The 72,089-nt window shown below is 42.1% G+C and overlaps 3 protein-coding genes across 4 annotated transcripts in view; all 3 read right to left on the reverse strand.

Moving 5' to 3' along the window:
• Window positions 1–10,445, reverse strand: part of ahr2 (aryl hydrocarbon receptor 2) — a 90,406-nt gene extending 79,961 nt beyond the window's left edge. The window contains exon 1 of the mRNA XM_078244101.1: window positions 9,929–10,445. Within this exon, the coding sequence (XP_078100227.1) occupies window positions 9,929–9,987 (59 nt within the window). The 5' untranslated portion in view covers window positions 9,988–10,445. The remainder of the gene's footprint in view (window positions 1–9,928) is intronic.
• Window positions 10,446–35,001: 24,556 nt separating this feature from the next.
• LOC144512615 (uncharacterized) lies at window positions 35,002–44,105 on the reverse strand. The gene is made up of 4 exons (XM_078243431.1): window positions 44,001–44,105; window positions 42,575–42,800; window positions 37,874–37,915; window positions 35,002–36,649 (listed from the first exon to the last, which is right to left on the reverse strand). The coding sequence occupies exons 2-4, from the start codon at window positions 42,792–42,794 to the stop codon at window positions 36,462–36,464; spliced, it is 450 nt and encodes a 149-aa protein (XP_078099557.1). The 5' UTR covers window positions 42,795–42,800; window positions 44,001–44,105; the 3' UTR covers window positions 35,002–36,461.
• Window positions 44,106–48,290: 4,185 nt separating this feature from the next.
• Window positions 48,291–54,733, reverse strand: s100b (S100 calcium binding protein, beta (neural)). Of its 2 annotated transcripts, XM_078243930.1 has the most exons (4): window positions 54,560–54,733; window positions 54,244–54,329; window positions 52,546–52,710; window positions 48,291–50,301 (listed from the first exon to the last, which is right to left on the reverse strand). In XM_078243930.1, the coding sequence occupies exons 3-4, from the start codon at window positions 52,681–52,683 to the stop codon at window positions 50,155–50,157; spliced, it is 285 nt and encodes a 94-aa protein (XP_078100056.1). In that variant the 5' UTR covers window positions 52,684–52,710; window positions 54,244–54,329; window positions 54,560–54,733; the 3' UTR covers window positions 48,291–50,154. The 2 variants fall into 2 exon arrangements, with proteins under 2 accessions (XP_078100056.1, XP_078100055.1); XM_078243929.1 differs by lacking the exon at window positions 54,244–54,329 and having other exon boundaries at window positions 54,560–54,730.
• Between the last annotated feature and the right edge of the window lie 17,356 nt (window positions 54,734–72,089).

The following is a 72,089-nucleotide window of genomic DNA, read 5'->3' on the forward strand; positions in this document are numbered from 1 at the left end:
AATAAATTTGTTAAGTTGAGAACGGAATTCGGTGGGTGGTATCAGCACCCCACCCATCCCATCCCGTCCGGTGAGGCTTAAGCAGTCAACCTAGAGGAAACGCTGGCTTTGAGTTTTTCTGAGTGCAATTAAATGCACCATTAGTTTAGCGAGGCACAAATAAAGGCGACATGGAGTGCTGTCGGAGCCCGCATGCTTTACCGTCGTCGTTTGTTTACACAACTCACTCTCGGGGAAGGCAACATGTTGCCACACCTGTGGCTTCAGGGAAGCAGGAGGATTTTCCAGTTCTGTCGTTTCTCTGTCATCTCCGTCTCCGGCAGTGGCCACGGCGTCTGGAAAAATCCGGCTGCAGGCTGTATACCGGTGAACGTTACCCTGTGTCTTTAGCTGCATGCTACTAGCCGGTAAATGCAAGTAGACGGGGGTGGAGAGTAGAGCTGTCAATCTTCCTCTATAATACCATTCAAATTTATTTTGTTATTTTTTTAAATATTCAAATAATATTCTAATACTTGATGCTCAGATGCAGCCTGTTATTACTACCCTACTCAGGCTTATACATTGTCAATGCCACTATAAGCATGTGGTTGTTGTTACACGTTCTGTCCACTAGAGGGACTTCTAACATTAGCCTGGCCTTGAAGGGGACCTACGCCACGGCGCATTGCATTTCTGACACGCCGCTCTCAGTTTACATTATTTTCCATCACGAGCACTCAGCGACAAACACAACTCAACAGAGAACTCTGGAATGAAACATTATCTAACAAGTGTAGTGAAGCAGCTCTGTTGTAAAGGCTAACGGCGCTCGGTTAGCACAATGACATCTTGTTAGAAAGCACAGCCAAAACGACTTGTCATAAACGAGCTCAGTAACAATAGTGTTAGCCACGATGCTAACGGCATTGATAACTAAGCCAAATGGTGCTGTCACTACTATTTTAGTGATTTATAAGCAACCTGTTTCTTGCAGATTGTCACGATACTGAGAATACAGCTGTTAGAAGGTAATATATGAAGTGGAAGCTAATGACAGCTGTAGGGCAGCTAACATTGACTTTAGCTGTCTCTATGAAGCTCCCAGCTAAGCTCCAAAACTGGCGACGCAGCTAGGAAACAAGAACGAGCTAACTAATGATAACATAAGCATTTTTGGCTCGGTGGATGTCGATTTTAAAGTCATGTTAAAACAATTTCCCATCTTTCTTCCGATTTCCAGCCTGTCACTCCTCCTGTGCTAATGTTACTCGGTACGTAACGTTAGCTCGCAATGCCTTGTGTTTCTCACTCTCGTAACTTAATGTTCATCAGATGTGACATGACAAAAGCATTTTGTGAGATTAGCTAACGGGCCAAAATGGCTCTAAAAATAACAGTAGAGTAGGCAGAACGACTCATATCTAGACTGTAAGAATAGCTGACTGCAAAACGTGTGAAATCTAGATAAAAATATAAAAACCGGTCTGGCGAAAGAAGGAATGCGAAGAACTGGCAGGACAGAGACTGAGGTTTTTAATCAGCAACAATGTCACAGGCTAGGCTAAGTTCACACTCTTTTTTGGATGAGATAAAGTTGACTAGGGCGCTTTTGTAGTAAAAAACAAAAAAGAGAGAGAGAGAGGTGCTAACGTTAGATAAAACAAAGTGGTGGAGCGAGCTAGAGAAAGAACAGAGCGAGAGAGAAAGGTGCTGTTAGATAAATAAACAAAGTGAGTTCCCTGTAGCACTAGCTTGTCTTTCATCGGCTGTCAAAAAAGCGCTTGATGTAGGGCGTTTTTCTTCAGAAAAGTTCAAAAAGACGCTCCGAGCTGCAAAAAGAAAGTCGGCCTTTTTAAAAAAACTCCACAGGATTATAATGTGAAACAGACGCTGGCAGCTTCAAAAAAAGACGCCAAGTGTGAACATAGCCTGAACTGCACTCAAAAATGCCTCTAAAAATAACAGGCCTGAACTGTACTGTGAAACATATCAATTCCAGACTAAACATAACAACCAGTGTGTTTAGAAAAATTGCCCAAGGTGGACTGGCATGGAGTTTCAAAGTAATATACAAACTGTAGTTACTGTATGATTTCACATTTTGAATCACTTTGTTGTTGATGTCGATGACCATTTTTTTCCCAGCTGCTAAAAGCATGTTCTTTCATTCTCTGAGGGGAAAGGTTGTGAGGTGAATGCCCGACACTGTAACTGTAAATGTGTAAAATGTGATGAGGCCCTCCTTCCCTTTCCCTCCTGTAAAGAAGACATCTGCTTCCAATAATACTCCACAACACGACATATCTAAAATCGAGGCTAGATAGCTATCGCTGCATTCCTGACGGCACAACTCCCTGCGAGAACAATGAACGAATATTGTTGTTGCTTCTCTATCTACGTATCTACAAAATCTGCCCTGGAAGGTGTTGGACTTGAGAAAACACCCCCCTGCGATCACACAAAGGCACTTTGTCTCCGAAAGGGGCAACGGAACCTTTGCGAAACAAAAGAAACCAAATACAACGCAGGCGTTTGTTCCACTGCATCGAGTTATGACACAGAAAGAAAAAAAGAGCACTGGAGGAGGTTCAGAAGTCCACCGATCTCATGCTCAGAAAGTCAATATCAGAGCCGATATTTCAGGACTGAAGCTGCCGATAGCTGAGCGTTTGGGCCGATACATTTGATCATTTCAATGCCAAAAAAGGTGTTGAGTTATTGTGTGAAAGGGGGGGGGCGCAGAGCGTGCCCCCCTTGTACCAGGGCTCAGTCCTTATCGCAGCGGCCCAGGGGTTGAATCCGACCTGTGGCCATTTGCTGCATGTCTTCCCCCCTCTCTCTCCCCACTTTCCTGCCTGCAACTGTCCTATCCATTAATGCCAAAATGCTCCAAAAACATATTCTAAAAAAGAAAAGAAAATGGGGGCAGATTATATAAGATTAATCTTATTTCTGCTACTTTTCATTCAAGCCTTTGAGCTTAAAGTTCTATAAATAAGATGTCTGGGAAGTGAAAGCTGCAGAAGACTGATGTCCATCACATGTCAGTCACAAGAAAAACATCCGGTCAGCTGTACATCAGCATGACCTCTGGCCAAAACAAAACAAATCTGACTTGAATTTGACCTGGTCGCTCCACGTTCTGGCACTTGAATTCATCTACCAATGCTGAATATACACAATCCCAAGTGCATGCATGTTGTACCTTTTACTGTCATTTATAAGAGACCACTGTGAAAAATGCTGAATCGTTTGATTCTTTTATGTATTTTCATGAAGTTCCTCAACTCTGCAGCACTTTAAAACCATAAATAAAGCCATCTTTTGTTCCATATAAGGGACCAGTGTTGTAGTCAAGAACCCCTCTTAACCAAGACCAGAGTGTATCGAGACCGAGACAAGACCGAGACTTTTAGGGGCAGAGGCCGAAACAAAACCGAGACTTTGAGGGGTTGAGACAGATACAAGACCGAAACTTTGAGGGGTACAGACAGAGTCAAGACCGAGACTTTGAGGGGTTGAGACAGATACAAGACCAAGACATTGAGGGGTACAGACCGAGACAAGACCGAGACTTTGAGGGGTAGAGAGAGAGACAAGACCGAGACTTTGAGGGGTTAAGACAGATACAAGACAGAGACTTTGAGGGGTTGAGACCGAGACAAGACCGAGACTTTGAGAGGTAGAGAGAGAGACAAGACCGAGACTTTGAGGGGTTGAGACCGAGACAAGACCGAGACTTTGAGAGGTTGAGACAGATACAAGACCGAGACTTTGAGGGGTATAGACAGAGTCAAGACCGAGACTTTGAGGGGTTGAGACAGAGTCAAGACCGAGATTTTGAGGGGTTGATACCGAGACAAGACCGAGACTTTGAGGGGTTGAGACAGATACAAGACCGAGACTTTGAGGGGTACAGACAGAGTCAAGACCGAGACTTTGAGGGGTTGAGACCGAGACACGACCAAGACTTTGAGGGGTTAAGACAGATACAAGACCGAGACTTTGAGGGGTTGAGACCGAGACAAGACCGAGACTTTGAGGGGTAGAGAGAGAGACAAGACCAAGACTTTGAGGGGTAGAGACAGATACAAGACCGAGACTTTGAGGGGTTGAGACAGATACAAGACCAAGACTTTGAGGGGTAGAGACCGAGCCGAGACCGAGACTTTGAGGGGTAGAGAGAGAGAGAGAAATCACCATGAATTGAAATGTTCTACTTTACAACTCAGTGTAAACGTGAAGGTAAACTGCATCAGGGTAGACTGCTGTCACGCTGCCTCTAGACCTGTCTGTGGGTTAAACTGTCTCTCTCGCACTCTCTTACACACACACACACACACACACACAGACACACTCACTCACTCACCATTTCCCAAACTAAAAAAAAAGAAAGATAAACTGCCTGAGAGCAACTTTTCCTTAAAAAACCAAAGGCGAGCGAACAAGGCAATGTTATGTAAGCGTTTGCGTGACACAGAACTATGTTAATGTGTGTTGAGGGAGGAAAGAAACAACCCCCCCCCCTCCACACCCACAGAAGGAAAGACAGGAAAAAAGTATGTTGGGGCAGTCGGAGGAGGAGGAGAAAAAACCCAGCGAGTCTCAGATTACGCCATCCTCCCTCCCTCCCTCGTGGAAACATTGCGTGAGAGAGCTCTCGCTCCATGTCCTGATTATGATTAATGCAGGTAGTACCACACACACACACCGAAACCGCGGTTCTGGCAGGGTTCTGACTGTGGTTCTCTGCTCTATGGAGTATTTAACACTCCCGCCTGGCTTGTTAATGCTATTAAAAAAAAACACAAACTGGGGACATCGGAGTGAGGGAGACGGCTCAGAGCAGCTCCTATGTTCTGAAGGGATTCTTAAACCCACTTCAGCATGGTGAGATAGGTAGATGGATAGACGGATAGACGGATGGATAGATGGATGGATATAGGGATAGATGGATGGATATAGGGATAGATGGATAGATAGATAGAGTGCGACCAAAATTTGTAAGGGTGCAACTAAAAAAAAATCCTAGGTCGCACCGGTGCACCTAACGTCCTCGCATCCGCTGCCTCTCCACGAACGAAGCGTTTGTTTTCCTTTGACGGAACTCACACTCATGATTGGATCATATCGTGGTCTAAACCAATCAGAGACAGAGATGGGGCAGGTCTTTGCCCCTGAATGGCTGTGGTCCAGATATTCCTGCAGTCCTATACTGCTCCGTGCTGTGTGATTCAAATTGCGATATGAGTACCAGAGAATCAGTTACGGCAATCAGAATCAGTAAAATAAACGCAAGAAAACAGACGCCGAACAATGACAAGAAATAGACCCATAGAGTTTTTTCTTTAAGAAAAGCAGGCCGGTTCCCCCCAACACTCTCCCCGGTCAATGCTCCGTCAACAGCCCAGACATGGAGCTGCTTCAGCCACCAGTCTCCCCAGTCCCTGGTAAGATGCCAAGCCCTGGTCCTTCGTCGGAGATGGCATCCGACTCAAGAGACGGAGGTAGAGCCTACCGAGCCTGAGCTAGAAACTCAAAATAAAAAGGGAAAAACATATACATTTCGTGATAAGTGTGTGACTAAAGCGGCCCCTCTCCCGACTGCATTTCAGCGGCAGGCAGCAGCTATCAGCTCCTCAGAACAATCAGAGAAATGAAATACAAATCTTAAGAAAATTGTATAGGCCTAAAATATTATTTAAAAAATCATAAATACAAATTAAAGTAAGCCTTGATCACATTCAAAGTATTGACCTGGCAAGCTATAGTGACATTATAAAGCATTATCATTTTTCTTTGTTTATTAGGAATCTATGCCGCCACAAAGAAAGCGTTTGCTGCGCTTGGGGATCAATGTGGAGACTGGCTTGAAAAAACAGTTGCTCTGGGGGCTGATGGTGCTACAGTTAATCTTGGTAGCAAAGGGGGAGTTATATATATTTTCTTATAAAGAGGTATCTATATGTAAATTAATTGAGATGTATCTTTACAGATTGGAATTGGCCATGTTGGCGGTCCAGAAGGACAATGCAATGATCCATCAAGTGTATGATATGCTACATTTGGTGTGGAAGACCTATCATTTTAGTCCCAAATCAATGAGGGAGCTGAAGGCCATTGGAGAGGACCTGGGAGTGGATGTGTTAGTCCCTGGTGGGGTTAAAGGAACACGACAGCTTCCACATGTCTCCAGGGCCCTGGAGACCTTCCTCAGACCCAGACAGAATGGCCATCAAGGCCAGTTCACTGCAGTCCACTGTCATATGGACCATTTGGCAGGGTCCTCTGCCAATGCAGATGTTGCAGGCCGAGCCACAAAGGTCAGTGGATTTCCACAGGGAATTCATTAAATTAGTGCCACTTTAACTTCAGTCATTTTTTCAGCCAGAATTGAGTTTATCCATGTTGTATCTGAATAGTTGCTGTGGTTGTATGATACAGGTCAAGACATCAATAGAATATGGCACTTCTGTGGCTTTTTGTCACTTTCTGGCTGATGTTTTTGCTGGAATAACCAAGTTTAGTCTCCTACTTCAGAAAAAATGAGACCGTCCTACCTCAGGTAAGGGAGATGAATGGGATATCATTTTAACGTATATTTGTTATTAGCTTCAGCTGTATTTGTAAAAGTGCTTGATATGTCTAAACAGGCAGTTTGTGCTCTTGGAAATCTGCTGGTGACCACAGAGGTGATGGCTGCAAGACCTAAGCCTGGCGGCAGACTGTCCCAGTTCCTGGCAGACCTTAAGCTGCAGAAGAGGCAGCAGGATGAGCAGTTTTTTTTTAGGTTTTTTTTTTATATAGGAAATACTCTAAAAAACCAAATATGTATAATATCAACTCACAATGTGTGTTTATGCTTTATGTCACACACAGACAGTTACACTCAAAGGGGAAGTGTGTAAGCTGGCAGACGATGGGACTGCTAACACTAAACTTCAAAGAGCAATGGAGGCAACAATCAAATCCACTGTCAAATATTTGAAAGCAAGATTCTGTAGCCTCCTAGGCAAGTGTCCTCTGTCTTATGAACACATTGATAGATCAGAAATTCTGTTACTCATTTATTAAGAGTTGTCTTTCATTTTATTAGCTGTCTGAATACATTCACTGGACGGCAGCTAGCAGCTAGCAGCTAACGGCTATCAGCTAGCAGGGCAAGCTAGCTACCGGCGGGATCGAGACAGGGACCAGGGTAGGTGAATTTAAACAATGTCTGAGTTGAAAACGCATCTTGTTGACACGTAAGGGCCCTGTTCATGTGGCACAGACATAGTAATTGCATTTTGTGTCTGTTAAGAGGCACAAAGGCACTCTAAAGCTTGCCCCGACCACTGCCGTTTTAGCTCAGGGGACGCTTGTAGTACGTAGCTGCAGCTTCTCCGTGTTACCTTCACTGATTCGGGTCGGGGGGTTTTTCTATCGAGAGTACTCGCATAGCTATAGCGATCAAGATTAACGTAAAAATTGGCCGGAGTTCTCCTTTAACCAGAGAGCCATACTGTTCAGAGTACAAGGTTTTACTGTTTTTCTTTTTTAATGACATTTCGATATCAATGTCAATGTCAACTTTGATATCTAAGACAGCTTTGACAGCTTGTACATCCCAAGGTTGAATGTGTTTTGTATGTTTTTCAGAACATACTGCACCATGTCCACATTCTGCTGGTCCTCCCTGTGTCATCTGCTGTTTGTGAGAGAGGCTTCTCTTCACAGAAGAGAATCTAATCAGATACCAGAGCATCCCATCACACTGACACAGTGGAAGGTCTGATAAGAATCAGTGTGGAGGGGCCGCGTTTGGAGGACTTTGATGCCAGTGAGAGTGTGGCAAGCTGGTTTAGCCAAGGCCAAAGGGCAAGAAGGCCAAATTACAGGTGTTGGCCATCTGAGGGGCATGCGACAGCAAGGGGGGAGCCGCTATAAGACTTTGAGCCATTAAGTGTTAGGTCTCAGTTCAGGGAAGCACTTTTAAACAGTAGCACTTTCTTTTTTGATTTTGAAATGTTTTAGTTTGCTTAAAATGTTTAACGACAAATTTAGAGGAAGCAACAGGCATGCATTATTAATATCATTCACTTTAGCCTTGACTGACAGTATTATATGAATACAGTGGTGTCATGTGAGTCAACCAGCGTGTTTAACTACCTAATGTCCCCTCTCCAAAATCTCTTCAGAAGAGCAGTCACAGTGCTGTGTTCAACAAAGAATGGTTGACATTAGAAAAGTTCCTTTTTCATTTTTTATTTTCTATGTAGCTGCACTCCCCTACAAAATCACAGCAGTAGTCGAGAGACTGATTTGTTATTTTCAAATAGAGCTATTTATGTCATCTTGTAAAATATTTTTCAGCAATATGTAATAAGGCCTAGCATAAAGGGCCCTCCAGGGGTTCTCGAGGGGGAATCCAGGAGAAAAGAAGATGCTCGTTGAAGTATACATTCACTGTGATCAGAAATAGACTCATAAGAAGGTGTTATAACATCGTTACTGATGCGGGGATTTGACTGTGTCCACTGTTTTCGCCTACGGAGAAAATCAAAGAAATCTACTCCAACAGAAAGGGAAATAAACAAGTTAAATGAGCTCCTACCGTGTTCGAGCATTTGCACGGAAACGTGTGGGAAGCCCGTCTGTCTCGGCTGGGTGGCAGGGTTCAACAGTAAGGGTTGCCCGATGGCCCGGGGGCAAGGAAACCGCCACATGGGGCTAGTAAACATAACAGCCCAGTTGCCTGTTCAGGATCATGGTATCCTAAACTACGTTATCTTTCTCCTGCCTCAACGCTTGTTGAATGATCTGATTTGAATGTTTTTCTGGCCGATCAAGAATTGAGTTGGTGTTTGATGCTTTTGACATTTGTGTGTGTGTGTGTGTGTGTGTGTGTGTGTGTGTGTGTGTGCATGTGTCTGTGTGTTTCTGATTTTACTTTTTTAGACACTCTTCTGTTTTTTTTCTACACTTTTGACGTTTTTTAAAATGGTTTCTTTACGCTTTTCTTTAAGTTAGAATTTTTTTTCGATGCCTTTTGACATTCTTGTTTGCGGGTTTTTTCATGGCTTTTTTCAACACTTTTTTTCTGTTTTTTTCTACACTTTTGACGTTTATTTTCAATGTTTTTTTTTGTTGTTGTTATTTTAAGTTTGACATTTTTTTTTATTAAAATCTTTGGGCAAGTAGAATTTTTTTTTCACTTGCACAAGTAAAAAAAAAAAAAAAAATGGATGCTATAATTAGATTAAAATGATACTGGAGCAACAGTTTCCTTTATTTTCCACGCTGGGTAGACCTGCACTGTTGTTGGACTTCAGCACTCCACATTATCTCGGTGAAGCTGGCCAACATTGCATAACCCACAGCAGGGAAAATAGACTTTATGGCCTTCATGGACTCAGAACAATGTTGCTACTATTGCAAACACGGAGTACAACTTATAACTACACTCTTACTAGCATGTAATACAGGCTGTGTGTGTGCATACTGACTGACTCCCTGGAGATGTTTGCACAGCTGTAACCACCTAAAGAAGAATATAGTGTGTATATTATACACATATGGAGTGTATATATTGTGTATGAATGCTTTAGGAATAAAGTAACACATAGTTCTAAACACATTTGACTGCAATAATAGCATCACAACGTCAGTAATGCATGGTGTTTGTATGGACATATGCTACGTTAATAATACATAAATTAACAACTGAAGCACAAGCAACGTGTGTAATTGTAGTATTGTATTACAAACAGACAGTAACGTTACACCAGACTCCCTCAGAGTACCTTCAGGAATAGCAAGAATAGCCTATTATATAGACATACCATAAGGTCAGAAAGTACAATACAGCCATTGTATACACGCGTCTTATTTAGCCCAGGCGCACTATGCGGTATTATAGGAACACTTTCAGGAACTTATGTATGTTTATGATTGTTTTACTTACATTTTCTGGACCGGCTTCTTCCGTTTCTTCGCCGCGTAAAGAGTCGTGTTCATCAGCATGGTGAATTCAAACAAAATGGGGTTAAAAAAGAAAAAGAAAAGTGGTTATATCCTGGTTATTTATGTACACGTTAGCAGCTCCCAAATCTGTGGACCACTACTTCTTGAAAAAAAAAAAAAAAAAAAAGTATAAAAAATATGAGACGGTAAAATCCCCTTAACGTTAGCTTGAAGTCCTCGGTTGGTTTGCGTCTGACGTTAACGTCTCTGAGCGGAAGAAAATTTACGTTTTCTGTACATTAGTTGGTCCAAACGCCCGCAAGACGTCGGCTAACTGTGACAACTCTTCATAATCCAGACGTTTGAGTATTTCCACACCGATACACTGCAAATACCGTGACTTTTAGACGTTAAAAAAAGTCCTCGGAGGATTTTCATGTATGTCCTCCGCCTGTGCTTCACCCCTGTTGTGATTTGACAGGACTGGTGCCTGCTGCTGCTGCTACTGCTGCTGACTGTAGCCGCCGCGCGCTCCCGTCGCGGTGTACCCAAACTGTAAACGCGAGGGCAGAAATATTTAAGGTGGACCGAATGTGGGCCAACTGAAACTGACATGACAGACGAAGGAATGACTAGAAAGCAGCATTCCAACCGGGGAGACCTTAAGAAGGTTGTGTTCATTGTCATCCTATCAAATTACGGCATTTAAATTAAATAGTTATTTATTTATTTTAGTTGGAATACAAAAAAAAGTGATTTATATTTTTTATAATATTTAAAATAATAATAATGAGACATACTGTAGTAGTAATACTTGTAATTTCACTTACAAATATTGTAATAAAATCAGTACAGTTTTGCAGTAGTTCAAGAAGACGTGTGTGTGTGTGTGTGTGTGTGTGTGTGTGTGTGTGTGTGTGTTATCAATAGCGATTATGAAAACTCAAATCTCCCCCCTCTCATTGCCCCTGCTCTGGTGTTCCCCCCTCTCATTCCCCCTGCTCTGGTGTTCCCCCCTCTCATTCCCCCTGCTCTGGTGTTTCCCCCTCTCATTCCCCCTGCTCTGGTGTACCCAATTTCAATCCCTAAGGAGTAAAGCTCATCAGCGTCAGTGAGCCAATCAGCACGCAGCATGCTTCTACCGAGATCTAATAATGGCTGTGATTGGCTGTCTAACGTTACACGTCGTAGAGACACGCAGGAAAAACTCTACGTTACACAGAGACGCCCCTACGTAGTAGGAGCTGGAAAATAAATACAAAGATTTGTGACGTAATGTGTAATGTTGTCATTTCTTTTTGTTTAATTAAATTGGTATCGAAAAAGGTATCGTTTAGGAACCGGTATCAAAGTCACGGTGTTGGTATCGGTACCGAAAAATGATTGAACGATACCCAGGCCTACTGGTGATCGGAGATTGCGTGCAGCTGAGTCCAATCACTTGGATCTCCAAGACACACCCACACACAGACGACAGAAAAAAGGAAGAGACAACTAGGCCTTCAAGGGCCTCAAAAATTGTACTTAAAGGTCCCATGGCATGAAAATTTCACTTTATGAGGTTTTTTAATATTAATATGCATTCCCCCAGCCTGCCTATGGTCCCCCAGTGGCTAGAAATGGTGATAGGTGTAAACCGAGCCCTGGGTATCCTGCTCTGCCTTTGAGAAAATGAAAGCTCAGATGGGCCGATCTGGAATCTTCCCTTTATGACGTCATAAGGGGAAAGGTTACCCCACCTTTCTCTGCTTTGCCCGCCCAGAGAATTTGGCCCACCCATGAGAAAGAGAGAGAGAGAGACATCATGGCTTTCAAACGAGCAAAGTGGCAGTTGGTCAAGGCCACACCCCCACCGTCCACCTTGGGCTTTACAGCCAGTTAGTAACACAGACTAACATTATAATACAGTGTTAGGGGCAGATCAGATGGCCAGACACTTGAGACTTGACTTGGACTCGTAGCAAAAGACTTGAGACTCGACTTGGACTTCAAAAAATGACTTGTGAACATCTCTGTTGTAAACCCCGCCCCCTCCCCCCCCCCCAAATTACGCCTACGACTTTAGTACAGTAATTGAATTATTTTGAAGGACACACTACTGTTTATACAGTAAAGCCGGTGATCATTTTTCCAGGACAAATACACATCATTTTGTCACTCTAGCATGGGTGCTTATCTCCAGGTGAAGGTTTCTGTTCCCCCCTGTTGCGTCACTCTACCTGTTCTGGCACCAGTGTGTATATATTACACCATGAAGCAGCAGCCAAGGTGCACGTACTGTACATATTTACCCAGTGTTTCGGGTCAGTTGGCAGTCAGTCACCGAGGTGTCCTCCTACGCTCTTGTCAGTGTGAGGTGACGCCAGTGGTGTAGTCTACGTGATAAGCAGGTATACGCAGTATACCCACTAAGAAAGCTCCTGGATTTCTATATACCCACTTAAAAATGCTCAGTGACATGCGATGACATACTTCCCATTATATATTTTTGACATATTTAAATGAAGTCTTTGATGCTCAAAATCTGGCCCATATATATATATATATATATATATATAATGATCCCTGTATTGTTCATTGTATTCGATGCAGCCTGTGTCAGCGTGATGTATCACTGTGTGTTTTTTGTTCTCGGTGAAGGAACTTGCTCCAGCACGCGCAGGAACCGAAATTCACACAAATACAATCCAACTTCATGTTTGTCATCCAACATCTGCGCGTTATGAAAAGTATAAACTGGAGAAGAAAAAAAAATCCTCCCGTCAGTGACGAATTCTCGTCGTGGCGGTACAGGTTGTGTAACGCTCTGCTTGACTTCCAAAACCACGGTTGTAAATATGAACTGTCACGCATTGGAGAATTCTTCTGGATGGAAATAATGACGAGAAGCTGTTTTTTTTTTGTTATTTTTTGAAGTTCAAAACCAAGGGGTTCAGAGCTGCTTCGTGCTGCAGTGACAGCATGAAGACATTTCATTTTCATTGTTTTACACAAAGAACTAACAACAAAAGCAGAAATTGACAGCTTTTGTATAACATCAGAAAAAGTAAGTATAGAGGAGAGACGTAGAGAAACAACATAAATAAGTAATATAGGACAAAGAAGTAGCTTAAGGTCTAAAAGAAAGGTTAAGATAAGTGCTAAAGTCCTGCATAGTAATGTAATATAAGAACAAAAGTATCCAATTATATGCATGCAAACATCCAAAAGGGATAAAAAAAATAAAAAAATAAATAAGTGCTGAGTTAAAAAGGCCAGTAAAAAGTCATGCAAACACATCTATCTGGCAGTAGAATAAATAGGGGGGGATGGTGGTCCTTTTGTGGGGGCTGAGTTTTGGTAAATTTATCAATGGGGATGCAATTGAGGAGAAGGGATGTACATATGGGAAGTTATATATCGTTTAATCCTGTGGGTATGACGGTCTTGAGGAGGTGGATCCAAAAACTAAAAGTTGCACGGTCGACGGGAAGACAACACGAGGGGTTTCTCTGTGTTTTAAGCCCCCAACGTCTCGAAAGACAACCCGGTCCCCAGAAGAGGTAGAAATAAACGTTCAGGGGGCTCATAACGTACGGAAAACAAGAACTGTGTCTACTTTGCTAAATACATTTGGGGGTTGAAGAACCCAACAGGAGCGTGAAAAACAAAGGTAGATTTGTGTAGCTTTAAAACTTCGGAGCTTCCGGCTTTAATAAGGTCTCGTTCTCTAACAGATTTGGTGTTGAGATGAACATGAGTCCTAAAAAAAAAATATATATATAAAAAACACGTCTCGAAACACATGTGATGTTTTGAACATTACAGGATAACAATGTTTTCCTTAAAAAAAATCCCTTTTTCTGGGATTTGGGGTGTTATTTTGTGTCTCTGGTGCTTCCACACGCATACAAACTTGGAGAAAAAAACAAACATCCATGCTGCTAGCTCGTTCTGAATGGCAAAACACTGCTACAACACACACTAGTTCACCATCATCTACAAAAGAACTACTTCCATGTCCCTGTTCTGCAGGTTTTCCACGCAAAGTTGGAAGTGTGCCCTCGTTTAGAAGAAGTCTCCCGGCTAATCCTGCCTTGTACAGGCCGAAGTTGTAGAAACAGCTAGCTAGCTGATGTGATCCTTACCTAGCTATTGCGCATGTGCGACTGACAACAAAGATCTTACAGCAGTGAGAGGTCTCACTCTGTAGCTAAAACAGAGACCTGAACACAGGGTGAAAAGAGGAGCTGCAACAATGAGCAGTACAACAAAAAATATGGTGTTTTTTGAAAATTAAACCATGTAAACCTATTCTGGTACAACCTCAAAATACAATTATGAACCTGAAAATGAGCATAATATGGCCACTTTAACATAAATAAAGACATTTTCACCATAAGTTGTTGCATAAAAAAATCACCAGAATGCAGGAAATTAACTGTTTTAAGTTCTACATTTCAGGGGCACAACCTCTAGAAACCCCAGTTATAATATGTTGCCCCCCACCCCCCCCCCCCCCAAATGTTGAAACAAAACCTGGCTACAAACAATGTGTCATCTTAAAGGTTTTTTTTTCCAACCTTTTACTCACTTTAAACATCAAATAAGTGATTCCTTTCTCTAATAGAGATAATGCTGAGTCATTCACAAATAAGTCATGACAAAAAAAAGTATGTATTTTTCCATGAGTCTGCCATGTTAGCAGTTATAATGTTACTTAGCTTGTTTGCTAGCTTGACTCAGGTTGCGTCAGTTGATTAATAGACTCATGTAGATAGAGGCAATAATAAAATAATATATAATAATAACAATATGTACAAAATTATAGGGAGAAAAAAAAAATCATCCGACAATTAAGACGAAAATTATGATGGAAATGACTAATAATTACGTGACAGAAGATGATGATGCCTGGGCAGACTGATCTGATGCAGTTAAAAAAAAACTATCTATCCTTATCTAAATCCTATTTTTTCTTCCACCCCGTACTTAAAAAGATATATTTCTCATTTGTGCCTGCTTTTGCATATAAACCAGTTCCTAAAAGGGGGAACTGTTGGCCTCCGTGTTGCCATGGCAGGACGTTGTGTTTAACGCTAAAACACCGCAAGTTACAAGTCAACAGCTATCTGTGATTTATGCCGCCCTCTGGCCTTGTTAAAATGCAACCTTTGTTTAAAATACACCCCTGTTTTAACACCGCCTGGCTCGGACCAGCGGCGTCTGGCAGCCGCGCTCGCTCACTTTTGGCTTTTACGAGACACTTTTTTTTTTTTAAAGAAGCCGCGGCTTTTTCTGTGTCTGCAGCTCGGCTCTTTTGCTTTCTTTAAGTTTGTATGATTGTGAGAAAGATGACAGGTTGATCGGTGCCTCGAAAAGCTCAAATTGAACAGCTTTGTGATCTCCGGGGCGCTAATGGAGCCGAGCTGTTGTTGCTCTCAATTGAGACGTTCCACAAAATGATTTATAGCTGGCAATTAAAACAAATGATAGTGCTTATAACTGAAATCTGACATCATGATTATGAATCAGTAGTTTTTTTGTTTTTTTTTGTGTGTTTTTTTTTCTCTGATCAGAACTTGCAGAAGTTTTTTCAACCTCTATTTTCCTATGTGTTTGTGTCTAAATGACTGATCGGAACAACAATCTTTGACATTGGTCCAGTATTGAGAGAGATCGCTGCAGTCGGCGAAAACAAGCTACAATGTAAGTTAATAGGGCAATTATGCATCTTCAATTTACGTTCACAAAAGTGCTCGTTTTGCCGCTGACAGGCTCAGATTAATATTTCTAAGGACGTCGACCTTTCTGTTAAAGTATAAGATCCTTTTTTTAAACATAAAAACATCCACGAAATTGCGTTCGCTTATCCCCACCAGACTCCATGTAAATAAACAGTCATTTTAGCATCGTAAAATACACTTCATTCAAAGTCTACAGACACAAAATAAAACTATCAAAAGCCGTTTTGGGTCGTCTTTCTACTTTCCCAACCATCACAACTCTAGTTTTGGTTGAAATAAACACATAGTTTACCGATTTACATGTGAAAATATGTTGGTTCTACACTCACTAAAAGTGTTGTTTTTTAAATGGAGTCTGGTGAGTTTAGCTATAGTGCTTTCAGAGCTGTTTCTGGATAAACAAAGAGGATTTTACCCTTTACAAAAAGCTCTATCTCTGTAGGGATCATTTCCATAATGTTGTCAGACACTCCGAATAATGATCTGAGTCTGTCAGGGGCAAAAACAGAACTTTTAGTGGACGGAAATTGAAAGTGCGCAGTTGCCCCTATTAACTTACACTGCAGCTTGTTTTCGCTGACTGCCGACTGCAGCGATCTCGCTCAGTACTGGACCAGCGTCAAAGATTGTTGTTCCCATCAGTCACTTAGACACAAAAACATAGGAAAATAGAGTCCAGGTCCAGGTTGAGAAAACAAAACAAAATTACCCTTTCAAGGACAGAGAACAGAGGGGGCTAGGAAGCCAGCAGCTGTTGTTCCTCAACATTAGTCATCACTAAACTCCAGTGGTTTGTATATTTGGCAGCACCTAAACAGGCTGAAGAGCTGTGGTAAGTTGGTTATTTTCCACTGTGCCACCGCAGGCTGCTGCAGCGTTTTATTGCGACATGCAGAGGTGGCATTTACACAGCAGTAAACGCACTCCCAAAACTCTGACTACAACTTGTTAACTTTCTGGTCCCCCATTTGTCAGCTCTGGCTACACAATGCTGCATGAATGCATGCATCATCTATACATGCCTTCTTCCTTAAAGGGTAAATAGAATTTTTTTTGTTCAACTTGGACCCTATTTTCTTATGTTTTTGTGTCTAAGTGACCGATAGGAACAACAATCTCTGACATTGGTCCAGTATTTAGCGTGAACGTTGTAACCGGCAGCCGCAGGCCGGGCTGCAATGTAACCCTTTTGGGCAAATGTGCATCGTCAATTTAGTCCACGTAAAGTGCTTTATTTGCCACTAAAAAGCTCAGATTATTATTCTAAGTGTGTGACAACATTATAGAAGGCTATTCCACTTATATGGAGCATAATATTTGAATGCAGTTTTGCCTAATTCTGTCCTAACAAATGGAATATTTAGGACTCACTAGTGTTCAGCAGGCTTTTATTTCTATGGTTGCTCCCTTCTTAGAGCCAAGGAAGTCCAGCCTACATTTAGATAAATGAGACCGAAGTGTGTACCGAATCCAACACCAGATAGAAATCTAATCAATATTTGTCATGGATATTAATGCAATGTGCTTTATTGAATTTCGCAGCAATGAGTTGTAAATGTAACCAAATTAAGCCCCGGTTCAACGGCTAATTGTGCTTCAGGTGATGCCCCCCAAAAATAAAAATAAAAAATAAAATCCAGCACACTGACGATCACTTTGACTAACTTTATTAACAACCTACAATGCATACAAATTCATAGAATCTTTCCATCTGAAAAGACTTTTCTTGTGTGCGAGATCTTAAATGCGGTATGATAACGCGAAAGCAGTTCAAAACTGTGTCTTCAGTATCTCAGCATTTTACCTTTTCTGTTCTGTTTTCTGTTCTCCTTTTCTGTTTTCAATAAGCTCGCACATAACACTCACTTCCTGCTGCTCTTAACCCAAAGCAGAGGAGGTAAAAGGTCAACAAGGCATATCGGAGGAGAGCAAAGAGAAACAGAAACGGCTCAGTTGAAACCCAAGTGAATAATCCCATTGTATTTATAATTACTGGAAATGTAACTCCTCATATACTGTATGCTGACTGCGAAGCCAGACTGACGTCAGCAGCTTATGTTTCCATCCACTTGTCAATCACATCATCTGAAATTTCCTATAAACATACATGTGAATAAAGCCGGTGAAAGTGTGTTTAGATCCAGCGGCTTTAAAGCAATAAAAAAACTAATGTAAAGAAATGTCGTCACGTGCTGTTTTGCGATCAGATTGGTACATGGAATAGATTTGAGCCATTTTAAGATGTTTTCATTCATATATATATATTATTTTTTTTTGCACTGAATCGCACAACATTCCAGCTAGCAGTGTGGTATTAGTACTTTTACTGAAGTAAAGGATCTTGAATACTTCTTCCAGCGCTGACTGCACCAAAACATGGACGGGGCTGCGATCAGGTTGAAGCCTTTCAGACATGCCGCGTCTCAAATTAGCACCGGGCCACCGACAGATGCAGGGATAACGGATGTAGATCAAGATATGATTAAAGGTCACAGCCACTCCAAATTACAAGCCTGCTGCAGTCATGTTATTTTCCATGTCAGGTCTGGAAGGTCTGGAAGGGCTCGGACCTGCGGCTCATCCTTCAGCCCTGGTTAGTGGTGAAAGCAGCGGCCGGAGGAGACACGACAAGGCTGCAGCTCTGGTCAATAGTCGTATCCGGGGACAGGCGTGTTCTGGTAAATTGGTGGCAGATGTCGGCGAGTTTGGATGCAAGTTGGGGCTTTTTTCAGACGGAGAGCGGTTGGATTGTAGCCATCAAATGTGGAAGTTAGGAATTTAAAAGTGCTTTTCATTACTGGAATGATCTGTTTGTGCTTGTAGCTATACGTGGTTTTAGATTCTTTAATTGTATTTCACCCTCTTTTTGGCTACATTTACATTGCTACGTTTTGGTTTTTAAGCGGCGTTTTGAGCCGAAAGCGATCTCCGTGCACCCAAGTGTTTTTTAGCTCCAGTAGAAAAACTAATCTCCGTTTAAACTAACACGGCATTAACAGGAGGCAGCATGTACGCTCCGCCCGTTGCTTGTAGTTGCCAGGGTAACTTTGGTAACTTAGTCTTATGACTGATAAGACCCGATCAGGGGGAGAAACGTTGGCGTCCGTCCCGGTGTTGCCAAAGGTCTCCGTTTGCGGCCGTTGAGACTGCAACACAACCCCGTAGATTCCAAACCAAAACGGGTCAGAAGTGTTTCAAAATGTCTCCGGTTTAGGGGCTCAGAAATGCCAGAGCAGGGGGAATGAGAGGGGGAAACGCCAGAGCAGGGGGAATGAGAGGGGGAAACACCAGAGCAGGGGCAATGAGAGGGGGAAACACCAGAGAAGGGGGAATGAGAGGGGGAAACGCCAGAGCAGGGGGAATGAGAGGGGGAAACACCAGAGCAGGGGGAATGAGAGGGGGAAACGCCAGAGCAGGGGGAATGAGAGGGGGAAACACCAGAGAAGGGGGAATGAGAGGGGGAAACACCAGAGCAGGGGGAATGAGAGGGGGAAACGTAGCAAAATATATTCTTTTTTAACCGAAACACAGGAGTGTAAATGTAGCCTTAGAAACCAAAACTATGCATGGTCCCACTAGTAGGAATGGACATCAAGAACAATACAGGACTTTCACCCGGGAGACCGGGGATCGCATCCCTCGTGTGGCGTTTCATTTCCCCGTTGTCTTCCTAATCACAACCGTCGCGCGTCCCGGCGTGTGAGGCGTCCTTTTCCTAAACCCAACCTCTGAATAGATGGTTCCCATTTCGTGCTGGCCACCACAAAAAAAAACTTGTTGTTGTACACGAATCAATAGATTAAAAATAACGTGACAATTGCCCATATATATAGGCCAATTGGCCTATACATATGGGCCAGAATCTGCCTTTGGGGAAGAGGGGGCATTGATTCTTAGTGGACACAAATCAAAATGTAAACCAAAACACAAATAAACAGGGGCCCTACTTAAACCAAACTCAAACTACATTACATTTTGATTTGTGTTTACTAAGCCTGATCTGGATTGGGATGTCTCCCTCCGTTGGGATTGATATGCTATACTGTAGTTGTGGATGATTTACTCCACCTGTGCAGAATTGGTTCTATAATCAAACCCACCTGTGTGTGGGGAGTAGTGTTTGTAATTGCCTGTGCAGACGCTGAGGAAGGGTGCGGTCCAAAATGTCCGTTGTGTGGCAATAAACTATCAAATTGCACATGCAAAAATAATTCCAAAAAATAATTCCACAGCAACCAAACTTATATATATATATATATATAACAGATGAATGTAGTGGAGTACAAAGTACAATATTTCTCTCTGAATTGTAGCGGAATAGAAGTAGAAAGTGGCATGAAAAGAAAAAGACTCAAGTAAAGTACAAGTACCTCAACATCTGGACTTAAGTACAGTACTGGAGTAAATGTACTTAGTTCCATTCCACCACTGGAAGGCTATATGCGACCAGCAATAATACAGTCACGGGTATTTTACTTTTTCGAGAACATAAAAGCATGTCAGTAAACTATACATATCTGGCCCTTGATGTGATTCCCATAAAGGACCTTTTGTTTGTGGTGAGTTTATTAGACCATTAGACGTCCATTTAGCACCACGTGTTGTCAATACTAAAATGTTAGTCTATCACCGCAAACGGCCCGGCGCGTGACGTGCTTCGAGGCACAGTGTCGTTGAATCGTTTTTTTTTTTTTTTAAGAAAAACAGGGCTGGTTGTTAATTTGGGGATTTCTTGCATCTATCAAAATGTTCAGGAATTATGAAAAGCCGCCTTAGTTTTGCATGTTTGTTCCTCCAACAGAAGCCTAAAGCAACACTATGTAACTTGTAGCTGCAGCTGTAGTTCCAATGAGACAACCTGTAGGGGGACCGAAGCGGGAAAAGTTACGTAGTGTTGCTTTAAAAGGGCGTCATTAGCGTTTGTACAGTATTAAGTTTAAACTGACAAAATCACTTAAATTGGAGTCTTGCGGTTTTTAAACCTAACAATCACAGCACTTTCCTTTAAAGGCCCGGACACACAGAGCCGATAATCGGCCGTCGGACAGTCTGGCGAGGTCAGTGACTCGAGTCTGTTCGGTGTGTTCCGTGCTGTCATCCATCCGAGGGGCCGTTGGCCTTCATTTTGACTGATTTGACATGTATAATCTGCACTGTCGGCAGTCAGACTCAAATGACCCATCTGATTGGTGGAGTGCTACCCCGGAAACGGGGAGCGGAATGAGCGTGACTAGAGTCTCTCAAAATCTGAAGAAAATCTTTTAAACTGACCTTTGTTGATCTGAAATGAAGACAGATTCAGCAACTGCACGGCCTATTTCTCTCTTCAAATGTTTTCAGAAACACGTTTCGGTGAACTATTTTAGTACAATATGAGATCGTATTCCGAACGAGCCGCCTTGACAGTCTGTCTTTGAATTTCCGGAGAAACAAGACCCACGTGACACGTTCGTCCAATCAGCTGCCGGTTTTCATTTTTGGGGCGACAATACAGATTAGCGCCGCCTGCTGTTATGGAGACGTATTACGTCTCGTCGCTTTGGTGTGTTCTGAGGCACTTTTTTGACCAATTTGGGGAGACTGATCAGTCCAACTGCCTGTGTGTCTGGGCCTTAATGAAAACAGCTCTGTAATCTTTGAAAATTGACCTTTGTATTAATGGGGTTTTTTTTGTTTGTTTTTTAACTGCGTTAATCACTTACCAGAACCAGTAAAGCAGCTCTTTCCTGCCTCAGTTTCAACTTCAAAACTGCAGCAATAAAGGAATCAGACTCTCATTGACTTTTTTACTGCAGAGTAATTTGCCAATAAATGATGTAGCATCTCACACTTTGTATGAGGCGTTTGTGCAGGAAAGTGTTTCTTTCTATGGGATCAAATAAGTGTCATTATTTTTTTGAGCTTGTAAAAATAAAGGTTGGTTGCTGTGGAATTATTTTTGCATGTGCAATTTGATAGTTTATTGCCACACAACGGACATTTTGGACCGCACCCTTCCTCAGCGTCTGCACAGGCAATTACAAACACTACTCCCCACACACAGGTGGGTTTGATTATAGAACCAATTCTGCACAGGTGGAGTAAATCATCCACAACTACAGTATAGCATATCAATCCCAACGGAGGGAGACATCCCAATCCAGATCAGGCTTAGTAAACACAAATCAAAATGTAATGTAGTTTGAGTTTGGTTTAAGTAGGGCCCCTGTTTATTTGTGTTTTGGTTTACATTTTGATTTGTGTCCACTAAGCCTGATCTGGATTGGTCGTGGCTCCCTCCATTGGGATTGATATGCTAGTTGTGGATGATTTACTCCACCTGTGCAGTATTGGTTCTATAATAAAACCCACCTGTGTGTCTGGAGTAGTGTTTGTAATTACGTGCAGACGCTGTGGAAGGGCGCTGCCTGAAACATCCGCTGGTGGCAGTAAACTATCACATTGGAGTACTGTCCTAGCTTTATTTATGAATATTGACTTTTAGGATCCAGCACCTAGCCTTCAAAGCTTTGGAAGTATTTAAAGGAAAAGGTACTTTATTGTCACCAAGAGTCCCGAACCATAGCGTCAAAAAGTGACACCAAAAGTCCTGACCCAGAGCGTCAAAAAGTGACACCAAAAGTCCTGACCCAGAGCGTCAAAAAGTGACACCAAAAGTCCTGACCCAGAGCGTCAAAAAGTGACACCAAAAGTCCTGACCAAGCGCGTTTAAATAGGACGCTAAAGGAGACTTGTTTGGGTCAATAACAAATGCCAAAGGCACCTGACCAAGCGTCGCTTTTTGACGCGATGGGAGCGAGAATCAGTTGGCAGTGTAGGAACAAGGGAACTGACATCAACCCACTGACAGAATTGTTTGCTTGTTTCAGACTAAATGAGGATAAGTTGTGTGTTTCGCCCTCCCACGAAGACGGGCAGCTCGACTGTAGCCCTGCCAGTCGTTTCCCTTTCACGAAAGCGTCTGGACCTCGGACCTAACAGCCTCCCACCCTGTACTTACTTACGTAACGCAGCAGCCTCCGAAAAACCTCGGCTCCTATTTATACCGCACACTCACACAGCTGAACATCACCCGCTCATTAAACCAGCTGGTGTGGCTGGTGCAGCGAGCTTGTTAGCAATTTGTTTGGGGGAAGAGTTATCAGGCAGTGAGCTGCACATGATCTCGGATGCACCTTTCATCTTGTTTTGCATGCTAATCATAATCGTAATCATGCAAATCATTGTGATATAACATAGAGAGTCCAGTGTTGAAGGCAGTCTGACTCAGAGTGAGATATCCTCATGGGAAATCCTAAAGTCTTTGACCTTTCTTCTCCAATAAATCCACCTGCACTCAAGAAATAGCAACAGAATTAGTCCCAGATTAAAAACCTTTTTGGAATCTAAAGAGAGTTACTTAGGTTGCTTTCACACCTGCCCCGTTTGGTACGTTTAAAACGAACCCTGGAGCGTTTGGTCGGATACTCCGGTTCGTTTTGGGCCGGTGTGAAGGCTCATCCAAACTCTGGTGCGGGAGAGTTTGGATGACAAAGGTCTGGACAGGGTCTGCAAACTCTGGTCCGCTTAAGAACGGGGGTCTCGGTTCGCCTCCAGGAGCGTCGGAGCTGTTTGAAGTGGGAGCAGTTTTTCTGCCGTCCTGTCAGCAGCAGAGAGATCAAAAAATCAGGAGGATAAATAACGCTTCCTACTCCTGCGATCCTCTGCTGCTCTGGAGAAGATTTAAAGCTCATTTGTTACGGTGGAGGAATCTGAAGGGGTGTGTGTGTGTGTGTGTGTGTGTGTGTGAGTGTAAGTACTTGTCAGTGATGTGATATCTTTTGCTTGGGTTGGTTGGGTGTTAGTCTGGCATGGCCAGACCTTCCTCCACAGCGCAGGAAGGTCTGGCTAGTCCACACAGCATTCCTGGATGGGAGAAAAACGTGCTTTGGTTTATTGGCATTTCTTTAAACCAATCCCAATCGTCTTGGGCGGAGCTAAGCTCCGGACGGAGCCTACGTCTCCCCCTCTCATTCCCCCTGCTCTGGTGTTTCCCCCTCTCATTCCCCCTGCTCTGGTGTTTCCCCCTCTCATTCCCCCTCCTCTGGTGTTTCCCCCTCTCATTCCCCCTGCTCTGGTGTTTCCCCCTCTCATTCCCCCCTGCTCTGGCATTTCCCCCTCTCATTCCCCCCTGCTCTGGCATTCCCCCCTCTCATTCCCCCCTGCTCTGGCGTTCCCCCCTCTCATTCCCCCTGCTCTGGCGTTTCCCCCTCTCATTCCTCCCTGCTCTGGCGTTCTCCCTCTCATTCCCCCTGCTCTGGCGTTTCCCCCTCTCATTCCCCCCTGCTCTGGCGTCTTCCCCTCCTCATTCCCCCTGCTCTGGCGTTCCCCCCTCTCATTCCCCCTGCTCTGGCGTTCCCCCCTCTCATTCCCCCTGCTCTGGCGTTCCCCCCTCTCATTCCCCCTGCTCTGGCGTTTCCCCCTCTCATTCCCCCTCCTCCTGATTGGGTCATGGCGTCTCGTCCTCTCGAGACTAAAGCTACTAACGTTACCATGGCATTACTACCAGCAGTGGGCGGAGTCTCCACGCTGCCTCCTGTTTATGCCCAGTATACCAGAATGTTGATGAGAAATGAGGTTTGGGCGTGTTAGTTTAAACGCAAATTATATTTAATATAATATATATTATTCTTCTACTGGAGATAAAAACACTGTGTGCACGGAGATCACTTTTGGCTCAAAACTCCGCTTAAAAACCCAAAACGTGGCAATATAAATGTAGTTTCAGCTCTGAGCTTTTCACACACACTGACGCCGGAGAGATTAAATTCGCCTGTGAGCTTCTGTTCTTCAGCCAGCAAAAGACACAAAGCAAATGTATAAGGAATATGATGGATTCTCTTCTCCCACTCCATTCCTCGGATGTCAAACATCCCACACACTTCGCTGCCGGTAAATATCAGAGCTGAGCATTTCATGGGAAGAACTTTAGAGGTTTTCCTGAGCGCCAGAAAGAAAGGTCACGGTGATGAGTAAGAAAGTGGTCCGAAACAAAAGAAATCTCCCATCTTTGGACTTCATTTGGCAAACAAGCAAGCAGAGAGTAGGCACTCACTCAGGTGGCTGCAATCAGCGTAATCAATCAGTTTGAACACAAACACAAGCACTCGATACGGAAGACGATTAGGGCCACGTGAAAAATGATACATAATACATAAGTTTGAACTCAGAGGTTTTTTTTCTCAGAATTCTGTCTTTTACATACATACGTACATTGTTCACGTGTGGCCCTGATCCCCTTCCATAAAACAGATTAAATCTACCACAGATATACTCTGTAGATTAGCACAAGATCATGGTCAGATTTCGGCCTTAAAAAAGAGATGGAGGAACTTTTTCAGTGTCAGTTTCTTTGGTAGACAACCCTGTCTTCTTGTGTTGTTTTTACTAATGTGCTACACCTTCTACACACATTCTGCGACAGAAGAAAATACTGAATATCAGAAATACGAGTTTCTTACAACCAAATCGCCCCGACATTAATGCATGCATGTACGTTGTATGGAACCCATACAACATTTTTCGCAGGTCAAATTAATACTTCCATTGACTTTTGGTTGTTTTACTCAATTTTATAGCAATTATATGTCAAACTTTGACATAAACTGGTCTGTAATCTACTCAACATCCTCTGATCTTAACTATTAGTCAAAATATGACATAATTTCTGCCTTTTTTATCTTTAATTTCTTTTTTTTTTTAAAAGCCACAAAAGCGCCAAAAAAAGTGCCAAAGAAAGTTCATTTTTAATTTTGACCCAAAAGGACAACAAGTTCATGGTGGACGGGAAGACACCACAAGGGTTAAATGAAGTTAGCTGTTGACACAATACAGTAACGTGAGATATTTAAATGAGCTGATACATGGTTGAACCTCATTGGCTCTTACCAGAGTATCTCCGTGTCCACAGCGATCCCACCTATCGCTCCCAAAACGTCCCAGTTAGAGAGGAAACGCCCTAAACATATTCTTTGTAAATCTTTACAATCATTCCCCGGAAGAACCGAGCAGGCCTGCGTTGTTGCACGATTCAAATTTTCTTCAAAACTTGACATTTTTCGGGCGTGTAGCTCGTTAGCTCAGTATGTTGTTCCTATAGCGAAGGGATTTTGGAACGGCAACACACAAAGAGCATGTGCACATGACAATAAAATACCATTACCATGATGACAAAACATATACTGTAGTTTAACTACTTTCTATGTTTAAACAGTCTCCTAGAGTTCAGAGAGACCTTTTTAAAGTTCAGCATACATTTTTGGATTTGACATAGTAGGAAAAGCACAGCTGACATTGATAACCTTAACGATGGCTGCATTCCACTTAGGAGAGGCCCTGGTGTTGTGCATGCTGACTCACTGAAATAGCTCACTGGGAACACTTGATGGAATTGAGCCATTGTTAAGGTTATCAATTTCAGCTGTGCTTTTCCTACCATGACAAGTCAACATGTCTGCTGTGAAAAAGGTCCATATGCAGAGGTGGAAAGTAAGTAAGTAAGTAAGTACATTTACTCCAGTGCTGTGCTTAAGTCCAAATGTTGAGGTACTTGTTACTGTACTTTTCACGCCACTTTCTACTTCTACTCTGCTACATTTCAGAGAGAAATATTGTACTTTTTACTCCACTAATTCATTTGACAGCTTTAGTTACTTCACACATTATGATTCCTGCACACAAAATGCATGCAGTTTATAAAATCTGATGTTTGATTCTAAATGAAACTAGCCAACAATATAACGACCTACAAGTCCAGCTGAGATGATCAGACACTGAGTTGGGTTTTTGATGCTTTTATGATACTTCTAATGCTTTTTGAAACTTTTTTGACGCTTCTTTAATGTTTTTGCCGCCTTTACGCATATTTGACACTTACACAAAACTAGGCCCTATGTTCCCACATTTACTTTTTCATAAATTTGTATTAGATTTTATCCCCCTAACCCTAAAAAATATTGTGGGAGGATAGGGCTTAAATTGAAGGGAAATGTAGGAACACAAGACCTCATTTTGAAAATGTCCTAGAAATGTGGGAACATAGGGCTGTGGAAACATAGGGCTGTGGGAACTAGGGCCTAATGTTAAGAAAAATCGTACAAATGTAGGAAAATAGGGCTGTAGGAACATAGGGCTGACCCCTTGGCATTGAGTACTTCAACTTGTAATAATTTAATCACACTTACCAATGTAATAGCATTTTTTTTTTTTTGGGTGACACCACTCCAGACACCACAGTTGCACCCTTGAACAAGACACTTAACTTCCAGTTAGCCCGGCAACAACGCGGTTACCACGGCATTGTTGAGAAAGAGTGAATGTGCCCCGGCAAACCTCCCCGGGATAAATAAGGGGTTGAATAAAAACCGACCTGGAAGCGGAGAATTTGTTTTCATGTATTTATTTGGAAGAGCTTTTCAATCCATCATCCTGCTGTGTGACTAACGGAGCATGCTGGGAAATGTTTTGGCCAGCGGCTATATCCTTTTCCAAACCCTGAAGTTTTGATGACTCACTCTCGGGCCAACATAAGCGATGAAATGAACGTGTTTCATGACTCCAGAGGAGAGGAAAAAGAACATAGTGCGGTGCTGCTTAGCCTTCAGGGCATGACAAATCTTTCAATCGGATCCAAAAAGTATACCAAAAATTCAATTTGGACTAACCTCGGCTCTTTTGTCTCTGCGAGAGACACAAAACAAACCGACTTGAGCCCAATCATTCCTTTTGGTTTTGATAATTCATGACTCACCGACTTTATTTACTCAGATCTGGCAACACAGATGGCCAGATGGGTTTTAAACTAACCTGTTTTAACCACATCCAATGAGCACTGGTTGGGAGATTTGTGGGTCAAAAAGCATCTTGGGTGGACAACATGAATCCCCTTTGCGATGAATGAACTTGACATATGTCTGTCTGTCTGTCTTTATAGATGTCTATGTTGCAAACAAGCTTTATTTCATTTTAGTGTTGTTGATCCTAACTCATAGAAATAAAGTGGATAGAAAGGCCATTTCAATTCAAATCAACGTTGCTGAATGGGTTTTATGGGTTGTGGCTGGAAGGGATACAGCTATGGGCTGGAAGTTGCGCTAAATTACGCAAAATCTCACAAAATCTAGGCTAATAATAATAATAATAATAATAATAATAATAATACATTTTATTTAAAGGCGTCTTTCTCGGCACTCAAGGACACTGTACAGGGATACAAAAGACATTTAAAAGCTGAATGCTCCTGCTCCCCATGGTGGTGAGATGGGCGGAGGGGACATACAGGTGTATGGAGGAAGAGGATCTGAGGGAGCGGGAGGGAGTGGGAACCTAGAGGAGATCAGACAAATATGGGGGGCGGGGGGGGGGGGTGTGAGGTTGTGGATGGCCTTGAATGTAAACAGGAGGACTTTGAATTGGATACGGGGCCGGGAGCCAGTGGAGCTGTTGGAGGACAGGAGTGATGTGGTGGAATGCTCCCCCCCCAAATCCATTGGATCAGAGTACTGTCACTTGGCTGCCTGTTCTGTCAATCTTCCCAGCCCTTGTCACATTGTCACACATCACCAATTAATGTTTTCATGATGACTATCCAAAATTCTGACACCATGGAACCAGTGCAGGAATTAAAAAAAATAAATAAAAGTGTCAGACTGTGTTGTCTGTCAGCTGGCGTCAAGTGGTGCAGTCCAGAAGGAGCTCAGTCCTCCACGTCAGGGGATACACTGAGGGAGTCAACAAGTTCTAGGAGAGGGTTCCGTGTCTCTAGGAATGTCGAGATAGAGCCTTTCAGAGAAGATCTGAGCTTTTCAAGCTTCAAGAAGGATTTAATGAGTACAGCGATGTGCTGGAAAAGATAAAGGAATTTGGGGACAACCATCTTAATTAGATTTATCCGGCCCACGAGGGAGAGCGGTAAGACCGACCAGTGGTCAAAATCACTTTCAGTTTTTTTCGACTAGAGGTAAGAATTTTTCGCGGAACATGTCTGAAAACAGCCGTTGTGATAAAAAAAGTTTGTCAGAGAGTTTATCAGTATGAGCTTGTTTTTCTGATAGTTGAGCTTGTAGCCAGAATACGCACCGAACCGTTCCCAAATGTTTAGAATCACAGGAAGCGAGACGGCTGGGTTAGAGATGTACAGGAGCAGGTCGTCCGCATACAGTGAGACTTTATGAGTTGTGCCAGATCGAATGATGCCTTTCGAAACCTTCCTCCGGGTGAAGCCAAACGGCCAGAGGTTCTATCGCGATGGCGAAGAGGAGTGGTACCTCTCCGGAGTGAGAATAGTGGTGATAACGTGTTGTTAGTTTGAACTGAGGCCATCGGACATGAATATAATAATCTGACCCAGAGGATAAAATTGTTATCAGGCCAAACCTGTTCATTGCCTCATACAGGTACCCCCACTCGACCCTGTCGAAGGCCTTTTCGGCATCGAGGGACACCACGATTTCCGGGGTATCATTACTTGGCGTCTAGTGTTGTGGGAAGACTGTTGGCCAGGCATGAACCCCGTCTGGTCTAGCGAGACAATGGAGGGCATCACCCGTTGAAGATGGAGTGCAAGAACCTTTGAGAGAATTTTGAGGTCAAGACACATAAATTTAATAATGAATGTGATGTTTTGTTTAGCAGAATTATATTGTGTTGTTTCTATGCTGTCTTCTGATAAAATGAGTCATTGCTATGTATATCGTATGTGGTTGCATTTGAAGCACTTCCTTCCAATCACAGTAATGATGTGTTTAGTGATATCCTTGCACTGTTGGTCTTGACCGGTCTTGAAATAAAATCCTGAGTCCTCTTTATTTGAGACCGAGACAAGATACACACACACACACACACACACTCTCAGTGAGCTCCATTCACACGCAAAGGTGCTGCTTTGTCCCTCTTTGTCCCCACATTCTCAGATGGTGACTTCACTGTGTGTGTGTGTGTGTGTGTGTGTGTGTGTGCGTGCGTGCGTGCGTGCGCAGCAGCAATAACAGTCTGGGGCTGACTAGTCCCCCAAAACCCTGGAGCTACACACACACACAGTGACTCGACTCGTCTGGCCTCTTTGCTCATCTGGGGTTGATTAACGTCACCACTTCCCTACACACACACACACACACACACACACACACACACTTATGAGCGACGTGACGACGACGTGACGACGGCTTCCAATGAACTCAGTCACCCCTTCAAAATAAAACCCGTCTCTCTTCTTTCTTTTCCAGGACTTTCCTGCTTTGTGTACCCCCCAGTGTTTCTCAAATGGGGGTACGTGTCCCCCTAGGGGTACTCTGGAGAACTGCAGGGGGGTACGTGACATTTTTTTGCAAAATGTTTTTCAGCTACTGTCTTTTTTTTCTGGAGTTTGTCCCTTTTCAAAGTTTTTCACCTTTTTTTCAAGGTTTTGTCGTTTGTTTTTGCCTTTCTTTACTTTTTTCTACTGACTTTTTTTTCTTCAAAGTTTGTGTCTCTTTTTTCAAAGTTTTTGTTACTATTTTCGACCTATTCTTGCCTTACTTCCTTCTTTCTACCGTTTTTTTTTCTCGCCTTTTTCCATCAGCATTTAAATGTTTTCCAGGTACAAGGCTGTCGTTTAGTAAATCTATCGCTGACATCGCTGTATTGTTCCTCTTTATATAGACTTTTTTTTTTTTTTTTCCTACCAAAAATTATTCGTGCTGGTTAGGGGGTACATGGCTTAAAAACTGTTCAAAGAGGGAACATTATTGAAAAAAGCTTTAGAGAATGAAGGAACAGTTCTACAAGTATGATAAAAGCTGGGAAAGTGATGGAAAACAGGAAGAGTCCCGTAGGAAATGAGCACACCCTACAGCCAAGCTTGAGTCGTCTTTTTTTTTTTTTTTCTTTTCTTTTTTTTTCTCGACTCAATACCACGTTTGAATAAATCCCCTTGTTAAAATGGATAGATTTTCACATTCCAGTAAAGATCTTGTGGGACTGCCGGGTGGGAAACTCGAACCCCGCCAATACGAGAAACTACCCAGCTCTCCGGGGAAATTCACAGTGTACTTTACATCTCTGATTTCTTTCCTCAAAACAATTAGGGCTCGTTGTTTTCCTTGGCCGACCGCAGTGCTGTTAATTCAATCTGAGTGCCTAACGGCGAGCATGTGAGTGACGTCACGGATGTTAATTCCCACCTCGGGGGGAGCCTCTACGGTTCCTCGACGGTCTGTTAGTGGACGATGTTATATTCAGTGGTGGAAGAAGTATTCAGAGCTTTTACTTCAGTAAAAGTACTACAGTGTTACAAGTCCAAGTCCTGTGTGTGTGTGTGTGGTTGTGTGTGTGTGTGTGTGTGTGTGTGTGTTTGCGCGCGTGTGTGAAAATGTGTTAGTTAAATAGTTTTGTTGCGTATTCTTATTCCTATTCATGCTTTGTTTGGATGTTTATGTTGTTTTTAATGTAAAGCACTTTGGGTTTACTTGTAAGAAAAAGGCGCTATGCATATAAAATTGACATTTGGCATTGAGATTTTGCAATTCATAAATAAACATGAATATTTGAATTATGGTTCAGTATAAAATGGCCCAAACTAATTTCAACTCTGGTGTTTTAACCGGCACAAAAGCCCTGTCTCATGAGAATCTACTTCATTTTAGTTGTTAATAATCAGTGCACAATAAGCTGCTTTTGCTTTATACACTAACCAAAGTTTATTTTTTGTTTTGTAGTTTGAGTTTTTTTTCTCATAAATAACTATTTTATGTTTAGACGTGAATTTTAGTTTGATTTTGTGATTTTTATTTAAATGAAATTGACTATTATGGATTGACTCGCCAAGAGAAAACACTTCGTTCATTGTTAGCACGCTAAGCTAAGTTAGTTATTTGCATTGACCTATATAAAATGGACCAACAGATCCCGTGTCTCTGGACCGAGACCAGTGAAGGACATTAGAAGCTCTTTCCCGGTGATGGCTGAGCGTTACTGAGCAGCCTCCAACTGAGCTTGAAGACGTAGATGTGCCGTGAGCAACCTGTCTGAAAGTTGGAAGTCTTCTGGTAGCTGTGCCAAGAGAAATCTCAATCATTCCCAATCTAGCAGAGACGGAGAGCGTAGGTATATGTAAGGAGATAACATAGACACAGGCTAATTATTGATCACTAAAATGATAGTTAACATTAGTCATTACACTTAAACAGCTAATGGAAGTCCAAACTGCCTGAGAGCTTCTCCTGTACTATACGGTAACTCCTCTACTATGAGACAGGAAGTCTCGTGGTTATGACCCAATCGTTAGCCTATTGTTATAAAAACGTCTGCTACGGAGCCAGTCAAAGTGGCGCCAAAATGAATGGGAGTCAATGGGATGCTAACGGGAGGTGATGGCTTGTTAGCATCAAAATGGCGCCATTGGAGCTACGCGTTCCGAGGAGAAGCTGACCCCCTTAGTTATTTGCTGTTTGTGTGTGTGTGTGTGTGTGTGTGTGTGTGTGTGTGTGTTTGTTTAGTTTGAAAGCAGTTCATTAACAGGCACCACACGGTTTTAATTTTCGGGTTTTATTAGCCGATAAACACAAACACACACACACACACACACACACACACACACACACACACACACACACATGTTGTTTACCCTGCCACTCAGAAACATGAGTCCTGTTCCTGTAACAAACAGGGTTACAAAACACACTCAAGAAATCTGTATAGTAATATAATAACAGAAAACGTTGTGGCAGTTCTTTACCCGGACTTTGCCCTTTAATTAGAAACCTAGCTACAGTAGCTACAGAACACTTTCTGTTAGGCCCATTATTTAAAATGATCTGATAGAACCCTGCTCTGTTAGTAAACTTGTGAAAACCTAGAAAGAACCTTCAAAAATGTCAAACGTGTAACTTAACTGTAATCAGACGGCAAACGTCGAAAACAAGTGGGAGCACAAATGATGCAATACGAAATATTTTGGTTTTTATAGACCTTTACTAGATTAGCACTTTAGAACACACAGCGTTATGCAATGCATTAACATTTATCTAGTATATATTAAATCGTATTGTACCTTGTTTGTGAACTGTCCTTTCACGTGCTGCTCTTCGTGCCTCTCAATTGCCGATTGTCGATTGAGAACATACTCTCATTTGCAACAACGACCTGATCACGTTCACACAGTTCCACATTCATACCTGGAAGCTGCCCGGTACAACCACAGTCTAAGAAAACTAAGCTATAAAAATAATTCTTGGTATGAATTTAGAAATGTTTTTAATGTTATGCAATACATGTGACAGTGAATCCTTTGGATCAACTGTATCCGTGGATGGTTACCTTACTGACAGTAAGCCTATCATTAATGTCATTTTGTTTCACAAATAGGCTGATTTATATTTGCTAATAATATGTTGGATTTCATGTTAAGACATTTCAAGTTTTGAAAAAACTTTCAGAAGTTGCCAAGAAACTCCCTTTCTTTGCAACTTCTCACTTACTTATTTCCCTCCGACGCACCTGTCTCAGGTTCTAGATGGGCAAAGTATTTTTCTGTACTGAAAAAAGACAAAAATGAACAATAATTTGCAGTAACTCTGAGGACCTCCCCCTGTTGAAGATATCTGCCCTATTTACTGTTATTGATCGTAAATCTAACTGACTAGTTGACTTGTTTTCTAACAGTTTTCTGCTGTTTGCTGTGAAGCTCCGTTCTGGTCCAACAGCACCATCTTCAGGCCACTGGTGGTATTACAGCCTCACACGTTTCCACTCCACACACTGGTTAAAGTTCCATTTTACACCTGAGTACAAACTTTGAGGTACTTTACTTGTGCATTTTCATTTAATGATACTTTCTACTTCTTCTGGATCAAACAAGTAACATAAAACAAAACAAAAACACACTGAGAAGAAGTATAAAGTACAGTAAAGTACAAATAAAATAGAGCAAGCAAAAGTGGAGCAAGAATTGGGTTTCAGTTTTTGCTGTGTTTTAAATTTCAAGTTAGCTACCATTGATTCTGGGTTGAGTGTTTTTTTTTCTGTTTGATTGAATTACTGACTCAGCGATTGTATATGCTCATATAGACACCACAAATCATGGGGCACTACCCTTGTTTTGAGATAAATGTCTTTTATTCGCGGTCTTGGATAAGTACTTCATTACCCACAATCCTAAACAATCCCACAATCCCACAGTGACGCCTCTGATTGGTGGAACTCATGCTGGGGTGTCAGTACCCGATCTGTGCTGCCTGCACGATCTGTCACGAGGCTTTACGACACTGCACGAATCACGATCTGTTCCACGCGCCTGACGTTAGCCGCTGCCGGGAAGCTAACGTTAGTTTAGCTAACAGCTAATTGGGCTAACCGCTAGCTGACAGCATGATTCAGTCTAAAATAACGTTAACTCAAACTTAACACTGGGTAAAGCCGTCTACAGCTGACGTAACAGCCGTTATATATTTTAACGGTTATTTTCAGGTTTTATTTTGAGGGTCTTTTAAAGTTATTACAAGCTGTCACAGCTAGCGGTTAGCCGAATTAACTGTTAACTAAACTAACGTTAGCTTCCTTTTGTTCAGTGGTGTGCGGTGGTTTATGGGAGGAGTAGTTCCTTCGCTCTGAGATGACGATATGTACACAGTCTTGTACCTTTTGACTTTTTTGGGATTTCCCGTACGTTTTTTTACTCGAAATGATACGTTGTATGCTTATGAGTCACGTACCACCTGGTTAGCCTAAGGCACGGTCTAAAACTCTTTATATACAGATTTTTCCAGACATCAATGGGAGAAATGACGGGAAGTTTACTTCCGGAACCCAAGGTCTCTCAGAAGAGGGGCGGGACTGTTGAGCTCTATTACTGAAATCATAACGACAGAAATGACTACATTGTGTCAAATGTATTCTATGAATGGTTAATAAGTACAATTAACAATGCAAGAAAACAATGGATTATTGCAACTAAGTATTGACCTTTTTCCTTTCTTTGATCTCTCTTTGGTGTTTTGAAGCTCTAAAAAAGCCTTCTACTTTAGTAGTTTTTCAGTCTATTTAATATACAACTTTAAGAAGAAACTCTAAAAGTAAAAAAAAACAAATATGCAGAAACAAACACGGGCTTGGGTTGAATTCAGGTTGACAAATGATGGTACAAACACACAGGTTATCCCTCACAGCTAATTCATTACAGCGTGTTACTTTAGTCCGAGTTAGAAATGTTCCGATAAGGCCTAAAATGCTGGTATGGGTTTCAGAAAGTACTGGGGTTTATGCACCGATCCCATACCATCTTATTTAGCTCTGAAGAAAATCTACTTTAAAGTAGTTCATTTATGTTTTTTTTCCATTATGACTGTCAAACTGGATAATAAAGTTATGTGGCGTTCATCGTTTGGGTTTGTTCATGTTTCACAAACAGTTTAACAACAAAGATAGAAATCATATCACATCCATACAGGTATAGTAGTATACAGCTGTTAAAAAATAATAATATATATGACACCCTGGTATCGGCCGATTCGCAAGTTCAGGTATCGGAATCGGTAACCGGAAGGAAAAAATGGTATCGGACCATCTTAAGTCCCTAAAAATATTACAGTGACCAGCGTGGAAAGCAACCAGCAGCCAGTTAATGTTAACCAGGGTCTGGCAGTTTGGCGTCAAAAGATTTTGTCCAGAGGAAAAGACTAAGTGGGACAGATGGTACGCCTGCGGAATAATGTGCGGCAAAAGATCTGACCTCAACAGGAAATGCTACTTAAAGGACAATTCCGGCGCAAGATGAACCTAGGGGTTAATAACACATGTATACCGAGTGGACCGCTCTCTGGGATCTATTTTCATGCTAATCGAATGTGTCTGTAGCTTGAAACTAGCTACCGCAAACAGGGGGTTAGCTGCTAACACTAGCTTTCAGGGCGCAGGGTAAATCACTATTTCTACACCACTAACAAGGCTCAAAATAGCACCACACTTAAACAGTAGCATAATGAGGGTCCCTACATGCAAACCGTGCAACCAGTAACCAGTAACATAGCTCAAACACAGCGTTCGTGATTCGACTGGTCATGACTGTTATCCAAGATGGTGGCCGCATGTAAACATTAACGCTACTGTCTTTATAATCTATCTTTTGTAATAAACTGCCTGTACACTTACAAAGTCAAAGTCTCAATGCTTCGGTTTGCATGTAGGGACCGTACCGTCTTTATGGTACCGTTTAAATGTGGTGCTATTTTGAGTGATTTACCCTGTGCCCCGAAAGCTAGCGTTAGCAGTTAACCCCCGGCTAGTTTCAAGCTACAGACACATTCGATTAGCATGAGCAACAAGCAACAGATCCCAGAGAGCGTTTGACTCGGTTCACATATGTTATTAACCTCTAGGTTCATTTTGCGCCGGAATTGTCCTTTAAATTACTGTTAGTTATTCTCAGGGGCAATTCCAGGATTGTTTTTAAGTGGGGAGGCACAGAGGAGGACATTTGATCAGAATACAGCATAGAAAATATGCCTAGAAAATTCGTTTTTTTGTTGTATGTTTTTTTGCTTTTTGAGACAAATTACAAATAAACTTGTTTTTTCATTTTCCAATTACAATTACCAGTTATCCAATGATACCCTCACATAAGAAATTTGTTCAGAAAGATTCTCAGAAGTTCGTCTTGCAGCCTTTCGGTGGCAGCAATGTGCAAAGTTGCTTTTGGAAATTGGCTACTTTTTTGTAAAAATGCGGTGTAACAAAAGCTCTTGGGTCCTCGACAACTCAACCCAAGTCTGTATTTTCAAAGTGTTCCCTATTTTTTCTTCATGCGTCCTCGTTGGTCTCCAGAGGTTCCCAGCTTTGGAGCGCCGTATCAGAACTGAGAAACTCCTCGTCGTCCACATGATCGTCGTCCATCTCTTTGGTGACGTAGGAGCCTTTATGTCTGGACAAACACCACAGCAACACCACTATGATGCAGAGAACCAGCAGCAATGTGATGCAGGCGATCCCTAGAAGGTGTTAAACATGTCGGGACAGGAGATCACTAAAAGATTTCACGGAATTCTGCACATGGTCAACAGTTTTTCTGCCAACACATTTTCACTCCAATCACGTGAAAAAGCAACGCTTGGTCAGGTCAGACGCAAAAAAGGTCTCCTTTAGCGCTTGGTCGGGACTCTTGGCGTCACTTTTGACGCTCTGGGTCGGGATGTACGTTTAGCGGACAGGCGGCAAAAGAATGGGACGGTTAGGTTTAGGAAAAGATTGTGGATGGGGTTACATGGTTACGTTAGCAGCTTAGTCTTAGAGAACGAGACGTCGTGACCGATAAGACCCGATCAGGCGGCGAAACATTGGCGTCAGTGTCGGTGTTGCCAAAGGTCTCCGTTTGCGGCCGTTGAGACTGGGGGGCAGGGGGAATGAGAGGGGGAAACGCCAGAGCAGGGGGAATGAGAGGGGGAAACGCCAGAGCAGGGGGAATGAGAGGGGGAAACGCCAGAGCAGGGGGAATGAGAGGAGGAAACACCAGAGCAGGAGGAATGAGAGGGGGAAACTCCAGAGCAGAGTAGGGGGATTGAGAGGGGGAAACACCAGAGCAGGGGGGAATGAGAGGGGGAAACTCCAGGGCAGGGGGAATGAGAGGAGGCTAAACGTAGCAAAAGTTTTTAAACCAAAACGTAGCAATGTAAATGTAGCCTTAGACACCCTTGGTAGGGACTCTAGGCGTCACTATTTGATGCTCTCGGGACTCATGTCTAACCCTTGGGCGTTTGGCGCTTGGTTGGGACTCCTGGCGTCACTTTTTGGCGCTCTGGGTTGGGACGTACATTGAACTGACATTCGACACAAAAACGGGACAGTTAGGTTTAGGAAAAGAGGTGGGTGGGGTTAGAAAATGTACGTTTCAGTGACACGCGGGACAAGATCGGGACATGTACCCAGGTCTCCTGGGGAAAAGTCCTGTGTTGTTTGACCCATCCACCCCCCCGCCCACCCCATCATACTACTCTCTACCGTTGTCTCTCTACATACTACGTCATCTTACAGCGCCGCGGTCGAGCTGCTGCTCTGCCCGGCGCGTTCCATACAGATGCTAAAGGGTGATTTTTGCATTAAATGGTCCGAAGAAAATCCACTGTTGAGGACTTAAAACAACCTTTTACTGCTGGTTTCTTATCCGTTAGCGTCATTACAATACAATACAATCAAGAGAAACAAAGTTCACTTCTCACCTCCGATTAGGGGTGCAAAAGCTCCATCGTCCAGGTCGATGCCTGTAAAAGACACAAATCAGACTTCACATAAAATGCTAATTGAATTCATTCGTTGACTATCACTAAGTTATACGTAGCTTTTCCAAAAAAAGGCAATCCTTTGCAAATGTCAAATTGTTTTATCCAGACACCTCAGATGTTTGTATGTCTGTTCTCTGTGCACGACCTCTGGTTGCCAGCGAAGATCGATGTCACATTGTCGCGCGACAGGTCGGGAACGGCGACTGTAAAGAGGTCTTAAGTGTGTGTTTGTGTGAGCAGATGGCACCTTGTACGGCAGCCTCTGCCACCAGTGTATGAATGTGTATGAATGTGTTTAAATGGATCCTGTACTATGTTAAAGTACTTCAAATAGTCGTTGAGACTACAAAAGCGCTATACGAATACAGTTACATTTATATTTAAAGGTATATGGATATAGGCTAAATGTACTTTTTAGGGGTAAATCGGGGCGTCCCCATACTACATATACTGTATAAAATCCAGTTCATGTTAATATTAATATAATTAATGAATGAATCTGCTGCATTGTTCAAAATGTTCTGCAGATTCAAAACATTACACGTGTTTTGGGATGTTTTTTTTCTAGGAATTATGCAAACCTAACAACAAATGTTTGCTTGCCACAGCATTTAAACTCTTTGACTTCATTACCCCCGGCCAGTTTTGATTATAACCCACCCGTGAAATTAATATGTTGTAACATATATGTTACTCATTGGACCACCCCATACAGTTTAGTTTCTTGTCAAGTCATTATTTTTGTTATGTTAAGATGCTTATACTGTATGCAGTTACAGCTAATACTAGTAGTGGTGTAAAAGTCATTTGCACTCCTCGCCACCAGGCGGCGACATTGACCAGTAGATGGCAGAGTGAACTAACTAAGGCTAAAACAGAACTGGCCTCAATTCTCCTAAGTTTAGGAAAAGCTAGGTAGAAACTACAGTGCAACTAAATGTCTTTTTTTTCGGTTAATTACAGGTAAATAAGCATTATGAATCCAAACATGATAATACGTTAGTGTTGTCAAATTAGTGAATAGTGTTCCTGACGCGTGTTTTTATAGTTTAATAGATTAATATTGACACACACAAGCTAGCACTACAGTTAGCTTGTTAAGTCCGTGCTTTATCTGTTAGGTACGTGTGTGTGTGTGTGTGTGTGTGTGTGTGTGTGTGTGCGTGTCAATGTGTGTGTGTGTGTGTGTGTGTGTGTGTGTGTGTGTGTGAATGTGTGTGTGTGTGTGTGTGTGTGTGTGAGAGAGTGTGTACATGTGAGTGTGAGTGTGTGTGTACATGTGAGTGTGTGTGTACGTGTGTGTGTACATGTGAGTGTGTGTACGTGTGAGTGTGTGTGCATGTGAGTGAGTGTGTGTGTGTGTGTGTGTGTGTACATGTACATGTGAGTGTGTGTGTGCGTGTCTGTGTGTGTGTTTGGGTGTGTACATGTGAGTGTGTGTGTGAGTGAGTGTGTGTGTGCATATGTGTGTGTATGTGTGTGTGTGTGTGTGTGTCTACGTGTGTAAATGTGTGTCTGTGTACGTGCGTGTTTGGGTGTGTGTGTGTGTACGTGTGTGCGTGTGTGTGTGTGTGTGTGTGTGTGCGTGTGCGCATACATGTGATTATTCGGTTTCTTTCTGTTATTCACTATACTACAGTATATTATATTATAAATCTGTGTTGCATATCGATCTGTTGCTACATATGTGGATTAACTAGAGATCCAATTGTGTTTGAAATATATATCTGAAAATAATCTGCTGAAATGAATGTGTTTATAGCCACTGTATATTCTGTAACTGAGGCACTTGAAATGAGGCAGTGTAGTATTTTGTAGTTTACAAGAAAATATGCTGAAAGACATTTTGGTTGTATTGTTTTTGTCTCGAGTAAAAAAAAAAAAGGCTTGTGTTGATGTCAGCAGCCATTCCGCTAGTAGAAACTACAGTGCAACGCAGTGTCTTTCTTCTGTTAATTACAGATGGAGTTTTTCGAATTAAAACATGTGGCATCAGATGACCTCCCCTGTCATCAATCTGCACCCTGCTACACCGACACCAGCCAAGCAGCCGAGATGTGATTTTCAACAGCAGGTAAACAAAGCAGAGAGATAAGTGGGCCTGTGGCAGCAGACACAGTGGAGGAAATGTTGCCTGTTTCGACAGTGGAATCACCGTTATTCCCAAACTGGGCAAAATACAGATGATGAAGAGCAGACGCCAGTACATCTTGACAGATGTTGTGCTGATGTTCACAGCTTTGTGGTGTGAAAGAGCTGAAAAGAGAGATCTTGTGTTATGTCCTCATCATAATAAAGGGTTTGTGTTGATCTGGGCATACGTGAGGTTTAACTTTATATTGTTATTTGGCAAGTCAGTTAGGCTATGTTCACACTTGGCTCCCTCTCTCTGTTCTTTCTCTAGCTCGCTCCACCACTTTGTTTGATCTAATGTTAGCAGCGCTCTCTCTCTCTCTCTCTCTCCCTCTCTCTGTTCTTTCTCTAACTCGCTCCACCTCTTTGTTTATCTAACGTTAGCACCGCTCCACATAATGCTCTAGGATACTGTAGCAGTAGCTATTGTTATAGCAACAAAACAGGCTCTCGGCTGTCTTTTGGACACCATTTCGTATGCCAGTGAAAACAATTAGGGGATGTATTGGATGCACAATCTTGTTTGTTTCTCATGGAATTCTATTACAAACCATGTGGCGTTAACGCCTGTGATAAAGCTACTGGAGGAGACGCATGGCAGCACAATCCAACCACGTATGGTATTCAAACACCCTCCCGTCTATTTTAAAGCCTCAATGTGTGACAGAGACGAGGTGACAGAGGCTGCTTTTACACTTCAGGGCCAAACAGGGAAGCTCTGTAGCTACTGTACACACTCTAAGAAATACATCCTTGAAATAACAGTTAGAGTTCTGGCAGCTCATTACCTAAGGACTTTGCCCTGCAATTTACGGAAATTTTGTGTGTAACTGCAGTTTAAAATACAAAACATTTTATGCTAGGCCTAGTATATTAAATTCTCGCTCAGTTTGTAATCTTAAAAAATATTTCTTTTAAGTTTTTTTAAGTTAAGTGTTCTTTTGTATTTGCGTTTGTTGTGTTATGGTTGTCTAAGCTACTGGATGCCTACAATTTCCCTCGGGATGAATAAAGTATCTGTCTGTCTGTCTGTCTGTCTGTCTGTCTGTCTATCCAGTAAGATACTTCCATAAAGTAGTTAGGAAAGTAAAGATTCCCAGCCCCAGCTGGTTAGCCCCTCTTTGGCCCACTTTGGCCCTGCTGTGGAAATAAGGGCCAGCCGTATCAGTGTGTCCGCTCTTATCTCCGTGGCGACAGGCCCCCGGAGGGCGTCACACTCACTCCTTCATACCCGTGATCCTCTCCTGACATCAGCCTGATAAGACACTCCCTGGTTAACACACACACACACACACACACACACACACACACACACACACACACACACACACACACACACACACACACTCACGCCAGCGGTGTTGGGCAGTATATATTTTTACTTAATATTATTACTTTCCACACTAATCCAAGTAATGCTGCGTTACCAGAATGTGATTAGTTTTTTTTTGTCCCAGGTAGGCTTTTCCCAGTTTGGGATTAATAAAGTCCATCTATCTCTCTTTCCTATCTGGTGATGTGATGAGGACGCTTGTCGTAATGTAGCGTGCGGCAGGTCAGGGACGCGATATTACGAATCCCACTATGGCCACGCCAAGACCCGCCCTTCAATAGCATTTATTGGCCAGGCGCCCATGCTTACGCAAGGTAACGTAACCCCATTTGTTCAGGTCCCATCCCCTGACCAATCGGCTATCCTAACCTTAACCACTCAAGGTCAAATGACCTAACCCCAACCAATCGAGCTGCTTCGTAGGTCGGGTCTTGGCGTGGCCATAGTGGGATTCGTAAATTTGCGTCAGGGACAGGGTCACGTGACGTCACCGCGGCTACTAGCCAAAAAGCTAAACGAAGGATGACGGAGAGAGGAATCATTTCAACAGCCCGAAGCAGGGCTGTAGTCCAGTCCACCTTTGTTCGAGTCCGAGACCAGGAGCTGTTGAGACCGAGTCCAAATGAGAGACTGTCAAGACCGAGACAGAAACTTACTTACCTGTTCATAATTTATGTGATGTAACTGAAACCTCATCCTCTGCACTACATACTCAACACGTAAACAAGTGTGTTTTCGGCCGCACGATGCTGTAAATTTCAACGTGACTTCCTGAGAGCCTCCTCGCCGTTTGAAGATGCCTAACCGTGGGAACCCCCGCCGACCTCCGCTCTAGCGGGCATCGCCCGATAACGCTTACATTACTGAAAGAGCTGAATAACTAGACCAACAGTCATTTAAATATGTAAAAATTAGAGCGTTATTAACATTGTCGTTACTACCGAATTGCATTGTGGGATATTTATGCCGGCGTATTGTCCAGTATTGAATACTGTTATATTTTACCGGCTATAGTTTGCAACTCACGTACTATTGGTTTCATACTACGGTTTTGGACGTACTTAAAAAAACCTCACATACTGTTTTAGCTACTAAAAAGCATGTTCGTGTGGAATTTGGGACGCAGCCAATGTGTTGTATGTGTACAAAGGCCTGCACATGTATGTACGTACCCTTCGTCACTGCCTCTGTCACAAGAGGAAGACGAGTCCAGGCTTCAGCTGGGGCAGGGGCAGGAGTCGCAGCTGCAGGGGCAGCAGTCGTGGGAATGGCCATACCGTTTGTCACCATCTCGGTCAAAACCGCAGAAAGCGTAGCCCCGGTTTCAGGTGCCCTCGGTGGGACAGTGGTAACCATCTCGGTCACATCCTCATACCAGGTGAGTTCTGTCATTTCAACCTGAGCAGAAAGAAAACCCCCGCCCGCGACAGGACAATGCATACTTTATATCACGTTCAATATCTCCAGGCGAACCAAAGATGGGAAGAAATAGCTTAGACCGGGGAGGGTTCATAATTTTTAAACAATTTATGGCAGGCCAACTTAAAATATTCATTAAAGTTAAGAACGAGCACTTGACAAAATGTTTATTTTTACAATGAGTTTAATTTTCTGCCGATTTTTTTGCAGCTTCCTCTTCTTAAAGGTGCTCTAAGCGATGTTGAGTGACGTTACTTCGTTTGAAGTATTTTCAAACAAAACGAGGCTAGCTCGCCCCTCCCTCCTCCTCATCCCGTCCCCTTCCCCCTCCCTTCCGTGCTTCCGCGCACTAACCCCCCCAACCCCCACCCCCAACTCCTTCTTGTCGGTTATTGGCTGGAACGCTGGAACACTGTTTATGTTTGGTGGTGCAGGTTGGTACAGTTTGTTTTTTGTTGCCGTTTGTGGAGCCTGGGCTGTCTACAGAGTACAGATTCACACATTTTTCTTATTTTTACAGTAAATAAATAGTTTGTTGTATAACAAATACAAATCTTAAAGTCAAGTTCATAAAGTCACTTTCTTTGCATTAATTTGATTCCCAGTCAAGATCCACTGGTAAGAATTGCTTTCCATTGTTAATATGTACTTAGAAACTGTTCTGAAATGCAAAATAATAGTATTTTAATCATGTGATAAAACATGCGATTAATCGCAATTAACTATAGAAATTCAGCAATTAATCATATATATATTATTTATATATATACATATATATATATATATACATATATATATATATATATATATATATATATATATATATATATATATATACGTAGATATACAAGTTTTTAACTTTCCTCTCACATCCCTTTCTGGTCTCATCAAGCTTTCATTTATGTATTTATGACTGTAGCAGAAGGTAATAGTACACAGAAAAATAAGCTAACTGAGAACAAACATGCAGCAAAGTTATGTTTAGGGAGGACGCACGGCTTTACGAGCAGTGTTTGAGAGATTAGAAATATTGCAGAGTAAAAACGAAAAAAGCTGTTAGTTTGGACGGCAGCTTGTTCTGAAAAAGCAGTCACAATGCAAAAAGGAGAACAAAACTTTAAAGACTTTTTAAACTGCGATTTGGAAAAAAAAAAAAAAGGTAAAAAAAAAAAAACTCACCAGTTCTGAGGCGAAGAGGAAGAATGAGAAGAAGACGAAACACAACAGAGCGTATGCTGAATCACACACACGCACACCCACACACACACGGGTGTGGCGTCAGTCCCCAGGGTCAGGATCTGTTCCTTGGCCAATCAGGTGGCTGACTCCACCCTTTCTGATGCTACACAGCCTGCAGATGTCTGAAACTGTGCAGCTGACAACGCCTCTTACATCATCTCCACACACACACACACACACACACACACACACACACACACACACACACAGTGTGTACACTGTGTTTAATAATCTCACATTCAGCCTCTGAATTAATGTAGACTCAGGTTTAGTGTGTTTGTTGCAGGGGTTATTATTGCCTGTGTTAGTTGTTTTCCTACATTTCCCAGAATGCCTCAAAACAAGCAGAGAAGGGGGTCTATATATATATATATATATATATATATATATATATATATATATATATATATACACACACACACATATACACATACATACATATATACATACATACAGTTTTAATACGTGGCTGTTTTACGATGGATTTTTCCCTGCCTGCGCCCTAACTCTCGAGGGAAGTGCTGAAACAGTTAGAAAAAAAACAACAACACATGGTATATTTCATCCGTCAACACAGAAAGTCAGACATTTGCAAGATTATCAGCAGAAAGCAGAGATGTGGACTTGAGACCTGGTGACTTGGACTCGAGTCACCATTTTTAAGGACTTGCGACTTGACTAAAAATAAATGACTTGAGATAATTAATGATTTGAGACTAGACTTGGACTTGTAAGTTAATGACTAGAGACTGGACTTGGACTTGTAAGTTAATGACTAGAGACTGGACTTGGACTTTTAAGTTAATGACTTGAGACTGGACTTGGACTTGTAAGTTAATGACTTGAGACTGGACTTGGACTGGTAAGTTAATGACTTGAGACTGGACTTGGACTTGTAAGTTAATGACTTGAGACTGGACTTGGACTGGTAAGTTAATGACTTGAGACTGGACTTGGACTTTTAAGTTAATGACTTGAGACTGGACTTGGACTTGTAAGTTAATGACTTGAGACTAGATTTGGACTTTTAAGTTAATGACTTGAGACTGGACTTGGACTTGTAAGTTAATGACTTGAGACTGGACTTGGACTTGTAAGTTAATGACTTGAGACTGGACTTGGACTGGTAAGTTAGTGACTTGAGACTGGACTTGGACTTGTAAGTTAATGACTTGAGACTAGATTTGGACTTGTAAGTTAATGACTTGAGACTGGACTTGGACTTGTAAGTTAATGACTTGAGACTGGACTTGTAAGTTAATGACTTGAGACTAGACTTGGACTTGTAAGTTAATGACTTGAGACTGGACTTGGACTGGTAAGTTAATGACTTGAGACTCAACTTGGACTTGTAAGTTAATGACTTGAGACTCGACTTGGACTTGTAAGTTAATGACTTGAGACTGGACTTGGACTTGTAAGTTAATGACTTGAGACTAGACTTGGACTTGTAAGTTAATGACTTGAGACTGGACTTGGACTGGTAAGTTAATGACTTGAGACTGGACTTGGACTTGTAAGTTAATGACTTGAGACTGGACTTGGACTGGTAAGTTAATGACTTGAGACTTGACTTGGACTTGTAAGTTAATGACTTGAGACTGGACTTGGACTTTTAAGTTAATGACTTGAGACTGGACTTGGACTTTTAAGTTAATGACTTGAGACTGGACTTGGACTGGTAAGTTAATGACTTGAGACTGGACTTGGACTGGTAAGTTAATGACTTGAGACTGGATTTGGACTTGTAAGTTAATGACTTGAGACTGGACTTGGACTTGTAAGTTAATGACTTGAGACTGGACTTGGACTTGTAAGTTAATGACTTGGGACTCGACTTGGACTTGTAAGTTAATGACTTGAGACTGGTCTTGGACTTGTAAGTTAATGACTTGAGACTAGACTTGGACTGGTAAGTTAATGACTTGAGACTGGACTTGGACTGGTAAGTTAATGACTTGAGACTGGACTTGGACTTGTAAGTTAATGACTTGAGACTCGACTTGGACTTGTAAATTAATGACTTAAGACTGGACTTGGACTTTTAAGTTAATGACTTGAGAATGGACTTGGACTTGTAAGTTAATGACTTGAGACTGGACTTGGACTGGTAAGTTAATGACTTGAGACTGGACTTGGACTAGTAAGTTAATGACTTGAGACTGGACTTGGACTGGTAAGTTAATGACTTGGGACTAGACTTGGACTGGTAAGTTAATGACTTGAGACTGGACTTGGACTTGTAAGTTAATGACTTAAGACTGGACTTGGACTTGTAAATTAATGACTTGAGACTCAACTTGGACTTGTAAGTTAATGACTTGGGACTAGACTTGGACTTGTAAGTTAATGACTTGAGACTCGACTCGGACTTGTAAGTTAATGACTTGAGACTGGACTTGGACTTTTAAGTTAATGACTTGAGAATGGACTTGGACTTGTAAGTTAATGACTTGAGACTGGACTTGGACTTTTAAGTTAATGACTTGAGACTCAACTTGGACTTGTAAGTTAATGACTTGGGACTAGACTTGGACTGGTAAGTTAATGACTTGGGACTCGACTTGGACTTGTAAGTTAATGACTTGAGACTAGATTTGGACTTTTAAGTTAATGACTTGAGACTCGACTTGGACTTGTAAGTTAATGACTTGAGACTCGACTTGGACTTGTAAGTTAATGACTTGGGACTCGACTTGGACTTGTAAGTTAATGACTTGAGACTCGACTTGGACTTGTAAGTTAATGACTTGAGACTGGACTTGGACTTTTAAGTTAATGACTTGAGAATGGACTTGGACTTGTAAGTTAATGACTTGAGAATGGACTTGGACTGGTAAGTTAATGACTTAAGACTAGACTTGGACTTGTAAGTTAATGACTTGAGACTCGACTTGGACTTGTAAGTTAATGACTTGAGACTCGACTTGGACTTGTAAGTTAATGACTTGAGACTGGACTTGGACTTGTAAGTTAATGACTTGGGACTCGACTTGGACTTGTAAGTTAATGACTTGAGACTGGTCTTGGACTTGTAAGTTAATGACTTGAGACTAGACTTGGACTGGTAAGTTAATGACTTGAGACTGGACTTGGACTTGTAAGTTAATGACTTGAGACTGGACTTGGACTTGTAAATTAATGACTTGAGACTGGACTTGGACTTGTAAATTAATGACTTGAGACTGGACTTGGACTTGTAAGTTAATGACTTGAGACTGGACTTGGACTTGTAAGTTAATGACTTGAGACTAGACTTGGACTGGTAAGTTAATGACTTGAGACTGGACTTGGACTTGTAAATTAATGACTTGAGACTGGACTTGGACTTGTAAATTAATGACTTGATACTGGACTTGGACTTGTAAATTAATGACTTGAGAATGGACTTGGACTTGTAAGTTAATGACTTGAGACTAGACTTGGACTGGTAAGTTAATGACTTGAGACTGGACTTAGACTTGTAAGTTAATGACTTGAGACTGGACTTGGACTTGTAAGTTAATGACTTGAGACTGGACTTGGACTTGAAAGTTAATGACTTGAGACTGGACTTGGACTTGTAAGTTAATGACTTGAGACTGGACTTGGACTGGTAAGTTAATGACTTGAGACTGGACTTGGACTTGTAAATTAATGACTTGAGACTGGACTTAGACTTGTAAGTTAATGACTTGAGACTGGACTTGGACTGGTAAGTTAATGACTTGAGACTAGACTTGGACTTGTAAGTTAATGACTTGAGACTGGACTTGGACTTGTAAGTTAATGACTTGAGACTGGACTTGGACTTGAAAGTTAATGACTTGAGACTGGACTTGGACTTGTAAGTTAATGACTTGAGACTGGACTTGGACTTGAAAGTTAATGACTTGAGACTGGACTTGGACTTGTAAGTTAAGTTATGATCTAAAAGTTGCGTGGTTACCAAAGCTCTCTCTCTCTCTGATGTTCAGTTTGTGGTCTTAGACATGATTCCTTGTGTTACGAGAGAAAACACTGATCCAAAGTCTGCAAAAAAATAGGATTGAGTATCTTTTAAGTCACTTAAACAATATATGACGGATGTTTTATGGTTGAGGAAATCTGCAGAACCTCTATATAAATATAACGACAAGCAGACACGAATAAATTGGGGCGAATTGAAACAATGTGTTTTCTTATGTATGCACATACTTTTACGAAGTGCAACAATGTTAATCATTAGGGGGGGGAAAAAAAACAAGAGTCACACATTGATAATTTAATTCATTTCATGTCATCGACATCCAAACAAACCAGTGCACAACATTTCAAAAATACATCTCGACAGACAAACTCTGTTCCAACTCTTTTGATAAACACTTTTTATAGCAGTTATCTATGCTAAGCTATGTTTTTTTTTTTTTGTTGTTTTTTGCATGACGAGAAGAATGCAGTGAATCGTTGAGTCGGATTTTTCGCTACAGGCAATAGCGGCTACTAAATCCAAACATTTTATGATTATTTTAACAGCCAGCTAGACATTTTAAATGTAGTACGACTCAAATGTTATCAAACTACCTAGATACAAATCATCTCCAAAGAGAGCTTCTTAAGAAGAAACGAGAGCTGAACAAATCACGTAGATTAGACAAACTTACTAGCGACATCCGAAATCTAACAGACAATAAACTCCAAGTTATGGTTGGCGTTCTGGCAGCTAGCGTATAAAATAAAGAAGCCATTTCTAACATTTGACTAGCCAATTACGCGTATTTTAAGTTTAAGACTAAGTTACAAGTCATTCCCAATGTTCGATAGTCAACTAGATTTTGTAGAAGTGTGTCTGAAACGTTGGTCAACTCTAACTACTGTAAATGGGGGCGTCCAAAGTGGCTTCTAGATTAGCTAAATCTCACAAGCCATTTTAAAACTTTTACCAGCCAACGACCAACTTACGAGTCACTTTCAATATTTGATAGTCAACAAGCAAACCCAGGTGCTCTCTCGGTAGTTGGTTGACTCCCAAAGTGTTAAAAAATCGTAGCCCTTTTCTCGATTTACTGGCCACCTAGCACGTGGAAAATCTCAAGAGAATTATGATTGGAGGCTGCTTGCCTAACCTACTAGCCACATCTGAAATATAACGGCCACAATCTTTTTTAACAACAGTTTTATAAAGTACCTCCAAATGGTTATCATGTGAAGTGTAGACAAACCACTCATTTGTAAAAGTTTCCGTGCCCTTCTACAACAGAAGAACCTTAAAATTATTGATCGGTGGTATGCAGAACTCCGTATCTGAAGTTGGTAGCTGTGCCCAAAAATCTAGCAAACATTTGTCATTTGATTCATAGAATGGGATTGGGAATTATGCTAAATTAAAAAGTGCAGAAACATGGCCAATTTCTGAGATTTTTCTTTTCAGGTTTCACAATACATTTTGGCCAACCTAGTTTTTGTAGCCTTTTCATTGTTTTGTTGCAGTTTTTCTGAAATCTTTGCCACTTTTGCCCACGTTTTTGCTACTTTTTCCGACGTCGTTACTTTTTTGGGGGTTTTATGTCGACCAAACTGTAAGTGAGAAGACTATACGAGACATGATATAATACAGTAAAAGATGCTTGACTTTTGAGATGACTTTTAATTGCATGCTGGCCCTTGATGGGATTCTTCTTTTCCAGCGTGGCCCCACGTGAAATTGAGTTTGACGCCGCTGTATTAGAGGGTAGGAATAAAACGATGGATATGGTCGTATGGTTTTGGAGGCCCTGTTGCAATTTCTGCAGCCAACTGGCGTCTGTCGTGCCAAAAATGTTTGTAAAAGAAACTACTTTTAGAAATCAGTGGCTAGTTTTGTGACACACTTTCAGAGCCTGAAGCCGTTTTGAAGACTTTACAAGCCATCTATGCATTTAGACTGAAAGAGAACAAGGTAGATTATTATTGCCAACCGGCTCCGATAATGTTTTGGCTGCTGGCTGGAAGGTGTGTTTTCCTGCCCCCCCACCCTGCGCTGCTCTCAGGGCACCTACAGGCTTTTTTCCCTTCTTTTATAATTTACTGTAGCTCCCCTCTTTTGTCTCCGCGGTCGCCTCCTCCTCCTCCTCCTCCTCCTCCTCCTCCTCCTCCTTCACTCGTCCTCTTGCTGGAAGAACTCGTGGCAAAAGACGGTAACCATGGCGATGAATGTCATGAACTCCTGGAAGTCGCACTCGGAGTCGCCGTCCGTGTCCAGGCCCTCCATTAGTTTATCGAGCGCCTCCTGGTCTTTCACGTGCTGCAAGAATCAGAATCAGAGTCAGAGACGCAGAGGTGGAAAGTAACGGATTACAGTTACTCACTAGGGCTGCACAATTAATCGCAATCTTATCGAAATCGCAATATGGACTAGTGCAATATCCATATGGAGGGGGGTGCAATATTTGTTAAAGGCAAAATATGTGTCAAACCATTCTGAAATCAAGTATTGTGGTGCTGCCGAGAGGTCCCGGCCTACACATCGTATCCTACAGACCACAGAAAAAAATCACACTTCAATCAATTTTTATATTTTTCAATGAAAATGAGAATAATGATACAAAAATGATCATTCCCTCCAGTATTGGGAATCATATCGCAATCGCAATATCAGTCTAAATAATCGCAATTAGATATTTTCCTAATATCGTGCAGCCCTATTACTCGCGTTACCAATTGAGTCGTTTTTTTTGGGGTGTACTTTTAGTTTTTAAAGTAGTGTTTGGAATCTGTAATTTCAAACTTTCACTGCAGTATGTTTTGTTTGAGGTATTGTACACGTTACTGAGTAAAAGAATTATAAATAAAAAATAAAAAAAAAGAACTCTTAACGTTGCTTTGGCAAAGTATCCGTCAACAAATTAAAAACTCAAAAGCGCGACGTGGCTTTGTGCCCTTCTCCAAACACAAAAAAATAAGTATAAATAAGATAATAAATAGGTATGAATGTAAAAAAGTATACCTCCTGTCCACTGTTTAAAAGTCACTTTTACTCTGAGTAAATTTTTTAAGGAGCTACTTTTTACTTTTGCTTGAGTAGATCTTTATACCGCTAATTCATTCTTATTTCTTTTTTATGTATATTTGGGAAAAAAAAAATGAACAGAAATATTCAATCTGTCCGATAAGGAACGGGACGAGCCGAAGCTTGCTATTGTTCCCGCCCCTCTTTCAACTTTAAATAGTGACTGTATATATTACATATTTTGTATAGCAAGATAACAAATATACATGAAAAACACGTCATTTTAAACGCCTACCTAACATTTTTATTTATTTATTTATTTTTTACATTTTGCACCAAACAACCATAGTTGCAGTACTTTTACTTACATACAGTATTTTTTGACTCTTTCCAACTCCGCAGAAAAGGGTTTATTGCCACCATAAGTTACCCTTATGTTGAATTTACCTTGGTGAATGGTGCATACAGTGGTGCTCAGACGTTTATGAACTAAAAAGAGGAATAAAAAAATCATCTTTTGGAAATTGATCTTAATGCCTTAATTAAAAAAAAAAGAGGAGAAATCCAACCTTTAAGGACACCAATTGTCTTTGTGAATGAATAATGTATCGTAAATACATAAATGTTCTTCCTTAAAATACAGGGGGCATAAGTCAGTACACCCCTATGTTAAATTCCCATAGAGGCAGGCAGACTTTTATTTTTAAAGGCCAGTTATTTCATGGCTCTCTTGGTCTCTGGAATTAAAATACCCCCCCCCACATCATCACATCAGCTTCACCATACCTAGAGACTGGCATGGTTGTATTTCAGTTAGCCTAATAGCTGGTTTGATTTGCATTGAGAGATGATCTGATGGAAAGTACCCCCTGTATTTTAAGGAAGAACATTTATTTATTCACGATACATTATTCATTCACAAAGACAATTGGTGTCCTTAAAGGTTTGATTTTTCCAATTTTTTTAAATGAAGGCATTAAGATCAATTTCCACCGGGCCTCGTCTGACTCCAGGGTCAGGTTTGGGGTTTGGGGTTTAGGGTCAGGTTGGGGTTAAAACAGTTCAGATCACGTCATTTACACAAAATCCCGATATTTACATAGAGACACAAAGACACACACACACACACACACACACACACACACACACACACACACACACACACACACACACACACACACTACCCACAGTCGGCATTAGTGCTCCACATACAGTTAAGGCAATGAGTCTGTGTTACCTTATTTGACAGAAGTCTATGCATTTTTCCTATTGTTTCTGACAATTTGAAAAACAAAAATGCATATTATACTTTTTATACTATGCATATTCTACCCAGTTAACAAAACTGCTTAAAAAAATAATATTTAAATAAATAACTGAGAGAGTCCGGTATACAGCCAGACTGAGTAGAAGTAGAAAAGTGTGCATGAAAAGAAAAGACTCTAGTAAAGTACAAGTACCTCAACAATGTGGTACTTAAGTACAGTACTGGAGTAAATCTACTCAGTTACTCTTCCAGATCTCCGTTTTAGGTCTCACCTCCATCAGTTCCGGCAGCTCGTCCTGAAGCAGATCCTTCAGCTCGCTCTTCTTCAGCTTGTGTTTGTCTCCTTCTCTTTCTGAGTACTTCTGAAACACGGCGATGATGGTGCCCATCGAGGTCTCCAGGTCCGTCATTGTCAACGTTTTCGTTTCACCTTTTCACTAGAAAGAGTAACACGAGTCAGTTCAGGGTTTCACTCACCACGGGTACAGTGAAATATTGTTTTCTTTTCAGTGTAGAATGCAGAAAAACTCAGTCTCATACAGCGGTGGGATGTAACTAAGTACATTCACTCCAGTGCTGTACTTGAGTCCAAATGTTGAGGTACTCGTACTTTACTTGAGTCTTTTTCTTTTCATGCCACTTTCTACTTCTACTCCGCTACATTTCAGAGAGAAATATTGTACTTTTTACTCCACTACATTCATCTGACAGCTTTAGTTACTAGTTACTTTAGTTACCCCACTACATTTAAAAAAGAGAGAGGGACAAAGAAAGGCGACAAAATCCACATAGAAGAAACATGGAAAAAAAGCAGCAAAAATGTCTCAAATAAGGTCGTTAAAAGCGACAAAAACGCTGAAAAACGGGACAAAAAAAGTCACCCAAATCATCAAAAAGATATATATATATATATATATATATATATACCTACAGAGAAAAAACATTGAAAGAACGCAGACAGAAGTGCCCAAAAATGACAAAAACATCGGACAAATTGTCTGAAAAAAATCTTGTAAAAAAAATAAAATAAAAAAGGCAACAAAAGTGTCCAAAAAATCCTTGAAAAATGTCGATTTAAAAAAAACAAAAAAAAACCTCGAAACGTCCAAAGGCTACAAATGTCAGAAAAAGTGACAAAAACGTTTAAAAAAAAAATTCAAAATGCCGACTAAAACGTTGACAAATTTGTCCGAAAAAAACTTTAAAAAAGGCAATCAAAACGGATCTGAATACTTCTTTTTACTCCACTACATTCATCTGACAGCTTTAGTTACTACTAGCACAGATCCAGACTGACGCGGCTATTTTCCCATGTTTTTGTGTGTGGGTGACTGACGGTGACAATCTTCGAATCTTTAAGGGGCAAATGTGCATTGTCAATTTTTGTCCACAAAAGTTTCTGCAATTGACAGGCTCAGATTATTACTCCAAGTGTCTGACAACATTATGGAAAAGAATCCCTACAGAGATAGACCTTTTTTGAAAGCGTTAAATCCACTTTGTTTAACCAGAAATATCTCAGAGATCGCTATAACTAAACCCACCAGACTCCCTTTAAATAATCAATACTTTTAGCGTGTATAGAGCCAACACATTTTCACATGTAAACTGGTAAACTCTGTGTTTATTTCAACCAAAACTAGAGTTGTGATTGTTGCAAAAGTGGAAAGACGACCCAAAACAGCTTTTCATAGTTTTATTTTGTTTCTGTCGACTTTGAATGACGTGTATTTTACGATGCTTAAATTAATGTTTATTTACATGGAGTTTGGTGGGATTAGCGAACGCAATTTTTTAGATGTTTTTGTTTGTAAAAAAAGGACTTACTCTTTAACAGAAAGGTCGACCTCCTTAGAAATCCTTTTCCATAATTTTGTTAGACACTTAGAATAGTAATCTGAGCCTGTCAGCGGCAAAACAAGCACTTTTGTGAACGTAAATTGAAAGTGCGCAATTGCCCAATAACTTACACTGCAGCTTGTTTTCGCTGACTGCCGACTGCAGCGATCTCGCTCAATACTGGACCAATGTCAAAGATTGTTGTTCTCATCAGTCACTTAGACACAAAAACATAGGAAAATAGGGACCAGGTTTCAAAAAACTAAGTTACCATTAAAGCATCTACATCATACAGCACTGATTACAAATTCTATTTATATATACTGTATATACCACATCTGATGTGTGCTGGAATTGCAAGCTTTTTAAAAAAAACAACCAAAGAAGAAGTTTTCAGATTTTCTTTTCTGCATTTAAACGAAAGGGGGAAAACAAGAGGGACATTACCTCGGTGTAAGTCCAGGCAGAAGTTGTCCAGAGGGTGGAGGCTGAGGACGGACAGCAGCCTATATACTGCAGCAGTGGGGGTGGGGTGTGTGTGTGTGGAGGGTGAAGCGCTGAGTCATTCAAACTGCTGACCAATCTCGTCCGCTCCCCTCCCCTCACTCCACTGCAGCGAAACCAGCACTGATGCTCCGACTCTTACTGCCAGTCTTGAAATAACTTGTACATAATGTCATGTCACGTCATGGTCACATTTAGACAACGTTGACTTTGATATGAGGATTACATGTTATCACCTTTCCATGCTGTCATAACAAACTGACCACCGTGAACAAAAACTGCGACTCTATTTTTTGATGATGTGAAAGAGACCGAGACACAAACACACGTTCTTATTTTCACTCGCCTACATGCAGTAATGACATGTGACATATTCCTAATGTCCGTGTGGCTCGCAGACGAGCTTAAAATCCAATTCCGGAACTTTTAGCCAACAATCGACGAGTCACTTCCAATAGAAAGTAGTTCTGCTTTTTTATAAGCAAAAACAAGCAAAAACAAACATATATATATTTTAACATATTGTTATAATTGTTGTCCCTAGATGTGAGATGGTGTCAGACTGTGGTCCGTTTAAAGTCCGTTCAGAGCCTCCTGGTGTATCGTAACGTTAGGCATTAACTGGACTAGGCAACTATTATTTTTTTAATTAACTAGAAGTGTACCAAATGAACAACGTGTCCATTTTTCTTATAGTTAGTGCTGCTTTACAAACGTCTTCACCTTCACATGCATTACAGTTACAGATCAAGTTACTTTGTAAGAATTACAGGCTCTTATCCAGTTGACATGTATTTACAAAAACCTTGCCAAGCCCTTCGGGACTCTCTCTCTCCGTTCACCGTGGATCGTATACTATCCATCTATGTCTTTGATCCGGATCTGCTTCTCAGTCCGCGTTGTGTTTTGGGGGTGGGTGGGGGGCATCTGCTGGGAAAACAAAAAGCCCCGTTTCAGAGGAAGCGGATGGCCGTGCATGTTAATGAAGACGTTCTTTTCACTGGTGAAGTTGGCCAGACGTCACACACAAACGCTACATCTGCTACCGGCCAAATAGGCAGAAGTTGAGATGTCCCGGTGCCAGGTTTTTACTCCCAGAAAGCTGTAAACAAACTTTTAAAGATTATTTTCGGGGCATTTTAGGTCGAAGATGTGAAAGGGGGGAGAGAGCGAGGGGGAATGACATGCAGCGAAGGGCCGCAGGTCGGAGTCGAACCTGCGGCCACTGCGACAAGGACTGAACCTTTGTACATGGGGGGCACACACTGTACCAGGTGAGCTATCCAGGCACCCCTGTAAAGAAACTTTTGAGACTTCTAGGAGGGGAAAAACAGACGCCAGGATTTTCAGGTAGCATAGGTGTAGATTTCGTGGGGGGGGGGGGGATGCAGAGGATAAAAATCACCGTTATATCCTTCTCACTAGCGCCGTCCCCGATTACGTGACTGGCCACCGCAACGTGACGTTGGGTTGCGTTTCTCCGAAAAGTTGAATCTGTCTCAACTTTATTACGGTATTGAAAGAAAAACAAAGCAAGAGGCGTACATTCGAATCCTAAAATTGAAAATCAAGTACCGACCCAACGAACAAATATCCGTATAGTCGGCGAGAGAGACTGAATTTTCAAAATAAATTGGACACTTTATGACTAGCATGGTGCATTCTGTGGCTCGGAACGCATTAAAGGTGCCGTAGGTAGGATTGCAAAGATCCAGGACTTAGCCAAAAAAATGTGAACATCGACAACTTCTCAGTCCCACCCCCCCCCAAGCCCCTCCCCCCACAAGGGAGAATGAATGCGTGTGCGTGAGCAGTGACTGAGACGCAGTTAGACACCCCCCCCCCCCCGGCCCTGATTGGTGCATCTGAACAGGGAGCGGTGGATTTTTTGCAAATCACACTACAGGCTGTAGGTGGCGCCAGAGGAGCTGGATTTCTTTTGAAATGACCTGCTTCATGTAGTTCTACTGGAACATAGGGTCAGTTTCAGCAAATACAACAGACAGGTAGTTTTTATAAGTCTCACCTAAGACATGTTACATTAGACAGCCAATCACAGACATCATTAGATCTCGGTAGAAGCACGCTGCGTGCTTATTGGCTCTCCGACGCCGATGAGATTTACTCCTTAGGTATTGAAATTGGGTATTGAATGACGAGGCGTTTTTTCGATACTCAAAACGTAGTGTAATAGAATGGAAATGCTCGCACACTCAAAACCTACGCAAGCTTTTTTTTGAAAAGTAGAAGCCCGACGGCACCAGACGGGAGGCTCCAGGCTGCAGCCGTACAGTCTTGCATATTTTTTCTCAAACTAGTGTGAAACGCCAGTGTTTTTTTAATCTTTTTTCGGCCCTTCTGGCATTCGCCAGATTGCCAGTCCGCCTATGAGTGTGGCCCTTGGTAAAGTTGAGTTTGACACCCCTACTTTAGAGGCAATTTGCTCGGTGCCTAAAAAGTATTGAGTTGGGTACCCAGCCCTAAAGATATACCTGTAGAATAAACTTTTTTTTTTTTTTTACTTTTAAGATGCAAAAAAGAAAAAAGAAAAGGATGTAACATTGTAACAGAGCAGGTAAAGCGTGTTGTGAATACGATGTGAATAATCTCCACAATGTGCTGAATTCCTTCCTCCAGCGCCCTGCCTGACCTCTCTGTATTTTCAGTCCAAACGTGATAAACCGCGCCTTTGTCTCGATGATAAATACACTCCTCACGCGGACGCTCGACAAACCGTCTCATTGTTTGCTACAAAACACTGAAACTCTGTGCGAAGGAAACGGGCCGAGACACAGCCGAAGATAACCTTTGATTTGGGATTTTGAGTGAAACCTCATTCTATCAGTGTATAAAAGTAAAAAAATAGGATATAAAATGCACTTAATTGCTCAAAAATGAGCACTTATAAAGGAGACTTTGTGACTGAACTCACAATTTTGGACTGTAAACATAATAGTAGCTCATATATTTGAAATGGTACGGTGGATCAAGTCATCAATTTTTTTTTTATTTTTTTTTGTCACGTTTTATCTCATAATTCTGACTTATTAGCCCAAATGCTGCACTCATAATTCATTTTTATCATCATTTTAATTTGCTGTGCAAATATTATGACTTAAATAGGAGGATGTTTGACGCACTCTCCTATAATTCTGACTCGTATGTCATCTAATTATGAGAAAGTACAGTACAAATAAAGTTGTATATAGAGTATTTTTTATCCATATGTTTTCTTGCCTTTGCAGAAATAAGCTTCAGTCGAGATGTAAGAAAAATGAAATGTTTTGCCTTTGTGCATAGTAGAATCCTTTATTAAGTCCTAGTTTTGACATTTTGTGGGATGGTCCAGTAAATCAATAGTATGAATCATAATCTTTATATAGAGTATTATAGTTTTTCCTTTCTTTCTCTTCTATGTTACAAAGTAAAGTGAGTCTGTGGCCAAACAAAGCCCTGACAGATTCTACTCTTCAGCATTTTCACAGCCATCCCCTCTTTCTTCTCCTCTGTTGTGTCTCTCTTTGCATTTCTTTTCCGTCTCCCGGGTGACGGCGTCCTCAGAGCCGGCCCCGGAGTCCCTGAGCTGAGCCGTCGCCCTGGCAACCGGTCAGCACCTCTCTCTGGGCTGAAAAAGGTTTTGCCAGGCCGCTGAGTCATTACCTGGCAAACACAGACACACACACACACACACACACACACACACACACACACACACACACACACACACACACACACACACACACACACACACACACACACACACACACACACACACACACACACACACATACACGCACGCAAACACACACACATACATACGCACATACACACGCACACACACACACACACACACACAGATACACTCACACAGATATGCACACACACACACATTCAAACAAAGACACATGCACGCAAACACACACACACATACATACGCACGCACACACACACACACACACAGACACACACACATACACTCGCACAGATACGCACGCACACAGATACACACACACACACAGCTACACACACACACAGATATATACACACACACACACACACACTCGCACAGATACGCACGCACGCACACACATTCAAACAAAGACACGTACACACACACACACACACACACACACACACACAGAGATACACTCACACAGATACACTCGCACAGATATGCACACACACACATTCAAATAAAGACACACGCATGCAAACACACACACACACACACACAGACACACAGACACACACACACACACACACACATATATATATACACACACACACGTGTCCTGAGGTTCTGGTGTTTTCTTTCTTTTTAAAGGATTTTTGATGTGCTTTTTGGGTTATTTTATTGTTTGTATTTTCTGTTTCCAAAGTCAAAGAAGTACCCTGTCAGCCTACTGTGGCGTCTGACCTTTGACCTGCTCATGGTTCAACCCATTATATTTCTGTCCTCTCTGTGGGATAATTCCCACAATTCACCACGAGAGGGCAGCTGTTTGTCATGCACGAATCATAAAGAGCCCAACAACCTCATCTTGACAAATGAAAAAGATCCTCAAAACACCAGAACCTCAGGACGCGTGTGTGTGTGTGTCTGTGTGTGTGTGTCTGTGTCTGTGTGTGTGTGTGTGTGTGTGTGTGTGTGTGTGTGTGTGTGTCTGTGTGTGTGTGTGTGTGTGTGTGTGTGTGTGTGTGTGTGTGTGTGTGTTAGCTAGCTCTGCTGGAGTAGTTAGATGTGTAGATATAAAGATATAAAGATAAAAGAAATGTCGAAAAAGCTCCAAAAAAGTTGAAAAAAACCCTACAAAGACGTCAAAAAAAGCGCCAACAAATGTCACCACAGAAAATGTCAAAAAGAAAAATCTGAAGAAGCAACAAAAACGTTGAAATTTTTTTTAAAATAAGCGACCAAAACATCAACCAAAAATGGTGTCTGCCGATCACAACGTAATCTGGACGGATCCTCAATCTGTCAAATCGCAGAAGGCTCGTTTGGTTTGCAGCGGCAGACAATAAACCGTGATAATACGGAGGAAAGTGTTTTCTGGAGGGTCATGGCCCGCTGTGAGTGTTATTGTGCGGCGTATTACCCTGAGTTATGGCTGCAATCAAACCACTCTATGGTTTGTGAAGGTTGGCAGTTGTCGCCTGGAGCTCAGACATGAATTTCTGTCTTTCTGTCTCCTCCATTTCTCTTCAACACACTCCCTACAAAAGAAACATTCACGTTATCATGTCTCTGATTCGCCCTTCAAATCCGATTTTTATTAAACCAAGAAAAACTGTCAACTGAGGATACTTCCAGTTTTTGACCAATTAAGTTACTTTTATTTTAGGTATTTTCCAGAAAGATGTCTTTAACTTCATCACAAAAATGCAATGGAGATGGATTCAGTATTGTTGGAGCCATATGTCACTTTGTTTTTTGTTTTCTTTGTTAGCACGTTGGTGACGTGAACATACAGTGGGGAGAACAAGTATTTGAGGTTTGGTTTTCCCACTTACAACGCATGTAGAGGTCTGTAATTGTTATCATAGGTACTCTTCAACTGTGAGTGACGGAATCTAAAACAAAAATCCAGAAAATCACATTGTATGATTTTTAAGTAATTAATTTGCATTTTATTGCATGACATAAGTATTTGATACATCAGAAAAGCAGAACTTAATATTTGGTACAGAAACCTTTGTTTGCAATTACAGAGATCATACGTTTCCTGTAGTTCTTGACCAGGTTTGCACACACTGCAGCAGGGATTTTGGCCCACTCCTCCATACAGACCTTCTCCAGATCCTTCAGGTTTCGGGGCTGTCGCTGGGCAATACGGACTTTTAGCTCCCTCCAAAGATTTTCTATTGGGTTCAGGTCTGGAGACTGGCTAGGCCACTCCAGGACCTTGACATGCTTCTTACGGAGCCACTCCTTAGTTGCCCTGGCTGTGTGTTTTGGGTCGTTGTCATGCTGAAAGACCTAGCCACGACCCATCTTCAGTGCTCTTACTGAGGGAAGGAGGTTGTTGGCCAAGATCTCGCGATACATGGCCCCATCCATCCTCCCCTCAATACGGTGCAGTCATCCTGTCCCCTTTGCAGAAAAGCATCCCCAAAGAATGATGTTTCCACCTCCATGCTTCACGGTTGGGATGGTGTTCTTGGGGTTGTACTCATCCTTCTTCTTCCTCCAAACACAGCGAGTGGAGTTTAGACCACAAAGCTCTATTTGTGTCTCATCAGACCACATGACCTCCCATTCCTCCTCTTGATCATCCAGATGGTCATTGGCAAACTTCAGAGGGGCCTGGACATGCGCTGGCTTGAGCAGGGGGACCTTGCGTGCGCTGCAGGATTTAAACTAATTGTTACTAATGGTTTTCTTTGAGACTGTGGTCCCAGCTCTCTTCAGGTCATTGACCATGTCCTGCCGTGTAGTTCTGGGCTGATCCTTCACCTTCCTCATGATCATTGATGATCAGTGGATCATCAGTGGATTTTGCATGGAGCCCCAGACCGAGGGAGATTGACCGTCATCTTGAACTTCTTCCATTTTCTAATAATTGCGCCAACAGTTGTTGCCTTCTCACCAAGCTGCTTGCCTATTGTCCTGTAGCCCATCCCAGCCTTGTGCAGGCCTACAATTTTATCCATGATGTCCTTACACAGCTCTCTGGTCTTGGCCATTGTGGAGAGGTTGGAGTCTGTTTGTTTGAGTGTGTGGACAGGTGTCTTTTATACAGGTAACGAGTTAAAACAGGTACAGTTAATACAGGTAATGAATGGAAAACAGGAGGGCTTCTTAAAGAAAAACTAACAGGTCTGTGAGAGTTGGAATTCTTACTGGTTGGTAGGTGATCAAATACTTATGTCATGCAATAAAATGCAAATTATTTAAAAATCATACAATGTGATTTTCTGGATTTTTGTTTTAGATTCCGTCTCTCACAGTTGAAGAGTACCTATGATAAAAATTACAGACTTCTACATGCTTTGTAAGTAGGAAAACCTGCAAAATCGGCAGTGTATTAAATACTTGTTCTCCCCACTGTATATGCAGTTTTGGGTTTGATCCCTGGGTGGAGCATTGTCACCGGAAATGCATAAAGGTAATTAACAGCCACAGGTACAGGTGTGTGGCAAGCGGGAAAGCAAACCGCCTTTTACCGTGTCGGCATGGCGTGTCAATGGAATTGTTTGATTAGTGTTTACCTGGAAAGCAGAATGAAATTTACCTGGAATAAAAAACAATTTATCAATATATCTGTGCTACGGTTAGCATGCCATCATTAAATAAATGGGTCACCGCACTCATAGTTATTTAATGCTTTGGACATTGGCATTACAAGTTCTCCCTTTCTCACACCGCATTGGCCTAACGTAGGTCTGGTTAAAAGACAAGTATGTTGCTGCCTCACATTACTGTTCTATTCCAAATGTTAGTGAGAATCTAGTCTCGCATCACCAGACCTTCCTCCACAGCGCTTTGGAGGAAGGTCTGGCGAGTCCACACAGCATTCCTGGATGGGAGAAAAACGTGCTCTGGTTTATTGGCATTTCTTTAAATCAATCCCAATCGTCTTGGGCGGTGCTAAGCACCGGGCAGAGCCACAGTGCCTCTGCAAAATAGTCTCCGGAAGGAACTTGTTTTGGTGGAACGTGTACGTTCAAAAGTAGTTTTAGTCATGCGAGAGAAAACTCGGACAGGTACACAAAGAAAGAAGAAGGTGACAGACATCAGGATGAAAAGCAGGGACATGCGGCTTTGGACATGAAAAAACGTTAACCGGAAGTGAGCACACCTGAAATGTTGGTAAAAATCCATTAAATGCACAGGGAAACTGCACACAACTACAGTAAGAACAGCAGGTAAAAGCTGAAACAGGAGGTACTACTTCACACATGCTGAATTAAGTATGAAGCTGGTATTAAATCCTTAGCAGATTCAGCATGAAGAGCATTGGGGTCTGTTGTTAATAAACTTCATCTACTACTTATGTCGACCCTACAACAAACGACTTTTCAATTGATTCCACCGTTGCAGAAACATTTCCAATACTGGAATGAAATCATGGGAGTCTTGCTGCAGTTGGGGCACTCCCGTCATCTCAATTGTTTCCCGTCTTGTTTGATATTATCGTAAGTTTTAAGTCTTGGTAGTGAAGTTAAATTATGTGTACATCGTCAACAACCAATGGGTGCGCTCCCTCCAGCACCAAACAGGAAAACGTCGATGGCATGAAAAGACTCAAGTAAAGTACAAGTACCTCAACATTTGGACTTAAGTACAGTACTGGGGTAAATGTACTTAGTTACATTCCAGCGCTGACAACCACAGTACATGCAAATGTTTTAGTCTGAACATACTCCAGTATGCAGATGACATTAGACTATACTTTTACTAAATAGGTGTCTTTTGGAGGTGTCTTGTTGTTGCCATGGCGGCCTCAACCGTGCCAGCACGCAGGGCTGTGCAGCTGCAGAGTGGCCATCTCATGTCACATCTTCCATTTTCCTAATCCCATAATCCTCTCCTGCCTCCACTCTCACCCTACTCCCCCGCCCCCCAATCGGATTAGAGAGGATCCTGGATCAGAGTGCTGGATACTCCTCACACACACACACACACACACACACACACACACACACACATACACACGCCTGATGGCCTACATATCTACTTCCTCTTTTCAGTAAGGGCTAATGGGACTGACAGGACAATAAACAGGTTTACAGAACAGACTGTGGACTGACAAACGGTCAGTGATGAATCACTACGAGCCAAAGCGACATAAACAACATCGTAAGCATTCATTTATTCATTCATTCATTCAACCTTTATTTATACTAGACTGTCGATACCATTTTTTTGCTTTCCGATACCGATTCTGATACCTGAACTTAGTACAAATACACAGCCTATCAAGTAACCCGTGCCTCTTATATAACTGTATACCCCCCCCCCCTTGTCATTTTTGTTGCTATGAACGTGTGACAACAACTTACAAAAAGGATAGCTTTGGCTCAACAGTCCGACCAATATTCACATAATATATAATTACAATTTGGCATATACAAACAAAATCAACAATTACCAGTCATACCCAGGGGCGAGGCTAGAAAGAAGGGTATGGGGTGGTACCGGTAACCGCTATTATGTAAAAACAATAATTGGCAATTATGTAATAGTTGTTACCTGCTGCACGCCACTGTCTGACAAACGCCAGCTGGGTCATCGGAGCCATTTTTAGCCCGATAGTCAGCTGATTAGGCGAATCAAATCACAGACAGGTCACATAGCTGCTGGGAGTGCGTCATGTTGGGAGAAAAGCTCGTCAGCGAGGCTTCTGGCCCGATTTATCCGTCTTCGCAGCAGAGCAGCTGTTTAGGTCCGAGACAAACACGTCTAAGACAAGTCAGCGAGGCAGACGGAGGCAGGGCCGGCCCGCGGCATAACCAGGATAGGCAAATGCTACTGTAGGGGTGCCGCCAGTCCAAAAATGAGTAAAGAAGTTAATAGATTACTTAAGCCCCAAAAATGTCGACCAAAGTGACAAAACGTCGAAAAACGGCAAAGGAAGCCGACCTTTGCCAACCAAAACTGTTGAAAACTGTATCTGTATCTGATGCTGAGAGCCACTGCCAAAGAGTCAGTACTTTACGAGTTGGGAGTGAGAACGGGATGTTTCATCGTGCAACAGACTTCCATAATTTGGCTCATGCGCTTCTTGAACAGAAGACAGCTGGAAGGTTTTCACTCGAAGACAGGTGGACCGTACAGACATGAATACAGTTGTATTAGTTGTAGCCTGCGACCTTTTGTTTGCTTGTACGTTTGCTAAAAATGTTCATATCACCCACATTTGTAGGTGAACTGCTTCCAGATTTGGACTTAACTGCAAACGTTTCTTCCTTTATTAACAGAAAAATGTATTAAAAAGTAAAGAAAAATGTTTATTTCTGTGAAACGTCAGGGGTATCGACAGCTGATGGATAAGTAGTATCTATAGTTTAGTCTCAGCGTTTGCACAGTTCTGGGTGCATTAAACTAAAAGAAATGAATTTGTTTCACACTAGGGCTGGGTACCCAACTCAACCAAGGGCCACACTCATAGGTGGACTGGCAATCTGGCAGTTCTTGCGAATCCCCAAAGGCCCGATGCACTCTTGGGGCCGATTTGGGGGAAAAAGAGCGGCCGAAATCTGTACGGCTGCAGCCTGGAGCCTCCCGTCTGGTGCCGTTGGGCTTCTTGTGTAAGTATGTAATAATGTTTTAAATATGCAAGCATTTCCATTATATTATAGGCTACTATGTTTTGAGTATTGAAAAATGCATCATCATTTAACACCCAATTTCAATACCTAAGGAGTAAATCTCATCAGCGTCAGAGAGCCAATCAGCACGCAGCGTGCTTCTACCAAGATCTAATAATGTCTGTGATTGGCTGTCTAACGTAAAAACTCTACGATACACAGAGACGTAGTAGGATAATATAAATAAAAGAAATAAATAAAGATTTGTGCCGTAACGTTATAATTTCTATTTGTTCTATAAAATTGGTATCGAAAAAAGTGCATTTCAACACATACACACACAAATATTATGTTAAAAAGTAATTGTTCAGTGTTAAGTTAAAAGTTTCAATATCCAGTTTTTGTCATAATCCTAATTTCATATTGTTACATTTAACCCCAGGGTTTGGTACAACTAACCTGGACTATGGGGTAACATTGTAACATTTGACTCCTTGGGTATGAGAGTAAACCATGCATTTTCTGTTTGGGTTGCAGAGATATCAGCTACACCATTTAATAGCAGACACACGTAGCTAGTTTGTATCACATTTTGAACCCACTGGCTTAAAAGAGCTCCAACATATACAGACAGAAATGTCAAAAGCCATTTCGTGCAGCAGTAAACCTATCTTTCTCCTCAGTGTTTTTGACACTTGTAGTGAGCGCCCAGCGTGACAGCGACCACACAGAGTTAATCTTTCTCCTGAAACCTCCCCCCTCCGCACACACAAAAACAGCTCCCGACAACCACAACACCATATGGTGAAAGCTAAGCTGCCGTCAGGTCATAACGGCAACGCTTCAAACACATTTAGAGAGGCTGCCCCGACTTCACCAGAGAAGATTAGCGATGTCAAACTGCTCTTCATCGAGCTGTGAATAAAATCAGTCACACAAGGCAAAGAGGTAATCCCAGCTATACCCCTACATGACAAAATGCAAAAATCAGGACAAAAATCAGGACTTTACAAACATATATATTTCATTCTTAACCCTTGTGTCAACAGTTCTTTTAATATTGCACGTGGCGTTTTCTTTTGCAGGAGTGCAAACATTCCACCAAAACAAGTTCCTTCCCGAGACTATTTAACAGAGCCACCGTTGCTGCGTCCGGAGATTAGCACCGCCCAAGACGACTGTGATTGGTTTAAAGAAAAGCACCTCTCCCAGAATGCATCTGTGGAGCGCTGTGGAGATAGAGCTGGCAATGCGAGACTAGTACAACCTAAATTAAATCAAAGCAGATTCATTTAAACAGGAAATTAATCAAACTTGTAAAGCAAGTGCTCAAATCTTACTTTCCTTAGTTTTAATAACCTCTTGCATGGCTGTTTTTGAGCATAATCATATATCGGGCCCCTTATAACCAGGGCTTTAAATGAACTTTTTTGATCACCAGCCAACGTGGTTAGTATATTTTTTTTAAAGTTACCAGCCAATCGGATTCTCCACTAGACACACGTTTGTTTGTTTTCTCTCCTAACTACTTTACTTTAATTTCAGCTCCTCTGGTTTGTTTTGCGCCGTTCCGTTCGTCTTCTCCTTCTCCTCAGCGTTGTCGTAATTGATACCGCGCACGCTAGGCACGTAGCCAACGGTTGCACGACCGGTCACAACGTAGCGTTCATGAGAAATGTGGGATTACAATTACAAGCAGTGTTGCCAGATAAAGATTGCGTTTCCAAGCCACAAAAACGTCCAAATTTCTTGGCGGAAAACGGACCAATCTGGCAACATTTCTGCAGCCAGCCGACCCAAACAGACGAAGTGTTATTTGCTTCATTTATCACCAGCCAAATTGTCTAATAACTTCACATTGTTACCCGCCAAAATTAATTTTTACCCGCATTTGGCGGGTTGGCGGCGGTCAATTTGAAGCAAACTTAGTTTCACTTCGTTTTCGATATATTTTTTATTATTATTTTTTTTAATTTTGACCCAGAAAAACAAAAAAGCATGGTTGACGGGAAGACAACACAAGGGTGAACAGTGGACTTTCACCATTATACACTGTAACAAAAAAGGTTTTTCATTTTGTGCATGTTAATTCACGGACCTGGAACATTGTGTAAAATAAAATAAAAAACGTGGTAGTTAGTTGTGTAGACGTAGCATAGTTGTTAGTAAAACTTGAAATAAGTTATTGTAAAAACTTGGGAATTAGTTGGAGGGACAAATGATTGTTGTACCCTCAACTCTTATCGTTACGTTGGCCGCACAATCCAGAAAGAGTTACTAAAACTCAAAATAATTCAGTTCAGCTAGTTCACTCGTTATTTTAAGTTGAGACAACTAAGCTCTTTTTACAGTGTAACAGCTTTTAAGTGAAGCCTGAGATTGCTGGTATTTTTCTTGCCTGCACATGAACGTATCTTTTATTCTCTCATCAATATTTATTAGATGTTAAATCAAGTGGTGATTACAACCGGATTAACTACAGACTGCTGAGGCGGATTTATCGATTTGAAATCAAAAGAAATGAAATTAGTAGCCAGAAGCTGCACAACTTTCGGCTGAACATATTCGCTCCAGAGGACAGGAAGTGGGTCAGCATCGCGCTCAAAGACACGCAGATGAACCGGTGACCTTTCAGCGAAAGGAAGTGCCCTCTCTCTGATGTGAGCGCTCGGGCAGCTGCGGCGGCGAGAACCTAAAAAACAAAAACAAAACAACAGAGAGCTCATTATGATAATAGGAATCCAGCTAGGAGCTTTTCAACGAGATTAAAGTACAACTTGATTAACCCGTGTGTCAGTCACACAGCTCCGCCTCGAGCCACTTTGAAATCCTGAGGGGGAAACGAGGTTCACAGCGTCCGCAGAGAACAGCTCGATGAAGAAACTGTGCACCGACAACGCCGATCTTGACAAAGTGACTTTGTGTTTTTGGAAATCTCGTTGGAGCTGTTTCTCTTTGACACTGACACACAGGAGAATACAAATCACACTTGGGGTGCGTTCAGGGCGCGTCCAAATCCACCATCCGCTAGTTTGACGGCGGAAAAAAGGGTCCGTGCGCTTTGCGCATGGTTCTAAAGGATTGTACGTAGTGTCTTCATTAATTCAGAGGTGTGTTTTGGGGCGTAACATGCAATAAACCAATCAGAGATCATCTCCCGTTCCCTTTAAAAGCCAGGCGCGTTTGGACCTTGGCGCATTTCTATTATGATGGAGGAATTGCACCGTAATATTTTTATTTGGAATCTTCTGCATGTGTGTGTGTGTGCTGCTGTGCGTCCCTGTGTGTGTGTTGGCCTCAAGATAGCAACACGCCCAGAATGCACCTGAACACACCTCCCTGTAAGACCAGCACGCCAAGAATGCACCTGAACACACCTCCCTGTAAGACCAGCACACCCAGAATGCACCTGAACACACCTCCCTGTAAGACCAGCACGCCCATGGGCCACATGTGCGTTTGCTATTTTAAACGACGCGGGCGCTGGATGGGCGTTCTAACCTCCGGTGGATTTGTGAGGACTATGGTTAACTGCTCCTCAGATCTCTGCAGGGTAAATCCAGACAGCTAGCTAGACTATCTGTCCAATCTGAGCTTTCTCTCGCACGACTAAAACTACTTTTGAACGTACACGTTCCACCAAAACAAGTTCCTTCCAGAGGCTATTTTGCAGAGGCACCGTGGCTCCGTCCGGCGCTAGGCGCCGCCCAAGACAATGGGATTGGTTTAAAGAAATGCCAATAAACCAGAGCATGTTTTTCTCCCATCCAGGAGTGCTGCGTTGACTAGCCAGATCCTCCTCCTCCGCAGCGCTGTGGAGGAAGGTCTGACAATGCAAGACTAATCCTCAGGGGCAGGAATAAAAAGCTTTGTGACGGCCTTCACGAAGGAGGGCCGACAACACTTCCAGTTCTACCGAGGAGCGAGAAACTATCAAAAAAGAGAAGTGAGACACAGTGTTTTGGTCTAGAGGTGAAACAGCCACTTAACCTTTTTTTATGGAGCTTTAATTCTCATTTGGTCCTCCAATGGGTTCCCACGCTTCACCAGCTCGCCCAGCAAAATGAGATTAATACGACTCCAGGAGGCCCTCTAAACTCTCTCGGGTTTTAACAGCCACACAAACTCACACAAGCCGAGTGTGATGTCTTCCGCCGGCCTCATAAAGTGTACGTCCTGTCTCGTCGGCAGCGCCATCAATCATGGCTGATAATTACGATGGATGGGGGAGGAGCTCGGGCAAATTAAGGCCGAAAAAACATTAAGGCGAGCACAGCGAGGAGGTGCAAGATTAATGCTGATGAAAGTGAGCGAGGCGGGGTGAAGGTGCATCAGTTAATCATTTGTAAACACAGAATTTTGCATTTTAAATTCAGTCCGATTAGTAATCGCATTTTAATGCTGTAGATGTTGGACCAACGCTGGCCGTTATATTGCTGGCTAGTTGAATTTATAATAAAACATCAGATTTTCTTAACGTATAAAGTAACTAGTAACTAAAGCTGTAACAGATGAATGTAGTGGAGTAAAAAGTACAATATTTCTCTCTGAAATGTAGCGGAGTAGAAGTAGAAAGCGGCATGAAAAGACTCAAGTAAAGTACCTGAGTACCTCAACATTTGGTACTTAAGTACAGTACTGGAGTACATTCCACCGCTGGACACAGATATGGTAATCATAATGGTCCGAAATGATGTGAAATTGCATTTTGTAATTGAAAAACGTAACATTTCGAACAAGTGACTAAAGCTGTCAGATAATGTTTTTTTAATAACGTCATGAGGTAATGTTAGGTAACGTATCTGGAAGATTGCTCGCTGACATAGTAATTCATTTGTTTTCATTTTATGCCTACGATACACTAGAACACTTTGAAAAGACTACACTCTGACACCATCTCACATCTAACGTTAAAGACTCATAATATTTAAAGACTGGAGATCTTGCAGGGTCACACACTACAACAAGATTCGTTTTGGAAAAATGTAACCAAGCTAGCTAGCTAGCTACCGCTAGCGTTAGCTGGTAACTTAAGGTGAAAGTCTGCAGATGTTCTGTTCTGCCGTACATACAGATGAACGTCTCCAGTATTATCGTTTATCGGTAAAACTCCCATTGGATGACTCTCTTCAGAAGGGTTGAAGATCAGCAACTTTCCCTCTTTAGCGTTTAGCTTAGCATGGTGCCATAGCAATCATAAACACCACAAGCTCTAGCCATTTGCTGCTTCCTGTTTGGTGCTGGAGGGTGAGCACCCATTGGTTGCTGACAGTGTTCACGTGATTGAACTTCACTACCACGACTTCAAACTTAGGATAATATCCAACACGTTTGATTTTGTCTGAACGTCCGGACGGAAGAAAGACTGACTGGGACTGAGTTTTATGACCTTACGCCAAACGATGGAGACGACAGGAGCCCCCCCCCCCCCCGACTCTACCCTGGAATCTCTTGAAGAGTCATTTAGTGTACCGTCTTCCACAAACCCAGGGAAAACACTGACATGGCGGTCTGGTTTAATACAGAAAATGTCCACAGCGAGTCCATTCACGAGACACAATATGATTGTTAACATTGGGGGACAAAATCCACAGAGCTCGCTTAGTGTATCTGCAGGCTTTAGCAGTGTGAGTTGATCAACTTACGTGTCTCATCTTCCTTCCATCCATCCATCCATCTTCGTCCGCGACCCCGGTATCGGGTCACGAGGGGTAGCAGCTCCAGCAGGGGACCCCAAACTTCCCTTTCCCGAGCCACATTAACCAGCTCCGACTGGGGGATCCCGAGGAGTTCCCAGGCCAGGTTGGAGATATGACCCCTCCACCTAGTCCTGGGTCTTCCCCGAGACCTCCTCCCAGCTGGACGTGCCTGTCCCTCCCCCTGCAGCTCAGCGACACTCTCTGTGGAAACTAAAAGACTCTAACGTCATGTGATTAACCCCAGACTGCTGCTTTACAGATGAACTGAAATGAACTGTTTAGTTCAAATGACTTTGTAGATGGTTTCTTATGTAATCTTGTCTTTATGTCTCAGGACGGAGGGAGGTTTCATATAAATGTGTCTGTCTGCCTGTAATTGGCACATTTAAATCAGACTGCGTAACAGCTTTGTGGTAATGAAGAGAGTCGTTTATCGGTGCTCTCAACCTTTTCTTTAAAGTCTCACGGGCGATCCAGTCGGACCTCTTAGGTTGCCATGGGAATCCTGTGGACACCGGGGTTTGTGGGTAATTGGTGTTGCGCTGAAGTGGGCGGCAGCAAAGTGTTGAGAGATAATGATTTCACTAGAGCAGAGCCGCAGAATGAAATTCCCTGGGCAGACTCTCTGTATCTATATCTCTGTATCGGTCGTTTTGAGAAGCTGTCTTATCACTGAAGTAAATCCCCTCGGACCGGAGCGAAGTACGCCGTACGTTTTAAAGCTGAACGCAGCCACATTGTCTAACACACATTCTTCACCTAAAACTGAATTTAAAGCTGCGTTCTTGCGCCTGGTAGCAGTACGTTTGTTTTTAGTCAAATACACATTTCTTGCTCGTGTGTTTACATATTAGTCATGAAATTAATGCAATTTGTGTTGTTTTAATATGTTTATATGTTTTTAGCGGGGTGGGGGAATAAATCAATACAGCATAGTATGGCGACATTTTCCGTGGCAATACTGTATCGATGCACAGACGCCAAGTATGGATCTATTATTATATATATGTATGTTGGTCCGTTTGTCTGCTTGACAATCCCATTTTGCAGTGGGATGAACAAAATGGAGAAATGTATCTTTTTTTTAGATAAAACCAGATGTTGACAAAGTTTCCTTTTGGGGACATCATTTGAAATTGGGAAAAGTTTGAAGTTGGAAAAAAGGTAATAAATTGCGATGTATCGCAGAATGTTGCAATATTTTTTAAATCGCAATAATATCGTATCGTGACATAAGGCAGTGGTGGCCTAGGGGTTAAGGAAGCAAGCTTGGTACCAGAGGTGCCCTTGAGCAAGGCCCTTAACCCCAACTGCTCCAGTGGAGCTGCTCAGTGGCCAGCAGAAGAAGGAGACATTTGTTAAGACTGCAAAAAAAGCAGGTTTGGTGAATCATTTGATGGGTTTTTTACAACGTTTTTAAAGCATTTTCAAAGGTTTTGGGCAATTTTTCCACTACCACCAGAATAAACTAACACCAACTTATTACCACTAGTTTTACACTTATTGTTTGGAATGTATGGTCC

This window comes from Sander vitreus, chromosome 24 (genome assembly GCF_031162955.1).
Source record: "Sander vitreus isolate 19-12246 chromosome 24, sanVit1, whole genome shotgun sequence".
Taxonomy (NCBI): Eukaryota; Metazoa; Chordata; class Actinopteri; order Perciformes; family Percidae; genus Sander; species Sander vitreus.

Bases quoted from the DNA above. Each gene is read 5' to 3' on its own strand.
- LOC144512615 (XM_078243431.1), bottom strand. From the start codon at position 42,794: ATGACAGAACTCACCTGGTATGAGGATGTGACCGAGATGGTTACCACT. The intron at 37,916-42,574 runs GTACGTACATAC...TGTCTTTTACAG, and splicing joins GACAGAGGCAGTGACGAAGG to GCATCGACCTGGACGATGGA. The intron at 36,650-37,873 runs GTGAGAAGTGAA...AACACCTTCTAG, and splicing joins TTTTGCACCCCTAATCGGAG to GGATCGCCTGCATCACATTG.
- s100b (XM_078243930.1), bottom strand. From the start codon at position 52,683: ATGACGGACCTGGAGACCTCGATGGGCACCATCATCGCCGTGTTTCAG. The intron at 50,302-52,545 runs GTGAGACCTAAA...TGATTCTTGCAG, and splicing joins AGCTGCCGGAACTGATGGAG to CACGTGAAAGACCAGGAGGC.